The 71,802-nt window shown below is 30.0% G+C and overlaps 6 protein-coding genes and 1 long non-coding RNA gene across 13 annotated transcripts; 5 read left to right on the top strand and 2 right to left on the bottom strand.

The window, feature by feature from the left end:
• The first annotated feature begins 7,657 nt into the window (after positions 1-7,657).
• Positions 7,658-11,965, top strand: LOC122499002 (pro-resilin-like). The gene is made up of 3 exons (XM_043607031.1): positions 7,658-7,787; positions 9,424-10,262; positions 11,218-11,965. Exons 2-3 carry the CDS (start codon positions 9,426-9,428, stop codon positions 11,416-11,418), a joined length of 1,038 nt encoding a protein of 345 aa, XP_043462966.1. The 5' UTR covers positions 7,658-7,787; positions 9,424-9,425; the 3' UTR covers positions 11,419-11,965.
• Positions 11,966-16,321: 4,356 nt separating this feature from the next.
• Positions 16,322-20,820, top strand: LOC122499036. Its single transcript, XR_006301292.1, has 5 exons — positions 16,322-16,430; positions 16,892-16,977; positions 17,122-17,377; positions 19,325-19,626; positions 19,779-20,820. It is a non-coding gene; the product is annotated as an uncharacterized LOC122499036 (long non-coding RNA).
• A 5,180-nt stretch (positions 20,821-26,000) lies between these two features.
• LOC122499033 lies at positions 26,001-28,210 on the bottom strand. Its single transcript, XM_043607079.1, has 3 exons — positions 27,480-28,210; positions 26,775-26,930; positions 26,001-26,695 (listed from the first exon to the last, which is right to left on the bottom strand). The coding sequence occupies exons 1-3, from the start codon at positions 28,188-28,190 to the stop codon at positions 26,603-26,605; spliced, it is 960 nt and encodes a 319-aa protein (XP_043463014.1). The 5' UTR covers positions 28,191-28,210; the 3' UTR covers positions 26,001-26,602.
• A 1,763-nt stretch (positions 28,211-29,973) lies between these two features.
• Positions 29,974-49,431, top strand: LOC122499032 (UPF0764 protein C16orf89 homolog). 7 transcript variants are annotated; one of them, XM_043607077.1, is made up of 8 exons: positions 29,974-30,154; positions 30,321-30,418; positions 45,285-45,383; positions 45,467-45,616; positions 45,839-46,155; positions 46,228-46,363; positions 46,427-46,532; positions 49,101-49,431. In XM_043607077.1, exons 3-8 carry the CDS (start codon positions 45,323-45,325, stop codon positions 49,246-49,248), a joined length of 918 nt encoding a protein of 305 aa, XP_043463012.1. In that variant the 5' UTR covers positions 29,974-30,154; positions 30,321-30,418; positions 45,285-45,322; the 3' UTR covers positions 49,249-49,431. The 7 variants fall into 7 exon arrangements, with proteins under 7 accessions (XP_043463012.1, XP_043463013.1, XP_043463008.1 ...); XM_043607073.1 differs by lacking the exons at positions 29,974-30,154; positions 30,321-30,418 and adding exons at positions 42,336-42,603; positions 44,883-45,069; XM_043607076.1 differs by lacking the exons at positions 29,974-30,154; positions 30,321-30,418 and adding exons at positions 42,337-42,603; positions 44,944-45,069.
• On the bottom strand, positions 38,997-41,258 carry LOC122499023 (trypsin-like). Its single transcript, XM_043607054.1, has 5 exons — positions 41,235-41,258; positions 40,996-41,099; positions 39,583-39,724; positions 39,349-39,480; positions 38,997-39,254 (listed from the first exon to the last, which is right to left on the bottom strand). Exons 1-5 carry the CDS (start codon positions 41,256-41,258, stop codon positions 38,997-38,999), a joined length of 660 nt encoding a protein of 219 aa, XP_043462989.1.
• A 7,437-nt stretch (positions 49,432-56,868) lies between the features above and the next one.
• Positions 56,869-69,189, top strand: LOC122499022. Its single transcript, XM_043607053.1, has 22 exons — positions 56,869-57,581; positions 57,654-58,168; positions 58,328-58,636; positions 58,874-59,039; positions 59,120-59,328; positions 59,403-59,492; positions 59,555-59,724; positions 59,916-60,172; positions 60,900-61,016; positions 61,089-61,603; positions 61,761-62,069; positions 63,049-63,138; positions 63,202-63,371; positions 63,509-63,646; positions 65,950-66,104; positions 66,176-66,690; positions 66,903-67,211; positions 67,303-67,468; positions 67,594-67,802; positions 67,943-68,032; positions 68,096-68,265; positions 68,415-69,189. Exons 1-22 carry the CDS (start codon positions 57,440-57,442, stop codon positions 68,674-68,676), a joined length of 5,073 nt encoding a protein of 1,690 aa, XP_043462988.1. The 5' UTR covers positions 56,869-57,439; the 3' UTR covers positions 68,677-69,189.
• LOC122499030 (glutamate receptor-like) lies at positions 60,389-64,424 on the top strand. Its single transcript, XM_043607069.1, has 8 exons — positions 60,389-61,016; positions 61,089-61,603; positions 61,761-62,069; positions 62,407-62,572; positions 62,695-62,903; positions 63,049-63,138; positions 63,202-63,371; positions 63,509-64,424. The coding sequence occupies exons 1-8, from the start codon at positions 60,875-60,877 to the stop codon at positions 63,765-63,767; spliced, it is 1,860 nt and encodes a 619-aa protein (XP_043463004.1). The 5' UTR covers positions 60,389-60,874; the 3' UTR covers positions 63,768-64,424.
• Positions 69,190-71,802: the final 2,613 nt, after the last annotated feature.

Below are 71,802 nucleotides of genomic sequence, written 5' to 3'. Positions count from 1 at the left end.
TTAAAAAAGTAGCTATCGACAAATTAAATTTGAAGACCAAAAAACTCGTTTTAGGCACTTTACAAAACTGACAAAAATTTCATTCTATATTTTATTTTCCTGACTTTTTTCTAATTTTCATAAAAAATATTTACTTCTTTCCTATCCTGATAATAAACTGAATTGACCAGTAACGAATTTTATTATTCATGAAAGAATTTCAATATTTATAAAAATAATTCAATTTTTGCGAAGAATTTTATAAAAGTCTTTAAAAAATTTATTTAAAGATTATTATTTTTTATTATTTATTTAATTCATTCGTATTTAAAGTACATAGTAGGAAATTGTCAAAAAAAGAAATAGAAATAGTAGGTATTAGGGGCTGAAATCTAAAAAAGGTACTCAAATAGTAGTATAAAGTGAAAAAGTAGTAAATAGTAGGATTTAGCACCTACGTTTTAAAAAAATCAATTTTTTATTATTTCGTGATTCTATTAGACAATTTTTTCTATCAGAATCACTAAATATTACAAAAGTAATTTTTCCAAACCGTACGTCCCTTTTAACTTTCTCTATATGCACGAAGTCTTACGTGAAATACTCAACTCATGCGAATTTTTCCACCTGGGATGCAACAGCGTATAAATTGTAAAAAATTTAATTAGTTTTAGTACAAATGGCATATGTAATAGATGACTAGAAATATGAGACGTACTTTATTGTATAAAGTGATATTCACCATAAAAGGGACTAAATGCGTCCATCCCATTATAGAATACAATCCTACAAATACATTATTTGTCATGTAAATAAAAAAACTTAACTCTATTTAAATCTATTGAAATTACAAATTAATTATTTTATATAAACATACTTCTGAGAAAACACCTTTTTCTGGAATGTGATCTTGAACCACCTTTCCTTATACGACTTCTATCTAAAACCATTGTTTTTTACAAGAAATATATTCCTTTTATGTTTCACGTTTCTATAACGTCAAATTTGTAAATAATTGTTTTACAGCTTTTCAATTTCATTAATTCTATTTTTTTAACATTCAATTAATAATTTTATCTTCTTATTCTTAAATGACTTGAGGCCTTGCCAACTGTCAGAACAACATAATAGTTCTATATAGGGTGACCAGACGTCCTCCTTTGAGGAGGATTGTCCTCCTTTTTTAGTAGCTGTCCTCCGAAAATAAAAAGCCCTCCTTTGTCCTCCAAAATGACGAAATGTCCTTCTTTGTCCTGCTTTTTTGAAATAGTTCTTTGTCTCATGTATAATTTATATGTAATGAACTTTTTAATAACATCAATAATTAAAATAACTAACGTTTTATAGTAAGTGAGGACCTTTTTTTTTTGCTTATCAACCTATATTCTATTATTATTGTCCTCCGAAACCATTTTCAAAATCTGGTCACCCTATTTTATACAAACTTTTACTTAAAATACATTCTTTTATTATGAACCATAGAACAAGTGATAATTATGAAGATAGATACTTAACGTTGTTAATATTATCATATCTCTAATGGTAACATTTCAAATTAGGGTGCAGTCCCATGGCACCGTATTACGTTGCGTTTTGTAACTAGGCCATGAGTGCAAATATAGTTAAAATATATCTCCATCTCTCTCACACTCAAGGCCTAGTTACCAAACGCAATGCAAAACTCTTTCATGGGATTTCACCCGGACGCCGCAGTCCCATGGCAGCGTTTTGCGTTGCGTTGTAATAAGAGAGAATGTAGCAAACGTATATTTGCGTCTTTTTCTCTCCCATTACGACGCAACGCAAAACGCTATCATGGGACTCCACCCTTAGGGTGCGATCCCATGTGAGCAGAGTACGTCGACCGAAAGCAGAAAATCATGAGAGTGAGAAGAACAACAATATCTACCTATCTCTTTTGCACTCATAATCTTCTGCTGTCGGTCGACATATTCTGCATATTTTTATTGTCTTTGAGGGGATGTCAAAGTCGATGGAATTTTCCCATTGAAGCTCAATGCAAACATCAAAAATCCAATCGACTTTGATATACCCTTAAAGTTAGCTTACCGTCCTATCCACTAATCTCTATATACCTCTGGATTGGAAATGCTGTGAGCAGAACTTTTACCACGGCGCGGCGGCCATCTTTCATTGTAGTAAAAGTACAAAATTATGGCGCGAAATCCTTGTATTTGAAGTAATAATAATAATAATGATAATGAAAATTATCAATTTTACCGTTTTATATTCTATACATGAGTTGTTTATTCATACGCTTACATACAAAAAAAAATTTATTTTGTAACATGAAACAAGGCTTTCGCGCCATAATTTTGTACTTTTACTAGAATAAAAGATGGCCGCCGTGGTAAAAGTTTTTCTCACAGCATTTCCAATCCAGAGGTATATAGAGATCAGTGGTCTTATCTGCATTATTCTGTTATCCATAAAAGTAAAATATATAGTCAATAAAAAATAACAAAGTAAAAATGATCCTACTGATTAGTTATGAAATTTGTCCAGAACTTAGATTGGTGTTTATATTGAAATTTATGGTATACTGTCATATTAACATTATCTTATTAATTATATAAATTAAAGTATGGTCCTGATGAAATGTTAAATTTATGAAACATCCTTAGAATTTAAAAATCGGCAGATTTTTAAAGCAAAGTGACTACTGATAAATCAGTAGTTGTGGCAACATTGCTTTACAAAAATATAGGAACATTATTCCATATGTAATTTTTAAGAAATAATGAATAACAATATTATTATTAATACTAAGGTCGCCATCTCAAGAAAGAGACCTTAGAAGCAAATCACTTTAAGGTTATGTTAGTGTTAAATTGTTCTCGATTAAAAGTTTCTTTTTTACTTTTTTCAAACTAAAATCAGTGTTTATTAAATATTTTAGTTGTAATAAATACTTAAACAATCAATGATTGTTATTGACAGTTGATCCTCTTTTTGTATTTTGATTTAAAAAATTGCAAATACAACCTATTATTTTTTTGCTTCTAAGGTCCCTTTCTTCAGGTCGTGACACCTATTATTATTAATTATTATCAATAAATAACTTTATGCTCGTGATCAGTTAATATATTTGTACATTGCGGGAAGTACAAAGTAGCATCTGATAAAAATATAAGGCTACCACTATAAAGGCATTTACACAGCTCCGATGCTTCGCAGAAAGCTATAGCAAGAGCAAGGGTGCATCCATACCTCTGTTGGCAAGAAAAAAATGTATTGTAATATGTCTAAGGGAGCGTTCAGACCTTCTCATGCAAAACTTATGCATGCAGGTTGCCATAGTAGCGTTCAAGAGTGAGAGAGATAGAATAATTTCCTATCTCTCTCACTCTTGAACGCTACCATGGCAACCTGCATGCATAAGTTTTGCATGAGATCGTGTGACTGTACCCTAAATCACGTTCACACATGTTTGTAATGGTGTTCCCACAATAGCTTACAATAGGGAAACTAAGGGATTAAGGAAACCAAGGGGATCCAAAGCACCAAAGCGAAGCCGAGAGAGCGTAGGGTCGCCGAGGTTTCCCCATAATCTCGCCTGAGACACTATCGCACCTCTTGCGCCTGTTCTGTGAACAACATTTTTTGTCCTGCTGCATGGAAAGTGTGTTATTAAGTGCACACTGATTTGAATGAATTGTTTCTTTGTTCCATATTGTTAAAAATGACTTGTGATGTCATTTTCCAAAAGTTAGGATCACTGGAAGCACAAGCGAGCGAAAAAATATTGTTTGCAACACCTGCTGGAAAAGAGCTACTTTTCTTTAACATAAATGCAGCACAATGTGGTCAATTTCTGCAGATTTAAAAGTGTACTGTCCTGCACACTTTTCTGTAAACAGTATAATATACACTATAATCAACATAAAACATGTCAACGTTGTGCGTTGCGTTTTGTAACTAGGCCATGAGTGTGAGAGAGATACAGATATATGTTTGCTCTATTTGCACTCATTGCCTAGTTACAAAACGCAACGCAAAACGCTGTCATGGGACTCCAGCCTGAGGCTAGAGTCCCATGGTAGCGTTTTGTAACCAAGCCATGAGTGCAAATAGAGCATACATATATCTCCATCTCTCTCACACCCATGATCTAGTTACAAAACGCAACGCAAAACGGTGCCATAGGATTTTGCACCACAGGAGTGATCGAGAGAGTAACATGAGGTGATTTTAGTCACTTTCATGCATTTATGCTTTGAAGTTTTTACGCAAACATGGGACTCTACCTTAAAGGTACCGTCCCATGTCGGCGTAAAAACGTCAAAGCGTCGTAGCGTCGGCGTTAAAGTATGAGAGTGAAAGAGATGGAGATATAAGGTTGTTTCTTTCACTCTCATGCATTTACGTTTTGACGCCGACGCTTTGACGTTTTTACGCTGCCATGGGACTGCACCCTAATTCAAAGCAATTGAATGCTTTACGTATGAAGTTTAAGTCCAACGCACAATAGATTCGCGAAAGTCGTTCGCGAACGAGACGCATGAGATAGACAAGGACACAAATATATCTCTGTCACTTTCTAACTCATGCTTTGCGTTCGCGAACGACATTCGCGAACCTATTGTGCTTAGGCCTTTACAGCCCAAAAGTGAACTTTTTTTCCTATCAACAGATGTATTAATGCACCCTTAACCTTTAAATCGTAGATTTTATAATATTAAATTTCAAGAATGATTTGTGGCGCTTTTTAAAATACGGTTAATAATATAATAAATAATGTGCAATAGTGGACAATTATGTTATCGAGTGTTTAGATTCGTGAGGAGTAAGTCAGCTTATTAAAATATTTAAAGATATTGAATAATTTTGATTATATAAATTGAAATCTACGATGTTTGATGAACATTTCTTGCACTTGAAGTGTTTGTATATTAGTGTGAAAAAGTTTTCAAGTTCATAATACTTTTCATTTTTCTTCTTGTAAATATTTAATAAAACGTTTATTTTGAAAATGATTCTCATTCGTTAATTTATTTTGAAAAATATTATAATATTTATTTATCTGTAAACAAATTTTTATCATGCTATTCTCATTCGACGCCACCTCCGATTCATGTCACATTGTGAATCGGATAATAAAAAGTTTGTTATCCCGATTCAAATTATTGACGTCCTATTCAATAAGTAGTGCAAATAATCAGAATTAATCTGCCTTCGCCTTTTAGGAATGCGGATTCACAAGAGCTTTCGACCGATTCAAAACAAGCGAATAGGTTTTTGTTTATTGGGTGCCTGCCTGCTGTTTGTCATGGTAGCACATAAGAGTAAGAGAGAATGTAAATTCAAATGGAGATATATGTTAGCTTTTTTGCACTTGTGGCCTAGTTCTAAATCGCAACTCAAAATAGTACCATGGGACTGCACCCCAAAAATACAAAGGAATCTAAAAAATTTGTTGTAATTTTTTGTTTAACACAAAGGTATAAAAAACTCATTGTAGACACATCCTTTGATTTCGTGCCATGTGAACGAACTTATACGTCACAAACAAACAATATTTTCATAAACGTGTCATAAGGGTGGAGTCTCATGGCAGCGTATTCAGTTACGTTTTGTAACTAGGCCGTGAGTGCAAATATAGCAAACATATATCTTCATTTCTCTCACACTCATGGCCTAGTTACAAGACGCAACTCAATACGCTGCCATGGGACTCCACCCTGAGGGTGGAGTCCCATGACAGCGTTTTGCGTTGCGTCGTAATGGGAGAGAAAAAGACGCAAATATACGTTTGCTGCATTCTCTCTCATTACAACGCAACGCAAAACGCTGCCATGGGACTGCGGCCTGACTTTTTAAAACGCCGTGAAACCGGAAGGACAGCGCAACACTAAATTTTAACGGTCGTGAAACTATACGTCACTAAATATGATTGGGCGCCGTGTGCAAATTACGTAAGGCCAATTTTCCGAAAATTTAGCCCCCCCCATCTCCTTCGTAAGAATATTTATATACATTGGCGACATTTTTTTTGCTGGACGTAATGAATAGCTGGACCTTTCCTCCCCCCTTAGAGCCTTACGTAATTTATACACGGCCCCTTTGTTCTACAAAAGCTGCGTGAAAATAAACTTTTGTCAGATTCAATCATATTTACAAACGTGAATTTTGACGACCTCGCTTGCTGAAAAATTTGAAAGTGTGCAAGCACCTTTAGGGTGTTCAACGTAACACAGTGTTTGGACATAGCCTGAAAACGTTCATCGAGTGTTCTGGAAATATACCCAAACGACAGAAAGTGTAAATGAATGTTTTTGAAAATATGTGAATAAAGCTTTACAAATACATTGCGTCGAATATCATGAAATGAGACCATACATTGCTCAGAAGGAAGTCCCAAAGAAAGGTAAAAAATTCTTTTATTATCTAAATTATAATATAATGTTTGGGTGATTTTTCTAAAAGTGACATTTTTTATGTCTCGATTAATTGTACAAAATCTACTCTCTAATAATTAACAAATTCCATAGAAAAATTTAGCACTTATCATTAAAAAAGAATTTTTTTATTCATCTGCATTTATGCAGTAACTAAAATTGTTTCATCTCCGAAGCCTTTTTAGCATGTATCCAATGAGACTTCTATAAGAAAACTAATTTTTTAGTTTTTTTTTAACTCTTAGAAATTTTTATGAATAATGTTAGAAAGTACAATGATTTTTCTTTGATTATATGTAGGTAAAAATTTTTTAGACCTTAGTTTTAGTTTTGATAAAAATGTTTAAACTCTGTTTTTAGTGTTTTAGGTTAAAATTACTTCACGTTGTTTACTGATATTTTTATACATGAAAAAAAACAAAACAAAATTTTAATGCACATTGAAATAAAGTCGAGAATCTGATGTTTAATTTGTCAATAAATTATTTGTGAAAAGAAGGCAAATTATTGCTTTTATAAATAATCAAAATTGACATTATGGTCTAAGTAAAAATTCAATTTCTTCTCAGAATCCTTGCTTTTTATTTTTCTTTTGTTTTTAGTATTTACCTGCATTATTTTGAAGAAATTAACCCAAATAACCATTAAATCAGATACTTAAACTAGATTTATATTTTAATCGAACTACAATATTTGGTTAAAATATGCAAATTATTATTTTGTAAGTTTTTTTTATTACGTGAACAATATTAGGGTGTATTTTTAATAAAAAAACTCGCAAATCAAATAAAACTAATCTAATAGAGCAACAAAGTCAATCTTATCTGCAAAGAATAAAAACTTTAATATTTTTAAGAATTAATTTTGCGCAACTGAAAATTCCTACTGTAGGGTATAAAAGAAAGTAGTTTCACTAGAAAAAACAATGTAATTTCAAAAAAAAATATTGAAAAATAGAAGTTTAAAAATCACACTCTCAGAAGAATCACCCATTTATATTACTTAACATATATTAAAATAAATAAAAAAGTTTATTCAACTTTATTTAATATTTCTTTCTTTTGTACGTAGCTGAGAAAATGGTGAACAACAGGAAGAGGAAATGTGTAAATAGTAAACCTAAAGGGAAAAAAATTAATAAAAATAATGAAGACAGAAAAGGAGAAAAAATTGAAAAAAAAGAAAAGAAAGTTATAATTAATAAAGATAAAGAAGACAGAAAAGGAGAAAAAATTCAAACAAAAGAAAAGAAAGTTGAAATTAATAAAGATAAAGAAGACAGAAAAAGAGAAAAAATTGAAAATGAAGATAAAGTTGAAATTAATAAAGATGAAGAAGACAGAGAAGGAGAAAAGAGTCAAAAAAATGCAGAGAAAGATGGCAACAAGGGTAAGTTAAATGAGTTTATTTAAGGCATAGTAAATAGTAAATAATTAAGTAACCTGAAATTTTAATTTGTTTTTAAAAACTCACTTTTTATTTCAGTTTTAATTTTTTATAGATATTTATACTGTTCTCTAAATTTGAATTTGTTAAAAATAATTAATTTGATAGTAAAAAACTAGTCACTGATTCAAATATAGTAGGTAAATAAATTTAAGAAAAATTATCAAATTATTAAAAATTTTGTGAAATTCAACTGAAAATAATTAAAGTTTTTAAAGAATTTCATTAAAAATTGTTTAACAAATCGAGTTTTCAAAATATTTTAATTTAATAATTAATAAATAATTGAATGTTAAAAAGAGTTGCATTATAATGTATTCATGTTTCTTATTGCGAAGATTAATAATCAAAATTTTTATTAGTTCATTTAAAAAAGATACACACTTAAAATTCTTTAATAAAATTAAATTTTCGCAAAGTTTTTTTTTTAATTCTGAAAAATAAAATTTTTGAAATTTTTCAAGTCTATTGTTTCAAGACAATTGAATTTTTACAAAGAAATATTTTAAAAATTTTGAAATAATTGAAATTTTTTTACATTCTACAGGGCTCGAACTAGGTCCGTAAATCCCGTAAAGGTCCTTAAATTTTCTTGAAGTACGTAAAATTCCTTTTTTTCTGAAAAGGTCTGTAATGTACGCAATTTGACTAAAAATGACGAAAAGTTTGTAAATTGTATACGATATAATTTGGAGAATTTCATAGAAATTATAAATGATTGCAAAAATTGAATTGTTTTCAAAAGTAACAAAATTCTTCGCAGAAATTTAATTATCAAAATTTCAATCATCTTCAGGAACATTTAAATTTTTCTCCGAAATTCAATTATTTTCAAAAATTTTATTGAAATCCTTGGCAAAATTTAAATTATTTACTAAAATTTTCCTTAAACAATGATTTTCAATATTTACTATTTTAATAAAATTGTTCAGAAGAATTCAATTCACACGAATTTAATTATTTACAAATGTTTTATAAATTTCTTCGCAATCATTCACTTATTTTCATAAATTGTAAAATTCTTTACAATCACTCAATTATTTTCATAAATAATAAAATTCTTTCTAGGAATTCAATTATTTTCATGAATAATGAAACTGATCACAAGATTTCAATTATTTTTAATACAATTTTAATCAAATTTCACGAAAAATGAAATTATTCTTAACATTTTTTTTAAATTTAGAGATAAAATTCTTTATAAAAATTCAATTTTAAAAAATATTCAATTATTGAATACATTATTTATTTTTGTATTTAAATAATTGAATTCTAGTAAAATTTTCTAATAAAAATTGATTTAAAAATGAATTTCAGTTAAAAGCAATATAGCGTGAATTTTGTAAAAATAATTGAATTTTGAAATTAATTTTTTTGAAAAAGTTTAATTGAATTTTTTAAATATCATTTTAGGTTTTTATTTTCTTATATTTATTTAATTCAAACATTTATGAATAATTGAAATTTTGTAGAATTGAATATTGTAAACAAATGAATTTGGAAATTGTCAAAGAACTGTTTCGAAAATTATTAAAAACAATCATTTTATTTCGCTAGTACAATTGTTTTCAATCTACAGGAATGCAAAAGATGACTACCAGAAGCTCGGGTGCTTTTACAACAATCGAACCACCCACATCGAACGCTACGTCACTCTCAACATCAACGTTGTCTGGAATTGAGGGTGATTCGGTTGATGATGTCGAGGAAAAAACTCTTCAAAAACTCCCAGCTTCGAAAGAAAATTCTGATCACAGTAATTCTCAGGTGATGGGGGAAGAAGAGATCATTGTTGAGGAGGAAATCGACATGAATGGACATCGTTGGAGAAGAACTGCAGAAAAATATCATATTCCGTCATCAAACCGATTTCGAGGTCCTCGTCCATCAACAAGCCAAACTCAAAATGACTCATTCAGGAATGCAAAATTTGGAAGGTCCTACGGCGTACCCACACCTGGGTACGGCGCAGGACATTATCCTGCACCTGGGTATGGCGCAGGACATTATCCTGCACCTGGGTATGGCGCAGGACATTATCCTGCACCTGGATACGGCGCAGGACATTATCCTGCACCTGGATACGGCGCAGGACATTATCCTCCACCTGGGTACAGTGCAGGACATTATCCTCCTGTCTATCCTCCATTTCCATACTTCCCTGGACAGCAAGGATATACGCCTGGGTTCAACCCACAATGGGGAAAATTTCCACAAACAGAAGTCTACCCCCCTACAGGAATGCCTTTGCAATTTGGAAACAGTCAACACTCCATTGCTTCTCTTCTCGCACTGCAGCAATCTGCAATGCTTGCAAATATGCAAGAGAGTGTTCTAAAAAATGCCAACTCCCAAGCTGAAACTTATGCGAAGCCAGAGTCTCAAACGACCGGAAAACATCAAGCGCTAAATCCAAAAGTAAGTAAAAATGTACAGTGCCGTTCAAAAGTATTTGTCCACCCTACGGCATACAAGGGCTTTACAAAAAGGTTTGTATCTTTATTAATAATAAAGACAAATTTTTCTTTAAATAGTAATTACAAAGATAAAACATTTGACTAAAAGAATATCTAAAAAAAAATTTTAATTTAATTAAGAAACCATTACACTTTAATTTTGTAAATAGTATTTGAAAGTATATTTTATCACATTTTTAAACGTTTTTTCAAAATTGTTCTACGATAATTTTTAAGAAAGATACTTCCTCAATGAGGAAGCAATATGATGATTTGTTTAAAAAAATAACTTTTATTTTCAATTGTTGGTAACTTTTGAACAACTAACTTACGGAAAAAATTGTTAAGAGAAAAAGTTTCCCTTCTTATGTGCAAAATTAGTAAAAAAAAATATTTAAACAATAAACAAAAATTTTGTTGCTACATTTTATCCTGCACATAAGTCATATTTAAAGAAAAACAAAATGTAGAAAAAAAATTTTGTTCAAAAGTTACCAACAAGTAAAAAATGACTCTTTTTAAAAAAATGATCATATCTTTCTTAAAAATTATGGTGGAACAATTTTTAAAAAATCGTTTCAAGTGTCATAAAATATGCTTACAAATGACATTTACTAAATTAATTTCTTAAAAAATTATATAAATTTATAATTTTCCAGAAAAGTGCAAAATTTTTATTTTAAGCAATTAAAGAATGAAAAAATTGTCTTTTCATTTTCTTAGGTATCCTTTAAATCAAATTTGTAAGCTTTAAAATTACTATTTGATGATATGAAGGTTTTATCTTTATTGTAATAAAGACACAAAACTTTGTTGTAATGCACTTGCATGCCGTAGGGTGGTCAAATACTTTTTACCGGCACTGAATATGTTATTAAATAATTAAGTACCTATAATCATAATTAATTTTTTTACAGAAAATCCACCGGGACGTTAACAAACTTTTACGGAATGTCCTACAAAAGCATGGAGTTGTCGATAAAAAAGGAGCACGTGGGAAAGGATCATATAATAGAGGAAGAGGCCGTGGGGGAGGCAAAAGCCGTGGTGGTAGAGAAGGAGGTTGGAACAGAAACGGTCGTGGAGGAAGTGGTGGTGGTCAGGGGTTATCTATTTAAAATTTTTTGTAATCTTTTTTACTTCTTTTGTTCTTATTTCAATTTTTTTTTCGAATTATAATTGTCGATTTCATATTATTCTTACAAAATTTATATTTAAAACGTTCAATTAATAAGCAAATATTAAATTTTAATAACATTTTAGTAGAATTTTCAATAATAAATTATAAGCACAGATCTCCAAAATGGGCGAAGTTATTTTATCTTACTTTAAGTTTTTTTAAATAAATAAACAATTTAATTTGTTCTTCAAGTACTAGCAAATTCCAATATCTGTAGCTCTGAATAACAATAATAAAAATTAACATCATGTCTACTGCAAAAGACCAAAAAGTGTTCTTAGGCCAAAAATAAATCACTCTCTGAGAAGGTAATTCATAACGCAAAAAAGTATCTATATTTTCCATACCCATCCAAATAACAAGCAATCGTTAATTAATAATTTCTTTTTTAAATGCAAAGCTATGTTTTCTTATATTAACTTTCTGGAAAAAAACCTACCTTTTCAATTGCGGAGTACAATCAGGAGCAATATCTAACTTATTACTTCTTTAATCAAGTATAATTGTAAAATGACATCGTCAAAATATTTTCAGGTATATCTTAGAATCAGTAGAAAAATTTACATAAAATTTAACTTTTAATATTTTTAGATATTTTTCAATAATCTATTTTCAAAAAAATTACAAAAATAGGTATTTGTATTGATGTTGTAAAGTTGAAAAAAATAAGTTCTTGAAATGAATCAAATATTTTTATTAAATGCAGTCCTGAGACACCTGTCCCATACTATTGAGAACAGGGTGTCCAGCTACCCCTGAAAAGTACTTGAATTCTTTTTGCTCTTTGAAAATCTTGAAAACACCCTGAATTTTATGACGAAACCTTGAAAAACTAAAATTCTTAAAAATGAGATTTATTTTCTTGATGTTTTAAGTTGAATTCTCGTCAATATTTCAATTATCTTTATAAATATATATAAAATTTTTCGTCGAAATTCAATTATATTCAGGAAACTTAATAAAATTCATTGCAAAATACAATTATTTTCATAAATAACAATATGCAGCACAAGAATTCAATTATTTTAAAAATTAATTAAATTCTTCGCAGAAATTCAATTACTTTCAAAAAATCTAAAAAAAATTGTGATCAACATTTCAATTTTTCTTACTTAGATTTTTCTTACTTAGATGGTTTTCAATATTCTACTATTGTAATAAAATTTCCCGAAAGAATTTAATTATGAAACAAAAGTTTTTAAAATATTCTACACAAACTTTCAACTATGTATTTCCAAAAAAAAAATGTTTACATTAATTAAATTATTTAAAATAGAATTTGCATACATTTTTCCGTAAAAATCAATTGTTTTAAAATTGGGCATTAAATTCTTCGCAGTAATACAATTATTTTCAAAAATTTATCCTAATTCAATAAATTGTATATCAATAAATTATTTTAATAGGAATTCTCAAAAGAATTTAATTATTTAAAAACAATTTTGATTGATGTTTCTTAAATCGATGTTCTTTATATTTCTATAATATTTTATCAATAAATTGTATTTAAAGTTATTTATGAAAAACTGTTGTATGTAGAAATTATAAAATTGTTTATAAGTACTCTCTAAATTTGAATTAGTAAAAATGTTTACTAACTTGAAGTAGTGACTGATATTTTGCTTTTTGATTAGTAAATTTTACTAAAAAATTAGTAGAAATGATTATTTATTAGTAAAATTTACTTATTTAAAATCAAAATGTCAGTCACTAAATCAAATTAGTAATCATTTTTACTAATTAAAATTTTCAGAGTAAGTAAAAATTTACTTGAAATACACTTATTGAGAAAAACTAATAAATAGAACTTACTCTATTATACTCGATTATAAATAACAAATGTTTTGAAAATTAGTACCCTAAAAAGTGGACCATGAAAAAAATTATTTTGGACTTTGAAAACCTTGAAAAGTTTTACTTAAAACTTTAATTCATGTTTTATAATAATTAAAAAGGATCAAGTTATAAAATAATTATTTTATATTATAGAAATATAGTTAGGTACTGTAACTTCTTCGAAATTATTTTCATCATTTTCAATTCAATTATTATTGTCTACAATTTTTAAATAAAATTCTTCTTTAAATAAGTTACTTTTAATAATTTTCGAAAAAGTTCTTTGAGACTTTTAAAATCCATTTGTTTAAAATTTTTTAAAATTTCTTTAAACCTTTTTGAAGAAAATTCCATAAAATTTTAAATTAAAAGTATGAAAAATTCAAATTTTCAAATATTTTAATTTAAAACTTTTTCAGATTACAATTATTTCTAAAAATGCATGCTATACTGATTTTAATATTAAATTATTATATATATAATTTTAATTGAAATTCATTTTTAAATCAATTTTTATTAGAAATTCTATGAGAATTCAATTATTTAAATATTACAAAAATCAATAACTTATTGAATAAAATTAATGTTTTTTAAAATTGAATTCTCATAAAGAATGTTATTAACAAGTTTTTAAATAATAGAATTCTTTTAACGAATTGTAATACAAATTTTTTAAATAATTTAATTCATGCAACGAATTTTATATAAATTTTCAAAAATAATAGATTTTTTCGAAAAATTGTATGAGAATTATGTTTCAATATAATTAAATTCCTGTAAAAATTTTTTTATTTATGAAAATAATTGAATTTCTAAAAAGAATTTTATAATTTACATAATAATTGAATTATTGGGAAAAAATTCAAATTTTTGATAATTCTAATTAAAAACATTTGAAGAATTTTTTAAAATTATTTTAAAATAATAGTTTCTTTAATAATTTTAATTGAAAATTTTCAAAGCAATTGAATTTTATATGAAACCATTTCTTTCAATTTTTTTACAATAATCGTGTTTCTTAATAATTGAAATTAAACATTTAATTCTTGATTTTTATTAAAATTTTTAGAAAATAATTGAATTTCTGAAAAGAATTTTATTATTAATGATAAATAATTTAAATCTTACAATGAATTTTACTACTTATAAAAATATTTGAATTCATTCATTTTTAAATATTTAAAAATTAATTGAATTTTAAAAAAGTTGCGTTTACATTTTTCATAAGTAGATGAACTACAAAAGGTTTTAATTTTAATGTTTGTAAAATTTCAATTTCAAATGAATTTAATTAGAAATTTTAATACACCTAGATTTAAAAAAATTGTAAAAATTAAAATTCTTCTGAAATGAACTAAATTTTTTAATATATATTTAATTAATTATTAAAAAAATGGATTTATAGAAGAATTTTAGTTGCAAAAATCCAATTATTTTCAAAAATTGTAAAATTCTTCTCAAAAATTCAATTAATTTCAAAAATTTGAATAAAATTCTTGGTAAAATTTTAATTATTTTCAAAAATTTTAATAAAACTCTTGGTAAAATTTTAATTACTTTCAAAAAATTTCCTCAATTATATTTTTTACAGGGATTTAATTATTTTCACAAATAATGAAATTCATCGCAGACTTTTAATTATTTTCAATACAATTTTAACGGAATTCCTGGACAAATGTAATTAATCTTAAAAATTTTATTACAATTTATCAAAGAAATTAAATTATTTAAAAAACTTTTGCCTATTTTTCCAATACATTTTTAATTAAAGTTCTTCAAAGAATTAAATTATTTTCAAAAATTTTAATGAAATTCTTTGTAACAATTCAATTTCTTTCAAAATAATTTTAATAAATTTTGTCAAAATTAAATTATTTTAATTGTCTACTATTTCAATAAAATTTCACAAAATAATTCAATTATTTAAAAAGAAATTTTAGTAAAATTCTTGGCAGTATTTCAATTATTTTTAATACAATTCTAGAAATAAATAATCGAAATAATGAAAATAATTTTTGAAAAAGTTACAGTAACAAATTAGCAAGTTTTATAATAATTATTATTCTTATATGTTATTGAATTTAAAATTTTCAATAATCTTAATTTCAATAAAAAAATAATTATAATTAAACATTTATTTAAGACTAAAGTTCTTTAGAGTCAGGGAAAAAGTCAAAGTTTTGTCTGAAAATCAGGAAATTATTTAATTGGGTAAAATATAAATGTAGTTTAAAAACCTGGAAAAATTCCGTTTTTTAACCTGGAAAGCGTGGAAAAGTCAAGGAATTTAAAAATAGCAAAAGCGTGAGAACCCTGGAATTATTTAAAAGAATTTATTAAAATTTTAGAAAATAATTGTATTCTTTCGAAAATTATTATCAAATTTTTTTTTAAAAAATGAATTCTTTCATGAAATTTTATTAAAATTATATTAAAAATAATTGGATTTTTGCAAAGAATTTCACTATATTTGTAAAAATAATTGAATACCTTTGAAGAATTTTGTTATTTTTCTAAATAATTGAATTATCAAAAAATTTTAAAAATAATTGCATTTTGGAGAAAAATGTTATTATTTATAAAGATAATTGAAATTTTGATAAGAATTTTAAAAAACTTTTGAACATAATTTATTAAAATTTTTTATGTCAAAATTTACATATAATATATGTTATTGTTATTTAAAAAAGACACAAGTAATATTTAAATCTAACAATGTTAACATTTTTCACAGATGATAATTTATTTTTTGAAAATATTAAAAATATAAAATTATGTTACGTGATGAAAATTTGAAAAAAGTGAGTTATAAAATAAATGTTTCAATATATTTTTCTGAATATTCGAGTGTATCACGATATGTAATATTGAATCAATTATAACCCGACATTCTATTATGATTTAGGGAATTTAAATAAACGCGGTATGGAGCATGCGCACAGCGTATCCAGTATTGCAACCGGCTACGACTTGTAGGTTATATCCAATTATTTCTAGAGGTTCTAGAGTCAGTTTTATATTTCTCTTTACATTTTGAGACAGTGAATTAATAGACAATAAATAACTGCAAAGTAAAAAATACATTTTCTAAATGTACTAAAATTCCAAAAAGAGGTGAGAACACTACTGTCAATAACAATTTTACAGAGTAAACAAATTTTCCAAAAAAGTTTTGGTTATGCTGTAAATATATGTTTACTGTCAGACAAGAAAGTAAGTCATGTGGCTTATTGTATATTTAATAAAATAAAATATGTATACAAAAAATAGTGCTTCATAATGAAAACAAGTGCAAAACTTTTCATTTGTCAGTTATTGACAGTTGCTGTTAAAAAATGGATGTGTTATTTGATGTTTTTCATTCAAATTATGTTTTTTAAGTCTTCAGTGAGTTTTTATGTTTACTATGTAAAATTGAAAAATGCATATCTTTAAAAGTACTTCAGTAAATTTCTATTATCAGGAAACGGAACCTGACAAAAAAATGACTTATTTTTATTTTGCAGTTGCTATCTGCACCAACGATTAAATTTTAATGTGTAAAAAAGGATATTGAAGAAATATATATTTCACAGACGCTGGAAAGATCACCCGAGGTTTAGAAGAAATCGAAACTCGTTACAAACCGAATACTTTTAAAACGAAAGTAAGGTTTTAAAAGGTAAGTTAATAAACGTTCGTAATAAATAAATTTTATCACACTGAAAAGCTAACTTTACATTAAATTCTTAGTTTACAATACAATCATGGCGATAGCATCACTACGAGTAAAACAATTATTTACAGCTAACTAATTTCTTTATAGATATTCAATCTACGTAAGAGGAAAAAAACTCCCGACACTTAGACTGCTGTAGTAGAGGAAATTTAAGCCATTTCAACATTTCTGCTGTCATCGATCAAGAAATTGTGCAATAATAGTGTTTCTGCAAAAAGCTGTAAATATCAACCAAATTGTGACAGGTGTAATTGCTTTACAAGTTTTCATTCAACGTAAACGTCAAGCATCAACAGAAGATCAAGGAGAGGATTTTTTGTGGGAACTGATTAGTCAAGAAGAGGTAAGAATTTTATCTGCAATAAAAATAAAAAACTGCTAACAAAAATAATTTCAAATTTTTTTTATTTAAACATTTTTAAAAATACAGTCAAGTCTTTTGTCCTAATAAACACTTTTTAGTGAAGTAAACTTATGATTCTAATAAAATAGCTTTATTGCGCATCAAAAAAGTACCTTATCAAATTTATAATTACAAAAAATTTTAATTATTGAATTTTTGATGTTTTGTCCATATTGATATTTTTAATTTAATATGTCTAAGATTTTAATTTAGACTATAATGCCTAGAAAACCGTCACGTTACATTTCAATTAGTAAAGTTGCTTTTGTGTGAATCGCTGTCACACTAAAACCAACTTTTTTCTTTTTTTCAGAATTTGCACAACTTTAAATTTGCTAAAATTTGAAATGAAAAAATTATTCTTAAAAATTTTTTACAAAACATTTTTACAATTAATAAAACGGCTACTGGAAATTCAATTATTTCAAACACAGTTTTACTAATTTTTTTCGAAAGAAATCAATTATTTAAAATAATTTATATAAAATTCTTCACAGGAAGAATTAATTAATTATTTTTATTTTATTAATTAATTTAATTATTTTCAATGCTATTTACAAAAATTTCTTTAAAATTCAATTACTTTCAGAAATTTTAATAAAATAATTCACAGTGATTCATCTATTTTAAAAAATCCTTATAAAATTCTTTATAAGTATTAAATTATTTTAAAGAAATTTTAATTAAATTCGTCGAATAAAATCTTAATAAAATTAATGAAATTGTTGTAAATTGAAATACCTAGTATTGAAATGTCTATTTTAACAAATTATTAATTTATTGTTTTTTTAAAATGCTTAAAGGATTGAATAATTTTAATTACAAATGTCAATAAAAGAAATGATTGAATTTTGGAAGAATTACAGATGTAAGTTTTTAAAGTTGTTAAATTTGAAAAAGATTTTACATAGTAATCATTTAAAGTATTTTAATTTCTGTGGAAAAAATAAATAAGTAAGTATGTAAATATTTATTTAACAAAAATAATTCAATACTTAAATGTAATATAATTTGGAAATTATGAAAAAAATTAGTCTTTTGGAAAAAGTGTAATTAAAAATGTTTTTATGATAATAATTTCCAATTATTTGGAAATTTTGTCAAATTTAATTAAAATAAATTTTATTTTTTACTTAAAAAAATTATTTTTAAATATCGTATTTTTGAAGAATTTAAAATAAAATTTAGAAAATTATTGAAGTTTGTAAAAATGTAGAATTTACGTTATTAACAGTATAAGAAAAAAAGTAAATATTTTTGATGAAAATTAGGAAACAATCAGGAAAATGAAAAACAGAATTAAATTTTTGTTATTTTTGTGAATCGTCTAAAACGAGTTTTGTAGTCGTCAAATTTAATTTTTAAAAGCTACTTTTTTACTAATTTTTTTGTTTTTAAAACTACTTTTTTTTATTGCATGCCATTACTTCAGGCAGGAGTTTTCTCATCCTAGGACGGTAAAACTACTGCTTGAAGCAAAGCTATGCTTTACCTTTCAAAAACGCACCGATTAACCGGGGATTCCATTCTCGTTTTGTATAAAATGTGTATACCTCGGGCGCACGCATTTCTCGTCCTCGCTTGTTTACAGTATCTCGGTACACAATGTACTTTTATTGGGCATGTATAGCGGGTTGAAAATCGAAGTTTATAGGTTAATTGATGTTAGTAGAAAATAAACATACAAACAGAGAGGAAAATGTTAGATCAGTTTTCCTCCATAACCATGTCCATTCTCTTCTTCGTCACCTAGCCTACAAACTTCGAGTTTCAACCATTTTACTGCTCAATGAACGAGATTTCAATCATTTGTGATATAAAAAGTCATATGTAACTCACAATTTTTTCTATTGTTCATAGTGTGCTATTTAATCAATTTAATTGCAGATTTCGGGAGTAATAAAGAAAACATTAGGCCTTGTTTTTTACATTGTGAACATCATTGAAGAAGAAGAAAAATTACGTTCAGTTGTCAGATAACTCTGGTGTTCAGATTTCTCGACAATTATACTCTGGAAATGGTGTGCTACTTGCGACGGACAGCTCCATAAAAAGTGTATCAATGTTAAGAACTACATCTGGTGAGAGCAATTGAATCTTTCGTGTTTGGGACGTCTTAAAATGTTCAACGGTCTAAATATCAATCTACCCTAGTCATATAGACTTGTAGTTATGTGCGATTCGAAAAAGTGAGTAACTGAAAAAAAATTTTAAACTATATTTAAATATTTTAACAGTGGCTTTGAGAAATGTAAAATTTTTTTATTTAATTTGTGGAACAACTTTTGAGCATTATTAATAGATGTATTTATTAAATTTTAATTTGTATATTTATTTTCAGTCTTCCTTTATTCCCATTGTGCGTATTTCGCATGTGACGAATGGATAAAACGGTGTTGATAAGAGGGTTCCGTCTACGCAGAAAATATAAGTGTGCTCTGGATTTTGACAGTAAGGAAAAGGAGGATTATTGGTGAGAAAAAATTTATATTCTTCATAACATTATTTCTATCTTCTGTTAGTTCATTCCTGACAGTAACGGATATTCAACGATATCCTACGGAAGTCTTAGTCACATCCGGAAATTTGAATATCCCTACGATGCCTTTAAGATATCTCAGGACATCCCTGAGACATCCTATGGATATAATAGTTTCCTGATATCCTTATGATATCCGTAGGATATCCAGAATATTCAGATGCTGTTAATAATTATTTTTCTTTCTACTTCACCCTCTCCATTTCTCTCGTACATTCTACATAATTTTCAAAACATTATTTAGGTTGTTTAATCAAAGTTATAAATTAAAACATATATTACTTCACTAGAAGATTTTTTAATTCAAGTGCAATTGCACGTGACCTTAATAAATTATCACATGGGTAAAAAAGAGCTGTAAATCTTGCCACGCTATTAGAAAAACATCCAGATAAATCTTTTGTATGTGTTTAAATCAAATGTCTATGATAAGTCGTGAGTAAGTTAGCTTAATATATTGTTGATATATTTGGATATATAATTAAACTCAAACAATTCCATGAGTATAAGTCAAAAAACAATTTTATAAAAAGATAAAAAAAGGGTTGTAAATCTTACCACGCTATTAGAAAAACATTCAGATGAACCTTTTGCATGTGTTTAATTCAAATGTCTATGATAAGTCGTGAGTAAGTTAACTTAATAATATTGTTGCTTTATTTGGAAATATAACTAAACTTAAACAATTCCATGAGTATTAGTTAAAAACAACTTATTCTAAAAATATTTTTAAATAAAAAAGAGCTGTAAATCTTGCCACGCTAATAGAAAAACATCCAGATGAATCTTTTGCATGTGTTTAAATCAAATGTCTATGATAAGTCGTGTGTAAGTTAGTTAATAATGTTACACTTTTGAACACTATATAAAGTTTAACTGATGCAATTAAATATGTACAAGTTAAATAAACAATTCTATAAAAAGTTCTTTAAATAGAAAGAGCTGTATTAAATTTAGATTAGTTTATAAGCCTAATCCCAATATATCAAAAATATGCATTATTTTGATTGAAAAGGATTATTTGGTTGACTAATTATATTTAATTCAAATATATATTGTTTTAATGTAAATAAAAAATTTGTTTAAAAATTTTGTGTTTCATTCAAACTTAACAGTTGATTATAAATAATTTTAAATCAACCATAATTTAATTAATATTGACACGTTATTTATAAAATAGTGCAAAATTTCCATGTTTAAAATAAATGATATTGTAATGGAAATATATGCGTGTACAATAGAATAACATGCCAAAATTAACGACACGGTAAAATTAAACACCTACTGTATGGAATTTATTGAATTTTTGTTATATACTTCAATAACAATAACAATGTATGGTGTATCAAGTTGAAAATTCTAAGCATTTTTAAAACTTGTACCATAGATCTAACGATCTATGAAAGTTTTCACTTCATTTGAATATACTTACATGCATTTATCAAATTGAATAAATATACTTGCGTTAAGTAAATTCCGATTCATTTTCTCCAAATATACATGGTCTACATAATAAAAATATTTATTTAAAAAATATAATATAATAAATATAATACACAAATAAGTGAATTTTAATATTAGACTTAGTATAATTTTTATATAATTGTTACACTTAATAAAAACGCATTAGCTTCTTTTCTCCAACATACAAATTATTTTAGATTTAACAAAAAAATTTTATTTGAGGTAATAAAAATTAAGTTTTTATTTTTTATTATTAAGTATTTTATTAATATTTTTTATTTTGTATCTCAAATAAATAAAAAGAGTCAATTTCACTGTTTAAAAATTGAACAATCACATCGCAGAGGAAAGAATGTCTGACTCTGCTTATTGTTGAATATTCAAAAGACTAAAATGTTAATTAATTTTATAGTTAAACGTAAATCAATTTTTGGACTTTGGGTCATATTATGCAGTTTAAAATTAATTCGAAAATCAGTTCTTAGGATGCATTGGTAAATAGTAGAGCTGTGCAAAATAATTCGAACCGAACTATTCGAATTTTTTCGCCTAGTTCAAGTGTCGAAAATTCGACATTCGAGTTAGCCTAGTTCGAATGTCGAACATTTAACATTCGAACTAGCCCAGTTCGGATGTCGAATATTCGACATTTCGGCGACCCAAAACCGAACAAAACTCGGTTCGGTTCGAATTTTGCGCAGCTCTAGTAAATAGCTTTTGTACAATCTCTAAATCTGAATTAGTAGTAAATTATTAATCTACTAATCATTAGTAGAAAACAAATAATTCCACCATCAAATTTGACTAATTACTACTAAAAACTTTTCGAAAATATTTGAAAGACATAAATCTATTGACCTTTTAGTTATTTAACATGACCTAAAAATTAGTCATTTTTGACTAAAAGTTAATCAGTAATATTGTGCTGTTATTTTGTTTGGATTTATAATTTTTGTATGTAATGTTACTAAATTATTTAATAAACGTAGCAGTGTTGTTAAAATGGTCAGAAATGACTAATTCAAAATTAATAATCATGAGACTTAAATTTTCTCATTTTTTTTAAATCTAAAAACGGAAAACCTTTATACTACTATTAAAGATAAAAGTTAACTAATTTTGTAAGAGCATTTTTTTTCTAATTAGAGATTTATAAATGATTGTCATTTTTAAAAAATTCTCGTTATTGTTTTCCGGAAGAAACAAATTTTTTAATATTTAAAAATGGAAAATTTTTTAAATTGCAAATTTTAATTCTATAAATATAGAAAGCAATTTATTTTTCAATAAAAGAAACGTTTTATTTTTTAAATTAGTGTAATAGGGTAAGTGTACCAATTGCCGAGGGTGTCCCATTTGTCGATGTTACCATGGTAATAACCAAAAAATATTGTCTAAAATGTCTCATTTGTTTATGGATATAATATTAATATATTTTTTTCACATTTATAGCGCATAAGAAAATTAATATTTACCACTTTTTTCCATTTACAATGTGCTACAATGTTTAAATAAAATTCAAAGTTTGTTTACTCGACAACAGGAACCATCCTCGACAATTGGTACGTTTACCCTATCAGTTATTTAAATTTTTAATAAAGAAATAAACATATTTAATAATAAGATTTAAAATAATTAATTATTTCTTTAAAACAAATAATTAACTAGACAAATTTAACAAATTACTTGTAAAAACTTTTTATCAACATTGGGAAAACAAATCTATCGATTTTTTAATCATATATAAATTTGTTTGATTAATAAATATGTCATTTTTGACTAAAAATTAATTAATCGTAAGATTTATATTTTATTGTTGGTATTTCTTATGAAAATAAAAAAAATTTTATTTCACTAAAGAGAAAATAAGTAATCTGAATTTGTAAAATAATTTTTTCCCTAATTATAGAGAAATAAATGATTTTTATTTTAAAAAATCCTAGGTATTTAATTTAATTTTTAAAATGAAGCCAATTACATTTGCATTATACAAATTAATTGAAATTGAAAAATACATTACAAAAAACAAAGTGCAAAATTCTCCAATTGTATTGCCAAGTGAGGTTATGATGTACTTCACTATCAAAGATGTAAATAAATAAACAAACTATTGAATTTTAGTGCACTTTTAGTGGAAAATATGACTTATTTTTCTTACTTTATATATTATATTATTAATCATAATAATATAAACAATCTAACTAACATATTGAAAATGATCAATTTTTTGTGTTTATAAAATAATGCCTAAATGTTGTCAACCTAATAATATTATATAATGTTAATATTAGTTTAGTAAACTAATAATACATTTAAATATTTTTCAAATGAAATTAATAAGATTTTATAAATTTATTTTTATGAATTATGGCTGAACAATTTTATATTTAAATTTTGTACTATTACTAGAAAAAAGGAATAGTCAAAATCAAAATAAAACAACGAATTTGGAATAAGAGAATGTTTCTTTTATTTATGAATCTAATTTTTGTTTCATGAATTGCATTTCTTTGTTACAAATTATATTTGAAATTAAAAAATGCATTATTAAAAACCAAGTGCGAAATTCTCCAAGTATATTGACAAGTGAGGTTATACCGAACTTCACAATCACAGATGTAAATAAATAAACTACCGAGTTTTACTGCACTTGTAGAAAAAAAATATGAAATATTTTTCTCAATTTTTTTAACTGCTCTAAATATTTTTTAAATTAAAGTTTAATACAATTAAACATTTTATTCAATCGCGTTTTCATAACGCCAGGAAACTGAGCGACTGACGTAAACACTGCGCCTTTTTCGCAGCCGCACCAAAATTGCTAATTTCTGTGAACTCGCTACTTAGAGGCATTAGCAGTGCCATCTTGTAGTGCACAGCACAGTTAAAATGAAAATATTGTGTTCTACTGTTATCTGATAGCTCAGTGAAAAAAAAATATTTAGTTTATAACTTTTTATTACTTCCGTTTATAAAAACCAACTTCCATTTATTTTTTCATCCTTTTCCATCATTTCATACATTTTTTTCTTTAAATTGTGAAAAAAAATATAATATAAGACCTTGTCGCTTGTCACCAAACCACTTAGACCCCCCCTTAAGAGGATTTGCGCAATTTATGTAAAACTGTGACTTGTAAATATTTCTACATTCCTCGTCACCAAATTCACTCCTTCTCTCATTTCTTAAAATTTATTATGGTCTCCGGTCGATTAATCTCGTTAGAGACCATAATTATGGCGTCTAGTTCCGAAGAAGCGAAAATTTTGAAATTGAGCATCAAATGTAAACACTGTGCACAGTTTAGGTGCTGGTCTTGCAGAGTTGACCAGAGTTGATTGTAAAGAGTGGTAAAACAAGTAAAATACAGAGTCAAACGAGTATATGGAGAAGGAATGGAGTTTTAAAATGACATGTATACGAACCGTAATTGGAGAGCGTTACGGATCGATGCCTCTTTCCGTGGCGTATAAAACAATTTTAGACGAAACTCGCACAGCAAGGTTATGATGAAAGACGTTAAGCTTCGCCTCGGGGAGATCCCCTTAGCATGACAAAAAGACATCTGCTTGGCACGAGCTTGCTTGCCGAGTTCCTTTCAAGCTTCATCCTTGACGAAAATTCTCTTCCCGTGTAAGTTGCTGTAGGTATCACCCAGAGGGGCGGGACGGCGATATCCGTGTGTCATCTAATGGGGAAAAAATGATACACCAACCGTAATCAACGAGCACTTTTTCAAGAGTCGACGAAATGTTGCTCAACTAACACCTGGTGGAACTATATCAGTCGCGGCCACGCTTCAGGGAACTGCATCTTATTAACTAAGCCTTTCATTTTCATCTTGACTTTAAACGGTTTTCTTTAAAATTCAGTTTCACCAACTCTGCTACTTTTTCTTTTTCTTCTTCACAGACTTGAAGGTTTCTAGATAGATTCCGATTTCCGAAGATAAAGTTGTAGGAATAAGTGGGGAATTCTCCAATCATTAGATAGAGACTTAATGACGATCTATTCTTTGGGTGCGTGATTTTGGCGCAGCATATCAGAAGCATAACCATCATCCAGATGCCGACCTCTAATCACACAGTGGATTTACAACCTATGCGCCTCGGTCTAAACAGAGGAGAACAGAACCAATAGCCCCTGAAGTGCAGAAATGGGTCCTATGAATGCTCAACTCACGTTACACTATAATCACCGCGGCATTACTCAAGCGTTTCGCATAAGGGTACGTGCTTCACTGCCCCCTGTGCAACGACTTAAATCAATTTTATGGTATCCTTCAGGAAATAAAACGTCGTCTCATGTACTCTCGAGACAATCAAGTGAATTTTAAAGTTCATTAACAACTCTTAAACTAGTCACTTTGCAAATTATAAGTTTTACCACGTCGAAAAATTCTTGTTTTGGTTTGTTTGGAAGGCAGGTGAAGGGTCAACGTTCAGTCTGTTTTACATCCGGCTGACCGGTGACAGAGGACGGCCATCGTGAGCATTCTGTGAATTTGAATTACGATAGGACAAAATGAAGATATCAAAGAGAAGGTTCAGCGCAAGAGAGAAAGAGTAGTGCTGGGAGAGGAATGTGGTCGCCTCATCTCTGCAGGGTTGGACCCTGCAAATCTCTCCCAAGACTATGTCATTTTTAAAGGCTTCTTTATTATCTCCAATTCATAACAATTACATAACAAGCTTAAAAGTATAATTTCCATGCGCCACACAATTTCACTCTGCATTAATCTCCAACATTGTACGTGTAATATACAGTATAATAAAATGTTCCAACCCACAAACACCACACTTTGTGCACAATTTTCGGTGAATGTGAGGCAACAATTAACGAGTCTTAATTATATCTACAATAATCTTATGTAAACGAAAAGTTTGATAAAAGAAATACTTTTCGCTTAAAGCGGCCCTGGAAGTCCTACACTGGCACTCACTCCTCTAGTCCTGCCAAAACGATTTATCTTAAGAAACAGCGCCACAAAATAATTAATTGCTGTTTTGGCTTTAAGCGAATTTATAAATTACTAATACATATCGGTGTGAACGCCCGTAGCGATGTGTCAGTAGAGAAGGGTCGTATTTTAAATATTGAATGAATTAAAAATTCATTTTAAATGAGCCCGAATCATCTGCGGCATCCACACATTACGAAATTTACAACAAATTTTGCAATGCCAAAAATTCTCCAAGATTTCCTATAATCTTTAGAGAGAAAAATATGCCGTACGAGAGCAGGCACAAGCACACCTGTGAGAGAAAAGTCAAATCGTCAATTCTCCTATATATATACTCGTTCGTTTATAAAGAGTAAAGGTTTTCCAATTACCATAATTAACAAGCTATTGTTCAATGTGAAGTGTCCGTACAGCTTGCATGACAATCTTTGCAATTTCACGCCCTTGAAACCAGAAGGTGACTCCATCAAGAAGAGCGGTGTAGTTTTCAATTTAGCTTCTTCGGACATTATTCCTCTTTTGCAACTCTGAAAAATTCGGTCCCTCTATTAGTTATTTATAAACTCGTCTTTTGCCTTAATTCTAGCGTCAGGCCCCGAAGAAATTTTCTCAAAAATATTACCTTAAATCTATACTTATTATATAATGTGAACGACTTGAAATTAGGAGTTACTTATTGTATTTAGGACCACCCATCTAATGGGTTCGCCGCTCCTGAGTACAACCGGTTTGTCGACAGCCGAGTTCTAATGGTGTGTTCTGGACAATAATCGACAGTGCACATCATTATACCTCGACGTCAAACTTGTTGCTTGGTATATCTTGAAAATAGTGAGAATTCATTGAGATAGCGCGGTCACCAAGTACTAACACCTCGACGATCGCAAGCCACGGAGGCTCACTACCCAGCTATATTGGTTCGTTCCCTCTATTAATTCATTATTATCTTACAATTGAAATAATAATGTCTCAGTCTTTTGCATCTAATTTTTTACTGCAAAAACAAGTGTCTTCGTCTAACAATAAGTGTGAACATTTATTTAATAGTTAATAGTTTATTTAATAGTTAATCTTACCTCATTCACTATGGAGTCGCAAAGTTTGCAAATGATCATAATCTCGTAGATTGCTTGAACGACGAGCAAAATTTCCCGCAATGGTAGAAAATTGTATTCCAAGTATCTCCCCGGAGCAAAATAACTGTAGACGTAATACAAACTGCCAAGAGTTGCCGCAGTCATCGAAATCATCTCGAAGAATAAATACGACTCATAAACATCAATCAGCTGATTCCAAGCTTTTGTTATGGTACAGTGGCGCCACACCGCCACTTTCAAACCCCAAATTCTGTGCGCGAGAGAAAGATGCGAATTCCTCAATCGCTTGTACTGCTTGTTCGTCTCCCTCAATTGAAGATAAATGATGAGTGTAAAAGTGCAAAAGGACGAATGCATAACCACCAGTCCTACACGATTAATAATCTGAAAAATTTCTCCAATTCGAATTTCCGGATTACCATTTAAATCTACTGCATAAATCACGCAGACAATAATTGGAAACCACGCGTTCACAAACATTAGTCCTCTGTAGAGCGAGTTGTTCCGATCATTTTTCCTCCTCTTGATTTCGCGGATGTTCTTCTCCAACTTGATGATGTCCGAAATTAAATGCTGCACTGCATTCGGTCGGAAAATTCCACGGAAGCAGGTGCACAAAATTTTCATTAAATTCGACCAGTGGAAAATGAATGTGACTAGTTTGCAAACTAAGCCATTTGTACTTCCCATGTACGCGGGGAATTCAAACAAAAAATTGTAGAAAACAATCGCCACGTGGAACAAATGTAAAAGCAATGTGATTTTCCCGTAATGCTTATCTCTTTTGACAATTTTTCCGATGCCAAAAAGTGAATAACCAAATGAAAATGATTTTAAATATCTCTCTAGTTCCTTCATTTTCACTGATGACTTTTAATCTTTTTCTATAATTTACACTTAGGTGATTTCATTATAATTTTATGGAAAAATTACAAAAAAGTTTATTTTCACATTCAACATTTTTGGTTAAAAGATATTTTCGTAATTTTTAAATTTCCATCCTTAAAAATAAAACTTGATATAATGACACTAACATTTCACATTCACACTTTTCGTAATGTTTCAAATTCTCAGCCTTTCAATTTTATAAATCTTTTATAGACTTGAAATCAAAAATGTATCAACTTTTGTTATTTATAGTTTTAAACCTTGATGAACTTCACTATCACTTTTAAAAATGCTTTAAAAATTATTATTATTATTATTATTAAATAAAAAATAATTGCGATTGAAAAATAAATAATTTAATTATTAGTACTGATGTATTATTAATTTTAATGAAAGTTTAATAATTTAATTTGAAACGGTAAGCTTTTTGGAATCTTGTAATTAAAGTTAGTCTGGAAATTGTGTGCAGTCGTTAGTAATGAATACTAAAGTAGAGACAGTATTCCGTCCGGTGTTAGTGATTTACTAACGTTTGAACTAGCAAGAGTACGTGTCCAAAGGACGAGGAAAATATTTTTTATAAAGCCACGTACGCAATGTATATATCGATTTCCCCATGAAGGATAGGAAAATTGCACCACAAGTGACATTAACTTTCAAAATAAGTGGTTTGTTTGAACACGTCATATAATACCGTGACATTTTTTCATGCCTATTATTTACTACTCAATTATTGAAGAACTGTTACTGTTTACGTATAGGGCAATATTTTCCTTTCATTCACATTTTCATTCTGAAAAACTATCCACATACCATAAGACATTTCTATTCATTTCTTTCTCAAAGTTTAAATATTTTTATATAAAGTTTTAATACTGAAATTTTTATGAAAAGCGTACATTAGATTTCATTAAAACAATTTCTTCACACAGCATCCTTCTAATAATCTTTTGATCAAAATATTTTTAATTAATAACTTGTAGGAACATGAAAAAAAATTGAAATGTGAGAACAATAAGGTGGATATTTATTCTCCTGCAGGCATTCCATCAAGTTAGGTATTGGGAGTGGGGACGCAGAGGAAGAGAAAAGGATATTAAAGGATGCGGCGCCGCCGTCGAAAATCTTGAAGGGTGTGAGATGCCTCTTCCTTTATCTCATGGTATATGACTGTTCCTAAATCTAACGTTTAAAATCGATCCAAGATTCCACACCTACAAGCAAGGCTCTAATAAAAAAATATCAAAAAAGAATTTATTGATAATTCAGCTTCTTTAAAGTATTTCCAACTTTGTTTACTAATCAAGTATCGTTTGAAAATTACTATAAAAGTTTAAAATGTTATCAAATAGCTTCCTCCATGTATTACACATAGGCATTTTTTCTATAAAATTGTCAAATTTTTGACTCCCCCTCCCTTTTAAAATGTCACATCATTCGTGGAAATCAAAAAGAGCAATTTGATAAAATGATCATTGATCTCCTAAATGATAAACGGAGAGAAAGAAATTTCCCGCGCTTTTTAGAAGCTACATTGCAACAAACTACTTGTTCTCTTGCTTCAAGAGGGTCGGTTTAAAGACCCAGCAAGGGGAGAAGGGGAAAAGACGCAAAAGTGGGGATGGCATTTTAGGATCTGGGAATGTATGTGTACACACACAAACAGGTGTGTAACTATGGCAGGAACTCACGTGGGTCTTTTTAAGTCTGTCACAACCCAACCCACCTTCTTAAGCTGATTCAATGCAATTCAATGGCATCCAAAGGTACAGAGCGCTCAAATTCACTTATTGGCACTTCTAACAAGTACTTTTTCTTTACATTTCTCTTGTAATATACTTTTTATCATCCTCACTTGGTAGCCTTTTTCGTAATTTAAATCAATCTACCTAGAGAGGAAAGATTAATAAAAAATTGCATTAAATTTTTCAGGAAGCAGACAATTCTACATTCCTAGAAGATACTCATCTTTTCGTCGGTTGTACCAGTCAGAAACGTTCGACTCCTAAGCAGGCACCGGATAGGATTGGGTAAGTAAAATTATTCCTGTTACCAAATGAGAAAGAATTGAGATCTGCTAATATTAATATTAGTACTTAATTTTTTCCGTGCTAAGTATTAGCAATAATAAGCGTAACATGTTGCTTTGAACGTGGTATTTAAAAACTTTGTTTTTTTATTTACCGACAGTCAGAAATAAGAGATGAGATGAAATGTGCGTTTTTTGACATTTTAGACATTTATGACGCACGTCACGGCCGGTATTCGCAATTAAATTTTAAAATGATGTTTATAACGTCCCAAACGCGTATAGTGGATTGGGTTGCGACGCTGGTGGGTGGGTTATGTTTTGATTGTTGTGCCGAGCAATGCAATCTTACGTAGCACAAGAAGAAGAAGAAGAAGGTGGAGAGGAACGAAGTGTTGGCGTCTGAAACGGGCAATGTAATGGGAACCGCCCGGAGCGGATTAGTACAAATCTTTACCATGCAAGAAAAATTAGGGGCAAATGCTTTAGAGGTTTTCACAAGTCTACTCGATTGACGCAGCAGGTTCATAATTAATTATTGTCACTTGCACCGATTTTTTTATTATACTGAAGCACATCTTATATAACAAATCCTAAAGATCTTAGTGCTTTAAATACTATTTCGGTAATGTTGAATAAGAGATTATCACTAAGGAGCAAAGATTTTATTTATTTAAATTTAGTTTATTCATTGCTAATATACTTGAGGAATGAAGTTGATTAATTTCTTCAGACGTTGTTCTTTTTGGGCCCGAAAAATAAACTGAGCAACTAATCGGACGCTGAGCCAGCATTATCAACTGAAACAAAACCTCTTTATCGGTCAGTTGGTTCGGGGATAATTAAAAGCCATTAGGCGAACGAGGCGTCACGTGACCTATCGTGTCGGGTGCGATTGTGTGACATGAAAGAGAACGTTTTGTTTGGTGTGAGTTTACTCACGCGTGGGTGTGCGGACGCAGTCGAGTAGGTATCCTCTCGGTCGTTAGTGGATTCCAGGTAAGGATTTAATTTATTCAGAACAATTGGATAGCATATTTCTTCCTCATCCAACTGACCCTTTTTTAAAACCCTCTTTACGCGGGCGATGTCCATCGATATCGCTTCATGATTTGCACTAAGAACTGTCTAGTCATAGCTAATAAGTTCCTATGATATATACTTACCTACAAGGTTCATTTTTGTTGCAACAACAACAACAAGTAAATCTGTCGAGTAAACTTTGAAAGAGGGTGGATAAAATAAATCGACAATAAGATGTATCAAGGATCACTTGTTTTTAATGGAACCGAGTGTGAGACAAATCGAATAGTCTTTAAATGGCTTTCAAAGACAGTGATAATTATCACCGTGAGAAACGTCATCGTGTATCAGCCCAAGGTTATGTCTCATGGAGAGTTCGCACGTTTGATGGTGCTGCATGTAAAGACCCGTGAAAAGCAATAGAAGAAAAAAAGGAACTCGTCTGTGAACGGCGCGGTGTGAGGTTAGATGGTTTATGTGTATGAAGTGGGGGAGGCGCAAAGGGGCATTGGCGCCGATCACCAAACTCATTTATCGGCGACCTCCATACAAGAAAAAGGTTGGCCAAATGAACGACTCCCGATAATGGACCAAAACTTGAAAGTACATCCGAAAATACATCTCCTTTCATCCATGAAAGGAGAAAATCCGATTAGCGGAAACACGTGTTTTTACGCGCACTTTACTCTCTTAATTTGTATCAGTGGGATTTTCATTCCATTCATCAACTTCTAGCTATCTCAATTTTTAAGTCATTTTCACTGCGAATCAGTGAAATTTCACAGCTTTAGGTAGCCAGATAATTGCTGATTGGTATTCGCAGTGACAATTTCACTAATCCAGATTAATAGAGAAGAAACGTTTCCCAAAAAATTATCATTCCAAAATTAATGTCTTTTTCCCTATTTTTTGTTAACTGAATTATATTCAAAAGTTTATTTCTATAACATTAATTTTTAAAAAGTTGGAACTCTAACCGCATGGTAAAAAAGAAGATTAATAAAATGGAATGTTGTTATTAAAAATTGCACAGAAGAAGTGAATGAGGGGCAATTTCGGTGTCTACGGCATTGGAAGGACCTCCAGCGAGAGAGGTCCAGGGAGGTCCAAATCCTACGAGCCTCTGAACGAAACGGAGCCAGGGAAGAGAAAGGAGTGAGCAGCTCGAAAGGATCAAAGAATATTGTTCTCTCTTTACATTTTTCTTTTTCTTCTCTACTCTGTTTATACCTTCTCTTTCTCGAGACCATATATATATATACAGAGACCCAACTGTGTTTTGCTTCGCACTCTCTTCATCTCTTCTTCTCTTCGGTCCACTTTGCCTCGCGGCATGCAGGTCGAATTTCTAACCACATCAGCCCCATCCTTTTATTTCGGGACAGAGCTTTTATCAATCGATCGCTTATGGAGTCTTTTAGCAAAGGCGACGCGACGATTCGCACATACTTTGTGTGTTCTCCATCCAGTCCCTCCCTCCAGAAATGGCCCGGTTTCGAAATTTACAACTGGCACTGCATTCCGAGATTGCAAGGCAGCATTATCAAAGCGCACAAAAATTATTATCTGAATTGTGTTAAAGGGAAAAAAGCACTGCAAGGTCAAGAGCAGAGATTCTACATTACCGACGGTAGCTTTGGTAATTTGATATTTTGTTTATTAAGAGGAGAAAGTGCGAATGAGGGATTTATATTTAATAGCGAAATTCAGACTCTTTTGTTGCTATTTTTCTCTCCTCAATTTTAAAGCGGCCTATGCGAAAAGTCTACTATAGTATACTATATTTAGAAGTAGGTCATTTAAAGGGTCTGTTAGTAGGTCATCCATAAATTACGTTAACTTTTTGGGGATTTTTAACCGAACCGAACCGAACCAAACTTGTCGCTGTTATAGCACCCCTATTAGTGTCAAATATTTTCCACTTTGTATACGTTTCTGTCTTTTTTTGCAATTTAACATTTTATTTTTTATTAATGAATTTTGCAGATTAATAAAACAGAAAGGAACACATTGTAGAGCAACAAATGAAAAAATGTATACCTTTTTAAGGCAGACACATTAAAATTTTTCAAAGTGCTGTGATTCAGGAATAACATTAAGCTTTCCATGAAATTTTTGAAGATTCCATAATTTTTCGGTAATGTGTGTGAAATAAAAAAAGAAATACGCAGATTCTCATCAAGTTTAGATAAAGTGATTTGGTTTTATAGCGACCTTGAAAAAACATGTTTGGAGACCGCCTGTGAATTTTTGGAAGTTGTCGTATATACCTACATGCAATTATTAAGAACATATAAAATAAGTTATCTTAAAGTCATTCCCGCCGAACCGAAAGTTTCTCCAATATATTGCACATCGATGCATTCCGTTAATGACTTGGTATGGGTATCAATGAAAATCCCGATTTGTAATTTTCCTGAAATTCTCCCGAAATGTCAAATCTATATTGTGAGCTTTATGAAGCGTCGTCAAAAAGTCGAGATTGTAGTACAATTATAATTATAATATCACGTCTCGTTACCGGTCTGGAATTTATTTTCTTCTTCAAGAGTCGGCTTCTTTCATTAGATTTGGTGCAGAACCGTAAATCTACTCTCTTACCCCGTGACTCCCGCCACTGATTAGACACGAGGTTAATTGCAGGTACATGCAGGCAACGTGCGCGATTGCACCTCCGAGCCGTGGGGTTCACATTCTAAGACAGTGGGTCCGAAATCAGGCCCAAGGGCGTAGCCGCGTAGCCCAAGCCCAAGCCCGAGCCAGAATTACAGTCGCTTTTCTAATCCAATTAAAAGCCCCCGCAACTTTGCAGTTGCGAACTTGTTCGAAGAGGTTGCGAGTGCAGAAGGCAGACGCAGTGGCCATCGAGTACTCTCACTCGCAGCAAGGGACAATTTGTGGCACGGAAAGAAATTTGGTACTACGCCCCTGTTTTTGCAGACCCACAGAGCCATGCAACCCCATGGGCTCGCAGGACCGCATTCCTCGCTGGCTCTGCGGATGTGCGCCAGCAGAAGACCCAAAAGGGAGAGGGTGGGGACAGGCGAATGCCTCGATAACGCCAGGACCCCTTCCAATTAAAGTGAGTTCCGCCGGAGAGCGGAAACGATGCGCTCGGCGGAAAATGCGTCAAGTGTCCGCGTCCGACAACTGCATTCTAGGTGTCGGTTCGAAGCGGCGCAATTCAAACAGATCAGGCAGTGATGATTTATTGCCCACGAATGACAGCACGGCTTCGGTAAATGGAGATCTGTTGCTGGGCGATAATGATTGTCCCTTGCTTGTTAATGCTGAGTGGGTGAGTTCGGGAAGGAGGAGAGAAGAAGAAGTGGCATACAGTTTGCTTGTGGATTACATACCGTGCGAAATAAACGCCATGGCACGGATGAAAGAGGACCAGGCGAAAGGGCGCGGCACGGTCAGACCCAAAACTGGCTGGTGGTCCGCCGCCGCAAAAAATCGCCACGGGCTCACACGCGATTCCCGGCCTCGCCTTTCAGGCCGACCTGGCCAGCGCCGTGCCAGTCTCTCCTTTGTCGATTTGCTTTTGGCAGGCACCGCTTAGGCTTCTAGCGCCCAAACATCGAGATTACGGATTTGCAAATAAAGGCGGACTAGCCTCCTTAAAGAAGCAGGGCCTGAGAAACTTACCAATATCCCCTTCCCTCTCGACAAACTTTTCTCCAATCACGATATACACATACGCTCCCAACCACAGAACCCTTACCGCACCATTGTCGTCTTTTTTCCTCACTCTGCATTCACTTTTAACAGTTTTAACTTGAAGGAATGCGACTTGAGGCGATTTTACTCATTCAATGCTTTGACACCTCGCCGCCTTCCACTGACACATATCTCGTCGATGGACGTGTCAAGGACAAGAAAATTGCCCTCTTTCCCCCAGTCGCGATAATCGCGATAATCGCGATAATTTCACAATAGTCCATCAATTTCTCCTTATATATGCTAAATACAGCTTCAAAATTCAAAAATTCATTTTATGACGAAAGTTTGTCTTTAAATCTGAACCAAATTATTTTGAAAGTATGATTAAACGTAAGTTGCAGGTGACTATAGAAAAGTTTCTAAAAATTGTATTTCAACTTGTGCTTTCTGAGATATAGTTTTACAAGATCTTGCACTGCTACTAATACAAAAGAATTATTATCAGTATGACTCACCAAGTTTAAAGGATTGAAACTGGTTTTTTAAGGGTTTATTTGGGATCGCAGTTTAAAAAAAAGTCCTTTGTATTCTATTTTATTCTTTACATCGTGTTCTCCTTTTCTGAATTATAAGCAAGCTGTCACTGAAAAGAGATGAAAGAAACTGAAAAAAACAAATTTCGTACATTAATTGATGAAGACTGTTTCTAAATGTTAAGAATATTGAAGGAGGCGACAGTATCCGCTTGATGAATGAAGTGCCGCGTACCCTCTGTACGTGCATTGCCTCTTTTCGCGCGCAAAGCTCTCGCTCGATCACGTGACGCCTTTCGTTATACTGCCCATTGCATTGCAGTCGCATCTTATAGCGGCGCGAAATCGATTTTCAAGCTACGCTCCAAGGGATTCTCGCAAGAAATCGACAACTCTATTTCATTTTTTTTCATCTCTGCTGCCTCCTTACAATGTGGGAAAATTAATGTTCTCGAGTTCACTAACAGAAAATTAAGTTTGACAATGAAAGGATTATACGGAGGATTCCATCTCATAAGAAATGGGTTGTTAGGAAATTTTATTTCTAACCAATTATAGATTCATTTTTTTAATTTAAAAATTTTAATATAATCTTCTAAAACATACGTCGGAGATATAGTTGAATCTAAAATAAAAAATTTGCGCGTATAGAAAAAATTCATTTACAAAAGTAGCGGAGTCAAGTTCAATAACCCAAATCTATAATCTTGTAGTGCAAAATATTTTCTGACTTAGCTAGACATTATAAATAAAACGTGTCTGTTTCTCTAATATCTATTAATATAAAATTAAATTTTATTAAGTTTCTAGACATTGTAGTATTTTAGAGATCTATTTAAGTTCCTCATATAATTTAAGTTTTTTTTTCTATTCTTTTTAGAATAGAAATCTATTTTTATAAAAGTTATTTTATCGAAAATCACCCCCTAATAATTTGATATGGAAAATCTAATCTTATACGCATTCACCCCAATCACTGAAATACAATAGAGATATGTGTATTTATCAACTCCGAAATAGGGAATTTTATCAAACGTTCCAGTTGGAAAATAAAAAATTTTTAAATCAACTATTTTGTCCTACATGAGAGGAAAAATCCTATTACGTGATTTAGAAGAAGAATCCGTTTTGAAAAAAATTTAGAATTACCCTCAAAATGTATAGGAGAAAATAGAAAAGCTTCTATTTATTAAAATTCTTATGAAAAGTATTATAGAATTCACTATAGAAAAAATTAAAATCCATAAAGTTTTGTCATAGTGATCCCGCTGAACTTTTCATTTTGGAATGTTCGACAAAGAATGCTCCATATAAGTTTTTGTCTGACTCACACGCCTTTATCTACTTCAGCTGCTAGGCATAGCACACCCACGTAATCCAAACAATACCTTTAGTTTAGGAAAAGCTTTCCACTATGAATTTTTTCTAGAAATTTCATATTTTTTTATGTTTTACTTAAAAGTTGAATGTCAAATATTTATATTTTTTTATACATAAGAAAGAAACTGAATTTTCGGTTTAGGCAAAAATATTGGATGCAATTGTACTTTGAGAAAAATTAATTGAAAAAATAATGAATTCTTGTCGCGGTGAATATACACATTTGTCGACACGGCAATGTCTCGATAACTCAGATTTTGTGAACCTCCTATTCTTGCATGACTATCATTATATTCGCCGACGGATTCATTCATTATACATCATAAATTGGGCGAGTGCGATAAACCGAAAATACGTTTCATCCACTACATTCTTTATTCATGAGAGCCGCGCCAGTCAGTAATAAAATGTTTGTCGGGCTTTTTACTAATTATTATCAAGGGGTAGGATCGTATCTGCTACAGAATTTGGCTCTAACAAAACTGCGGTGAGTAATCGCTCAAAATAAGCAGTAACTACTTAATCCAATGTGAGGGGAGTGGGAACAACACAAAACTATTTCCCCTCTCGGAATGTATATAGGTGCAATGTATAATAATACATAATCACCCTTTAGTTATTATTTACAGGGCAGGTGTATTTAGCTACAAGAATTTATTTTAACAAAGTGTCTAGATTTTTCTGTCGCATGTCCGTCATGTCGTAGAGAGGGAAAAAAGGATTTATTTGTAAATAACAAAAATTGTATCATGTATTATTTAATATTGTGACAATGTGGACCTTCGCGTCAACTTGGCCCGGAGTCAATGAGTCTGTTGGCCTTTTCCTATGGTTCACGCACGAGCGGCTTCTCTAATTTTTTTATGGAATGACTCACACTTCCATTGTCTCAACAAATCCAAGAGACGTATTTTCCCATTTTTAAAGTGACAGCTATTATTTTATATCGCAATGTAACAAATCTTTCACTTATTTCTATTACTTCATGCTCACGTAGTCACATATTAGAAAAACCTCGAAAAGTTAGAGAATATATACTTTTAAATTCCCCAAATAAAAAATAATTAAACGCAGTTGATCATTACTTTCACTTCCATTAACAAAGTGCGGGTCACTTGATATTGCGGAAAATGGTATTTTTTCAATACATATTATGATTGAATGATGTCTCAGAACAAATCCACATAAGTGAATATAAATTGTCTGAAAAACGTGCCTTTTTCAATATTTTAAGCACATTTCGAGATATCATGACGAGTGGATGGTCAATATTTAACCTCATGCATAAACATAACTTGACAATTTGAGGAGAAAAAAATCTGCTTGGAAATCAGACGAACTCTTTCTACATAAAAGAATATCAAACATTCTTTTAATTTTGCCTTAAGTAAATGGATTTTCCTTATGAGAAATATAATAAAACTGGTTTCTATTTTATAATAATTAATGTTATACAACAAGCATTCATTTCTTTTTTTTATTCCTTCTGAAATATTTTCATTCATTCTAATTTTAAATGATTGTTTCAAAGGTTATTATAATTTAGGTGAACAAAAAGAAAAACTTTTTAAAACTATTTAAATATATATTATTCAACATTTAAGTACAAAAAGTTGTTTTTGGTCAAAAAGACCACTACCACTACCATTTGGTGAAATTCTTAAAATTTACGATGTGTTAAATTTTGACTTACTGAAATGAAAGAAAATTATAAATGAATATTAACAATGATTTAAAAAAATAGTCTATTTTTGTCGCTATAAAGGCCCTTTAGCTAGAAACATTTGTTTTTCTATTTTTAATTAATAAACTTAGCCCCAATTGATCCAAGTTTCAGTTAACTTGAACTGTCAGATAGCCATAAGAAATACTGTGCGATAAATTTATTAGGCACTTATCGGGAAGTGGATCAAGTGGGGCTTAATGGAGATGCAAATTTATATTAACCCTTTTTGAAATGTTCTCAGGACACATTTGTTAATAGCGAATTACGTGTCTTATCCAATCGTAGTAGTGCAAAATACTGACAAATACATTTGGAAAATTGTGGTTACAACGATCCTCAATTATCAAAAGTCCAACCAATTTCCCATCTACAATCGCGGGGCTTCCACTGTCACCATAACAAGTTGGTATCGATCTTTGAGCGGCTACAAAAATGCTTTCTCTCAAATTGACTACTCCAGTATTGATACCAATGACATTTTTCTTCAAAACACCATATTGTTTTTCGAGCTAAAAAGAAGTATTTTTCAATATATTTTAATTTCTAGTAACTTTAGTCCATATATTTAATCATTAGAGAGACATTAGAATATATACAACTTACAGCACTTCCATAGTTGAAGACAGTTAAATTTCTTCTTTTGCTATTATAATGCATCGGTGGATAAGGAACATCGTTTAGTGACATTAAAGGAAGCATTCCTTCTTTTTCATTAAAAACAATTGGTCTTGCCAGCTGAAATTAAAAATATGATTTCCATTATTTTTTAAATTAAAACACATCATTATTTTAGTGAAACTACTAAATTGATAGTCGAAAACATTAATCCATTTGTACCTTAATTAACGCAATATCGTTATAGATCTCATCTGAATTGTATTGTGGATGCAGTTTGCAATAAAGAACACTGTTGACATTTCCTTCGTCAAAAGAAGATAAGTTACTCACACCGGTTAAAATTTTCAATCGCTTATCTGCTCTGAAAATATTGAATTTTTCAATTACAAAGTAAAAAAAAATGTACCAAAAAAAATTACTAAGAATTATTAAAAATTCCTACTAATGTGAATTAAAGACTGGATTTTCACTAAATGATCAGTAAAAATATAACTGATCTAAGTTAGATTTAACTATTAGTGTCTGACTTTTTGCTTCTAAATCAATTATTTTTAACTGATATTTAAATTTAGAGAGTATAATTAGTAATAACGTATCCATTAAATAATGAAATTAATAATAGTTTGCAATTTACAAGACTCGAACCAGTTCGAGGACAATTTCAAATTCATTCAAATTCAAATAATAGGTATAAAAAAAAATTCAATTAAACTTTTTCAAAAAATTAATTTGAAAATTCAATTATTTCTAAAAATTCCCGCTATATTGATTTTAATATTCAAATATTATCTAAAATTTTAACTGAAATTCATTTTCAAATCAATTTTTATAAGAAAATTAATCCATACTAGAATTATTCAATTATTTAAATACAAAAATAGATAATTTATTGAATGTTTCTCAAAATTCAATTCTCATATATAGAATTTTATTATTTTTCAACATAATTAAATTTCTTTTTAAGAATTTTATTACCTACTCTTGAAAATAATTGAATTTCTCCAATAATTTTGTAACTTCTCCAAAATTAAATTTTTTTAGTGATTTTTAGTAAATTGTTTCTAAAAATCCATTATGTATTAATAATTTTTGACAAAGTTCTTTAAGAATTTTCAAATTCACTTGTTTAAAATTCAATTTTATAAAATTTTAATTATTATCTATAAATTGAAGTGAAATTCATTTTTGAATCAATTTTCATTTATTATTTATGAAAATAATTAAATGTTTGCGTAGAATTTTATTGAAATTTTTTCGAAATAATTGAATTATTTTGGAAAATTGCGTATTAAAATAATACATATTGAAAATCATTGAATTGAAGAAAATGTTTGAAAATAATATAAATGGAATTTCAGAGAAGAATTTTATTATTTATAAAGATAATTGAAATTTTGTTGAGAATTTTTTTAATTTTTTGACCATAATTGAATTTTTGCGAAGAATTTTGTTACTTTAAAAATAATTGACAAACTTTTTGTTCTTTTTGAATCAAATTACGGACTTTACGGACCTTTTTTTTTTTTTTTTTTAAAAACGAACTTTTACGGGATTTACGGACCAATTTCGAGCCCTACATTTATAAAAAAATTATTATTGCAACTATTTTTATTATTTAATAAATAAACTTACTGTAGTTTTAGAACCTTTGCTGTCGTTAGAACCCATTGATTTGAAATTATTACTCCTGTCATAAATGGGTATTCTTGAAACGAATCATCAGCCAATATTATTGCCTGAAATCGGGAATTTTACATTAAGAAACGAAACAGAGTCATAATTATTGGGACAACTAAACTTTAGAATTTGTCAACCATTTTTTTTTATGTCTACTGAAAATGAAACTAAATAATATTTCTGCTAATTCATACCATGAAGGGTGCTTCAAGTATCATCGGTTTATTAAACATTTCATGTTCCTCATAAGTCCAAGGTCTCGGGTAGTACCTATTTGGCCTAGGTGTATAGTAATCAGGAGTATAATAATCTAAAACAGTCAGAGGTGAAAGAGAATGTTTAATTTTGGCAAAGAAAATTAATTCTCACGCTGACGCAGTGGCGACCTCAATTGAAGCGCAGTCTTCAGAAAGAAGTACGCGCTCTACTCTTCAACTCAACTACTGATGGTACAATTTTTAAATTACGTATCAAACTTTAACAATATTCTTTACTGTGCTTAAAATTTGCAACTAAAGAATTTGAGAATTTTACCATCAGAGGACAAGACTTGAGTAGAAAATTGAAGCACTGCACTTTTAAGATCAAACGCTTCAATTGAGGCAAGTTGTTCTCAAACGGCTCGTTGGAACGACACTTTTTTTACATTCAGCAAACTTATAAAAATACAGAAAAACATCACTAAAAGTAAAATAATATTAATGACAGAAATAAATAAATACCTCTCTGAGCTTGAATGCTCTTTACAGTGAGGAGAAGAAAAACGAAGACACAATGAATCTCCATGATGAGTGAATCACAAACTGAGACAACGTAGTGGACATTTTCATCTACTTATATAAAGAAGGGAACCGGAAGTTGTAGCCTCTATCAAGAATATTAACGGATATAAAATTCTGTTTTAATTTGCTCTCCTCATTCTTTTATCGCACTAGAATGTTGGCAAGGACACGATACTCTTATCTTTCATTTCATAACAAAAACAGTGGGATATTTTTTTATTGACGTGAAGCGTGAAATCAGTTACCGTCGAAAATATGACAAGTCATTGTACGATTCACTCCCAAGGGAGAGTACTACGATTTCACGTCCATACTCTACTCATACAGTGTGAAAAGTCAGCGACCTTCCTAGAAAATTACAAGAAGAATAAACTTGAATTTGTTAAATTACTTATTTTAATTTCTCCATTTTTTCCAGTATATTAATATTTCAAACAGGTAGGTACAATTTTTAAATTATCCATTTAAATTCTAAGAAAATTATTCAACAAAAATATTATTTATGGCAAAACATTTTCATTCATTCGAAAACAATTTTTAGTTGTAGAGATGCATTGCATTGTGCATTCGATTACTTTTAGGTATAATCCATCATCACTAGTCAGTTTGTTATTATAGTTTTACCAAGTTAGTACATTTGACTGAATTTTTATAATCTATACACATATATATAATCTATACCAGTAAAACGTTTTATCGTAGTAATAGAATATCATTGTCAGCAGTGTGCAGTCAAGTTTTCTTCAATTTACCTGACGTTCTTGGATTTATTTTTATGCAATTAAGTATTTTTTTACTTTTTATGTTGTATCTCTAACTTTCAATGTTTCTAAATTTTATTTTCAACTATTATTAATAATTTATTCAATACCAATAATAATGAGTAATGTATTGATAAAATGAGATGAAATTGTAAATTTTTTACAAAAATTATGTTCAAGTTGAAAACTTTGAGGCGAATTAAAAATTCATTTTAATATTAAAAACAAAATTCCCCATTACTTTAATGATATTGATAAATTATAAATAATAAGAAGAAGCATTAAAACAATTTAACTTATTATCTGTAGGATGTACGCTATTATACCTCCAAGGTTAAAAGTCATAGAAATTTCGTCTAAGTCTATGAGAATAAATAATTTCCTAAATTTCGTGTTTGTTTCCCACCAAATTGATATCTGTTGAGTTCCTGTTATGGCTGACAATAGCATTCCAATCTAACTCCATGCGTAAATTATTTTTTAGCACTGTTTTATAGTTTAGTTAAGAAACGAATAATAAAATTTTCAAAATTTTCACGATCTCTTACAGTTTTTTTTTTTATTTAAAACGATCCCCCTTGAGTGCTAATTTTTAATTTGTTATTCTTAGTATAGTTATTTATTTACAGAAATTTATCCTGTGAATAAATTATAAAAGAAATAAATAAAGTTTTAATTGAAAATTGGAAAAGTCAGTTTTTTTAAAAAAAAGATCTGTAAAGTCCGTAATTTGATTAAAAAAGAACAAAAAGTTCGTCAATTATTTTCAAAGTAATAAAATTCTTCGCAGAAATTCAATTATGATCAAAAATTTTTAAAAATTCTCAACAAAATTTTAATTATCTTTATGAATAATAAAGATAAAGTTCGTTAAAAAAATAATTTTTCATCTTCTGCTGATTCTCGGCTGTGGTTACTTTTTATGAATTGTGAATTAAATTAATTTTCCTGACCCAGATAATTATTGGAATTGTTCTAGTAATAGTTTGGGCCCAGGAAAAAATTTATTGACTAACAATTGTTAGTAAACAGAAGATAAAGTTCACTCAAAGAATAATTTTTCATCTTCTGCTGATTATCGGCTGTGGTTACTTTTTATGAATTGTGAATTCAATTAATTTTGATGACGCAGATAATTATTGATTGATAATTATTATTGCGTGTTTAAATTTTTGGTTTTTAATTCTTATTAAGTTTTTGATATTTAGAGATTTAAAGAAATTTTTAGAGCGGGAGCTGTGTTATTAGGCCAGAAATTTTTTAAATTTTTGACTGGAATTTCATAAGTATTGACCTGGAAACCATAGAAGAAGCCTGGAATTTTATATTTATTATTTTGTGTCAACCATACTAACCATGAATTTACGAATAATTGAAATTTCGTAAAATTAAATATTGTAAACAAATGAATTTGAAAATTGTCAAAAAACGTTTTCGAAAATTATTGAAAACAATTGATTTCAAGAAGAATTTTAGTTGAAAATTCTTGAAAATAATAATTGAATTGAAATGATGAAAATAATTTGAAAAAAGTTGCATTAGCAATATTCTTTTAATATAAAATAATGAATTTATCACTATAGGTCATTTTTAATTATTATAAAAAAAGGAGAAGTCGAACGGTAAATGGTCCGGAATTTTTCATTTTTGGTCCGTAAAGTCCGTATTTTTAAATATTTTCACTGGCTCAAGCCCTGAGTATAAGTTTTCTCAAAAAAGAATGTACTTTTTGTTAATAATTGTTCATGGTAATAAATAAACAGCAGTTATTGACATGCAAATACTACATATTTGTAAATTCTTTCAACTGTTGACATCATATACTATCGTATGACGTTACAAGTGATAAAAGCAGTCTATGCAATTAAAAAAATGTTGCAATATTACATAAATTTATTTAAACAAAGCACCTACATATATCCATTTTGTTGACAGTAGGTTTTAATAAAATACAAAGCTATTAATAATAATTCTTGAATTTTATTCCAAAAACTGATTTTTCAGTTATACTGATTGTATAAAATATAACTATTATTGACTCGTTTGTGACCAACTAAAATTACGAATTTTATTGTGATATCAAGAAAGTGAAAGAAGTAAGTTTTAAATTTAGATAAAATTGATAGTAATTTGTCTAAATCAGCATTCAGCAAGAAAGCTCCACAATGTTTTCCATTAAGTTTATAAGATGAATGGGAACTTGTCCCTTGAGAATAATTCCCACAATTTTTCCACATTGTTCAAACGAAGAAAAATGCAGTACAGGCAAAGAGTAACTAATTTAATTTATTTTCTCCAGACCACAATTTAAGAATAGAGGGAAATATAAAAGTGTGTAAGAATCATGTTGTTTTCTTCAGTCGGAACTCGATCGTCACCAAAGAAAGCCATGAACTTTCAACTGACTAGAATTCTTACTTTTTGCGCCATGTGTATAAATGTTTCATTGTCAAATAAAATTCAAACTATTCATTCTCAAGAGTTGGGTGAGTGAAAGTGTTTTGACCAAGATTTCAGCGAGGGGCGATTCACTCTCAGAGAATGTGCTCAGAATACTGAGCGAGTGCCTCGCATAATATATCCAGAAAGACTCGGAGATCGGAGTGAATCGCCACCCGAATTTTTGCAAAATTTCATAAATATTATTTTTATTTTCTGTATCTTATACACATAAACAAGGAAAATAGTTGTAATTTTTCAGATAAATTACTGAAGGCACTAAAGAAAGTTGTTGACTTCATGGCTGCCAGACCTGAGGAACTGAATCTAGATGCTGCTTATGGATTAACTTTAGGCGAAGGTACGTTTTTCTTTCATAGTAAAATAATTGTTTTTATTGTTGTTTATTGTTTAATTTTAAATATTTTTTTTCAATCCATCCAGCTCATCTGATGAGTGCATCATCTCATCATAATATGCGTCTATTAACTTTGGAACAAGAGGAAAATTTAAAAAGTCTTTTGAATGAGTGCAGCAAAACTAGAACTAAAATAAAGAGACTCATTTCTGCTAAGAGCGGAAGTGACTCCTACTGTAAGTATTTATTCAAACAAAAAATATTTGTCTAAAGAAATTACAATTCATCTTCTTCTTATTGCTTCAAGCAGTTCCTTTTGTTTATTAAACTTGAAAAATTAATTAAAAATTTAGTCTAATACGACGCAAATAATTGTAATAATATTTAAATTTTTGTACTATATCTTTTATTGAGTATATTAATTAAAATTGCATGTATATGTAAAAAATGTATTTCAGATATGGAGAGTTTACCAGCGAACCACGTTTTGATGGAACCAAAGTATTGGTCACATCCAGTTAATTGGAAAAGTGATAATTTTAAATCGACTGCACCAAAAAATTTGCATAAAAATGACTTTATAATCCAAAAATTAATTTGGCATGGGAAACCTGATGAAAATGAAAGTGACAAGTGCATTATAGGAATATTGAAGGAATTTCAGAATAACACCTGTGAAATAGCGGACGATTGTGAAGCGATGCTTCTGGAAGACGATGATCCACAAGGTTACTCCACAACCCACCGACTTCTTCTTCTTATGATAGCAAAGGCCGTGAGTTTCAAATAGAAATTAATAATACAATAACGAAAAGAAGCAAATGAACCTGAATATTTATTTACTCAGTTTAACTGCAAGGAATTAAAAACTGTTTCATCCGATGAACTCGTACCAAAATATTGTTCTTCAATTTTACAAAATCTAAAAAGTCTAGATGCACTTGGATTTCCGTCTACTAGTTTGGATTTAGCTATGGAAGAAGGTACGTTTACAAATTTATTTCATCTTAATACAAACGCTAAAAGAATTTTTTCAACGTTTTCAGTCCTTCTCTGTGGAACACAAGGTTATTTAGAGTTTCTTCACAACCAATGGCTGAATAACATCTTAAGCTGGCAGAAACCAAGTGGTTGTTATGATGCATTTTCAAAGTAAATTTATACTTTTGGCTATTCCATGTTTACTGCAAAATTTTAATAGTGCCACTAGTGAATTGACAGTGAAAAGTTATCTCAATTTTCAAATAAAAACAGGGTTGCCACGCAACCTGGAAAACCTGGAAATTTCAGGGAATTTTGATCGAAATCCTGAAAAATTATTGTTTTTAAAGTTATTGTGCTTATTCTGGAAATCTAATTTTTCTTAAACATATCAAAATTAATTAAATTTTAAAAGAGTTGCGTTTACAATTTTTCTTCGCAATAATTCAATTTTCCAAAAGAATTATTATTATTTTCATAAATAATAAAAATTTCACAGGAATTCTATTATTTACAAATTCTTTATAAATTTCTTCGCAATAATTCAAATATTTTCATAAATAATAAAACTCATCGCAGAATTTCAATTATTTTTAATACAATTTTAATAGAATTCCTCGAAAAATGTAATATTATGTATTATTGTCAATACATTTTTAATTAAATTTCTTGAAAGAATAAAATTCTTCGTAGAAATTTAATTAATTTCAATAATTTATCAAAATTCAATTATTTTCAATATCTACTATTTCAATGAAATTTCACAAAAGAATTCAATTAGCTATTAAAAAAGAAATATTATTAAAAAATTTGTCTCAAGAATTTAATTACAGTCGACTCTCGATAAACTGAATCTCAAAGGGCACAGAAAAAATTCAAATTATCGAGGGCGTTTTTTAACGAATGTTTAAAAGTGTTAAAATTATTTCAAGGGACCAGAAAAAAATTTAATTTATTGAGAAGTTCAATTTATCGAAAGTTTAATTATCGAGAGTTGACTGTAATAATTTCAATTATTATCTAATTTAGAGACCAAGTATTTTAGCGTGAATTTTTAGAAATAATTGAATTTTAAAAAGGTTTCAAATTATAATTTTTGAACGTTTCAATTTTTCATACTTTTAACTGAAAATTATGTAAATTTAATTTTTTTTTAAAGTTTAATTAAATTTTTTTAAAGTTATTTGAAGTTTTTATTTTCTAATATATATCATTAAAGAATTTTCGAATAACCGATGAAATTTCGTAAAATTGAATTGTAAACAAAAGGATTTGAAAATTTTCAAAGAAATTTTTCAAAAATTATTAAAAATAATTAATTTAAAGAAGAATTTTAGTTAGAAATTCTGGAAAACAATAGGGGAGGATGGGGCAAGGATAGTTAGGTAAGACCTTTTCGGATCTAGCGGCCAAACTTGATTATGTATCTGCAAATGAAAAGTATTTTTGGAAAGCCTGATTATTTGGCTATAATTTTGCTGTACATTATTTTACTGTAGACTCAAATCCCTACGAGATACGAATGAAAAAGTAAACAAAAATTTTTAACTATCCTTGCCCCAGTACCGGGGCAAGGATAGTTAAAAGAATTCGAATGCCAAAAATGTTATAGAAAATCAGTAAATTTTTGTTTTTTTTATTTTACTGGATTTAGACTATTCAATATTGATATCCCAAGTATTAAAAATATGTATGGGACATTTTCTGAATTGCAATTATTATATTAAAATTCATCTGAACTAGAATCAGAAGTTTAACCAATTTTTTTCAGACGACCACCTATTTCTTGGTCATAAGCTTCGTTTTCCGTATATAATTACGCAACATTATGTATATCAACCTAAAAAGAACAATTAAACAGTTTTTTAAAATTTTCAATGGTATTAACACGCTTTTACCGTGCCGTATTATCTCTAACTATCCTTGCCCCATGAGCCCATATTTCAGTTTATTCCAAATTTTAAGGAACGACGTGAATTAATTTGAAAATAAATACGATATTCGTGTTCAGCAGGAAATTCCACTCCGGAAAACATTTTACGTAAAAAATATTCTGAAATTCTAATGTAGAAAACAATATGATAAACATTACGTTGACATTTTAGCAAAACAGACTTTTTTCAAAAATAATCTCCCAACTTCGCAAATGGTGACAGATTGACTTGCAATTTTTACAATCACCTTTTGGTGTTAAAACGCGAATATACTATGAATTACGCGATTTTTGAGCAAGCCGTCTAAGCATAACAGCAACTAACTATCCTTGCCCCTTAACTATCCTTGCCCCATCCTCCCCTAATAATTGAATTTAAGTGATGAATGTAATTTTGAATAAGTTTCAGTTTCTTATAATATAAAATAATGATTTTATCAGTCTGTCATTTTTAATTATTTATAGAACATGAAGATATCGATTGCTCCGAGTCGAAGACTCGGAGTGATCGATTTCTTCATGTTTTATAACAATTCGTTATAAGTTGTTTAATTTCAAAAAGGTTTGAGTTTGAAATTTTTGAAAATCCTAATTCTTATGGAAAAATTATAATGACTAATTATTTAATTTTGTAAAGTATAAATAGTTTAAAAAACCTGGCAAAATTCCGTTTTTTATCCTGGAAAAGCTGGAAAAGTCAGGGAATTTGAAATGAGCAAAAGCGAGGCAACCCTGAAAAAATTTTTTAGTACAGATTTAACTATCAATACTATAATATTAATAAAATTTGGTAATCATTGTTGCAGAAAATACAAACATAAATCACGAAAACGAAGATATTCGAACAAAATTGATTTTGGATGCGAAGATCATACAACTGGACTTGGTGTTGGTTCTATTGCCTTATTCATTAGGCATTACATAGAAAACAATATTGATAAAGTACCTAACTAATTATCAATAAACAAATTATCATTTTTGTCGTATCAAATTTCTTCTTATTTGCACGACGGTACACGGAGAAAAAGGAATAGTTGACACATCCAGATACATGGATATCACAGCCATATTATATTGAAAAATACGGGATATCCATAGTTAAGGTTGCTGCATCCATATTCTATGGCTGGCTGTATATTGTTGGAGTAGCAAAAGATCTATGGTTGGGTGATCCATAGTAATGGAAATGGGAAACAAAAAAATTAGAATCACTCAATTAATTAAATTCTATGTCACTTGAGATATTTTATACACATTTTTGTTAATTAATACACACCACTTATTGAATAACCGCATATTTACGAAATAAATTATTAACCGATGGGGGAGACACGAACCCTAGACCTAACGCATACTAAACACTAACGCTATCCACTACACTATACACGCAACTACAATATTTGAGCATATAATATTCCTTATATACTCTACACATATTTCATGAAAATAAATTTACATAAACACTAATAGACAATAACGATAATAAATAATAAACAATTATAACACTATTTATACACAATAAACTCACAACCCGATTATATAGACTCGACAAGAGACCGACGCGAAGGACAAATTGAGACGTCCATTTTTAAATGGATGCCATGATAATGAATTGCGCGCAACATGTATCGAAATTTTGAACTAACTATGGATCTCCCAACCAAAGTTTATATGGATGAGGCAGCCATATGTGAAAATCCATAGCATGAATTGTAAGCCCAACCATGCTTATGGATGTCACATCCATATTTGATTCAACAATATAATATGGCTCCCTCATCCATTGAATATGGAATGTGCTTCCATTCTAAAAGTTGTCTCTTCCATTGAATTGGATAACACAACAATATTCTGCTCAACAATATTTTTATGGATATCTCTTCCAGACCTTTTCTTTCCGTGTATGGTATGGAAAATTATTATTGTTTAAATCTATTCTTTTCCTTTTAAAATAAAATAACAAAATACTGTATACATTTTTGATCACTACTGTACATTTCGATAAAAAAGAACAGTAATGACTTCCACTGTACATAGGTTTTACATTCTCAAACATTATTTATCTTTGCTGTACTTTCCGTGTACAGTAGTAACAACAATTATTTGTTACTGAGGAAAAGAGGAACTACTTTGTAATATATAATTAATTTTTAATTTATACTCTTTGGCGAATAACACCTATCAGTATTTTGAACCTGCATTTATATTTATACTTTTTATAGATCATTATTAAGAAAATATGAATTGCATAGGGGTTATAGAAAGTAAATAAAAGTGCTAAATTTAAGACTGACTTTAAATTAAGATTTTCTATTTATTGTATATAATAAAAATGTTTCCAAGACCTATCTATATACATAAAACGGAGTAAATTATAGGAAAGCAGATCTTTCTTAAAGTGAACACCATCTCGCCTTCAAGTCTCACCATGAAATATTAAGTTTAAAAAAAAAACTTGTATAAATAAAATGAAACGTTTGTATAGTGGAAGTGAGTTCTTGTTTCTATGTGGCACAATTCTCGAAATAATTAAAACAGACCAAAAGAATGCAGATGACTGTGATATTTGGCTGTTCATGGGACTAAATTACTGCAATTTAGTGGGTTTTTCTTGGAACCAATTAAAATTGTGTATTTTTTTATAAATTCGTGGAATATATAAAAACATACAATGATTTGATTATAGAAGTCAATATTATGAGGCGGATCTTCCGTTTTAAAATTATTACATTTTTTGTATATTTTTTTATGATCGTCATTTTTATTGATAACATATACAATGTTTTAAATGTCATTAGGTTAAGACAATCAACGTCGGAATTATGTTGCGTCTCAAATATAATGGCCCAGTTATAATAAATTACGTTTATTATATAAGTAACGTGTGCCGATTCAAGTCATGACGTACGTAAAATAAATAATATTTGCAAAGTTGAAAAATATTTTTTGTAAATATTTTATTTGGCAAAATTTGGGCCATCATCACTATATACAGTTCTCGTCTCTTAAAATATACTGGGCGGTCATCTTAAAAGAAGATAATTAAGCAGCTAAAGGAGGCTTGAAAAATGACTCTTAAAACAGGAGAGACCGCATAGTGCAATAAATGCTAAAATTCGAAACCACGTTTTCAGCGAAGGCCTTCAACGTTGAGTAAGAGTAGAGTAGGTATTGGGCATGATTTCACAGATTTTCGTGTACCTGACTCTTGAAACTGTCCCGTCTTCACAAATAGAAATAGCCAGGCATCAAACTGAAACATTCCTCCTTAGAAACTGTTATTTAAATTATTATTATAAGCCCATAAATTCTAACATAATATTCAATATCTCATCAATATTAATTATTTACTTCAGCGACCTTGTCTCTCGGAATTTTTTACGACGGTATCATTCATTATCATCATCATCATCATCATCATCATCAACAATGGTTTTGAACGTAGTCTTTTATTTTTTGCGTCGATAAGGGTCAAAACCTTGGATTTACATTTTTTTTTTTAGAACACCTTTAAATAGTTTAGGTTTTTATTTTTAATTCATCAGTAATGATTCACTACACCGATAGCCAAGTTAAACAAACACCATTCTAAATCTGCCTTACAACCTCTCAATCCATGTTTTTTTATAATAAACGTAAACATTTAAATTTTTTGGAAACGATGACAGTCAATAAGGAAGTTAGATGTTTCTTCTTCTTTTGGCTCAAGTATTTCGCTATTATGGCGAAACATTCTCAGATACTTTCTTTCCGTGCTTTATAATCGAATTTGGTATTAAAATAAGAAGCGTTGCATCTTGCGTTTGGTTACACCCATTTAAACGAAATTCATTTCCGCTTTATTCTACGGAGAGTTATCACATAATAACGAAATTACTAGTTGATTGAAACAAAAATTTAGCCAACCTGCAGAACGTATTATGTGTTGGTCCCTTTTTATATACGCCCACCTTTAATGGGCTTACGAGTTATATATATATACTTTTGTGGTTGTGTGAAGATTTTCGCACGTGTGTGCTGCCGACTCTGTATTGTCCCTCTGCTGTAAGTGTTTAACATATACATATCTCATTCGGATTGACCTTACCCTCTTCGGAAGTTTATGCCGCATTCCAATAGATATTCCAAACGATAAGAAAAAATATACCCACAAATCGTTCCATTTAATTGATTTTTGCATTGTTGCAAAGCTGAATAATTCTCGTGCATGCAAATTTTATGTATATAAAAATGCGAATATTTGAGCTAAGAAAATATATTAAAGCCGAAATTAAATTGTACATTAGGTTAAGAATATGTAACATACAATAGATAAACTGACATGTGTCAGAGAGATGTTCCTTCCTAGAGTCAATGACGTCGCATGTGTAGCTGAATCAGTCGCGATACGCGTTATCATGTTCAGGTTCTTTACTGCTGAGTAAAAATGCAGGCTGTATGGTCTACAATCCTTCTTAATGAAACGATAGAGGCCTCGAGTTACTCGATAAAACACAATTCTCGGAACTAATGTTGAATTGACATTTTCCTTTACAAACATTTCTTTGAGAACAACTTACAGTAATTCATTCGAAAATCTTACATAATCATACTTACATCAATAACTCTCGATAGATCACCAAAATAAAGAATGAGTTCAAGTGCGGACATAAGTGCTTATTATTACAGAATAAGTGGAAAAAATGAACGTAAAAATTTTATTGCTTTGGACACTCCTCTTTTTCATACAATTTTTTATCCAATTTTAGAAAAAGTCCCCACTATTGTTACACTTTACATGCGACAAAAATGTATCAAGAATATTGGTTCTGAATATTGGGCCATTAAACTGTGACCCAAAATGGTAAGTGTTTGTTTGTCGACTGAATGACTTTGCTGGCACTGGCACTTTAAGAAAGTAACCTGCAAAGTAGTGTCACCCTTCTTCTATTCTGAAAATTCAATAGAGCGCATGAATGAAACTTTTTCTTAAAAAACCATCACTAAACAGTGGTGGCGCCTGCTTTTCCTTTTCGAACTAAGGAATGTTTTTCTCACAATTTTTGGAAGTCCATATAAAACCCCTAATTTCAATAGAATAAAGCAGACAAATAGAACAAAAATTATCGCAGCAGTTTCGATTCCCTTTTTTCTCTAAACAAAGAACTTGACATTCTATTTGCATTTTTAAAAACAAATTTTACACTTTCGTTCAGTATGAAATGAAAATGTAGAATCAGTAGAAATAATTATTTTCCCAACCACGCTAATGAATGGATTTTTTCCATACTGTGTTTAAAGTTGTATTGAAAATTCCTTCTCAACTGCGCATTATTCTCAGATTACGAAAACAATTTTTAATGGTTCTTTGAGGCTGCTTAAATAAATCTAGAGCTAGCTGAATTTGATCAGGGTTAGGCCCAACCTTTCTCAGGCCGGGTCAGTGCACATTCGTCTTCCAAGTTCTCAGAATCATTCAGCAACGACCGTGGACCAAAGGCCTTTAAAGATGCGGAATCTTTCCACTTTTTCTCCTCACTGGTCCTTATATTTCTTTCTTCTGCTCTTTGTCCTTTTTCGTACTCTGTCTCTGTTTATCGCGGTTTGTTTATTCTTTCATAGCCGACTAGTGGCCTAGCGCCACACACCACGTGACTCAAAATCAACAAATTTCAATTTCAAGCAAAATATTTTCCTTCCAAGTTTAACTTTTCATTTCGTTTGCAGTGTATATACACTACAGATGAAAACATTAAGGTGAATTCCTTGTTTGGCGGAGAGAGAAGAAGTTTATATTTCTTACATGGAAAGAGTTCTTTTTCAATACAATCAGAAAATTATTGTTTTGAAGATCAATAATTTTCTGATCAGTGACTTTATCGGAAGTACATGATTCTCCTATAACAAAACACTGCTTTTGATAAATTCTGGTATCAATTATGTTTTGTGTAGAAAATTGTATTGATTACAAACATCAGCTAATAACTGTTCGGTCTTTATGGATAAAATAGCATTTTCTCGAATACATATTCTTAAATATTCCTTTGAAAGAAAGAAGGTGCATAATCATGGGCGAAAGCCATTATGGGCATGAATAGCCACTGAAATGTTCATAGAAGCCTTTCTTTCTCTTTCTTTGTTCCCTTAAATATCAGACATGCAAAAGTTGGTTCTTCTTGTTGATGTTGTGCTGCGAAAGCACTCTTTTCTTTACAGAAGAAGACTTCTGTGTAATCCTATTTAAAAATAAAAGGAAAGGTTCCTCTAAACGTTATTGTACAATCCGCAAAAATTTAAAAGTACTTGTACTGATAGATTGCACATCTCTATGTTGAAACCTATCAAATTCCTATAATGAAGAGAGCTTCTTTATAAGTACACAAAAATATGTACGACCAAGCAGTTTTCGGTAGTTTCTTTCTCACCATCCGAAATATTGGGATTGCTTCCTTTGTGCCTTCGTATAAAAGCAAAAGCCTTTATGTGTATTTTTCAATCGAAGAATAAATTCAAGTAAAAGTCGGGCAATCGTATACAAAGTATTAATTTGGCTTTGAGTCCTATTTTTTAAGGAGACCCAAACTGGAAAAATCTCGGAATGTGTTTACTGTTTCTTTGGACACTTTCTTCCCATTGAGAGTCCGTGTCCCGTGTCAAAGGATGAATGACATTCTTTTTGAAAAGTAGTGTTGGCCTTAGCGCCACATATAATGAAAATCAGCACCATTTCAATGAGAGTTTTGTCTTCCGCGTGGTCTTGGACATCCGGCTTTTAAGTTCTGGATTCGGATAAAGAAACGATTGCTTTTCTCGAGAGCCGCCTTCTTTGTCTTCCCCCGCTTTTTGGAAAGTGATCTTCCGAAGAATGTGGGTGGACCTCCCTGAGGGGACTCGAGATTAGGCTTTTCCGAGAAGGAAACCTGCGCGCCCTCTTGTTGCACTTGTACCAATAGAGGTTTGCACTTTTACTACGCATCAGTCTTCAGCAGTCTTTTCTTCCCATCTCTCAATGGGTGCGGAGAGTTTGAATGAACAGCAATGAACAGGCAGGCGAGCCGAGAGCCTAGGCGCCCGTAGTTGACAGGTTGCCAAACAGTGTTTGCTCTCGGGTCGCTCTTTGTAATTACCTGGCCAAGCAAATGCTCTGCTTCAACAGAGACGTGTTTTCCTCGAAGGCTACGAGTGACCTCCGCCGATTCAACAATCGACGTCTTCCATACATTGTGTCAGAAGAATTTGAAAACGATTTGCCACACTTTACTCATATCTCTGTTCTTGAAAAGTATATCTCTTTGTTGCATCCGTTTTCATTGAAAGAAACGCTTTTTCTCTCCTTGGTAACTGAAAACCACCCACACTCAACTTTCAAAAAATTGTTTCCAATCTCCTTGACAATTTTTTTGTGCCATGAAAATTGTTTGTTAATTTTCAATAGAGAAACAGTTTTTCCATCCTTGGCGCACGTAATTAAATAAAAATTTAATTCTTTCTAGTCCAATGAATAAAATAATAATTAATATCGAAAGTGCGAATAAGGAAAATGTTGTTTTTGGTTTTGCGAGTTGATTGTTTTTTTCTGACATTCCGCAGTGATGATTGTTTTAGGTAGTAAGTTGTTTGCATTGTCTGAAAAGCAGATTCCAAGGAAGAAGCGCGTCTGCATCCCAAGCAGCCGCACCAAAATCTCATTGACTACACTGAGAATCACTCCCCCATTCAACTATATGTACGATTCTTGGATGAATATTTTTACATACAGACATTTTCTATAACTATTCTTCACGTCGATAACCTCAGAATGGAACATTCTTATCACGTACCAACACGAACTTTCGTATACACAGTGTTAACGTGCTCTCTCTGCGATGGAATCTTTCCCAAAAGCCATTACAAAGATTCCAACTCTAATTTCTACACATTGATTAATAGCAGGCAGAATATTCAACAACTTATTTTCCACTTTTTATAACAAACGTTATAGTTTCGCTTAATCCGTGCGTAGACAACATTTGTTGTTTTTTAATTATTTTTCTTCATTTTCACATATAAAATTAATCTGTATCTGAAATGGACGAAAAGTCCATCAATCTTGATAATAGTTAGGAGGGGAGCAAATGTTTCCCAACTATACCACTTGACAGAATTATCTTTTAACCGAAGTGCCACGTAATACAATTGTTTCAGTGCGAATTTCAAAACTGACCAATCATATAATTACTTCGACAACTTTTAATTGGTCAATTCTAAAGTTGTCACTAAAACAATTATCCTGGATAGCAGTTTGATTAAGTGACAATTCAGTTAACCGATAATTCTGTTAAAGGGTTTTCTCTTCTACTACTACCCTTCACAACTGTTTAATTATTAACATTCACTATCGCTGACAAATAATGATATAAATCGACAATTAGAGTGAGAAAATGATAAGTGAATAATATAAAAAATAAGTTGAAAGTTAAAATACTTCATTAGACTGAGAATTTAGGATACCTCTGTCTAATGTTAAAATATTAATTAACTATAATAATCTCTGTATTTTCTTTCCTTTTATCTTTCCTTCATTCTATCCACACATGAAGTTTAACTCTTGTGTATGGGTTTTTTTCAACATCTGACAATGTATGCATTAAATCTTTCTTTGCTTATAATTATAATAAATTTCTATTTTTATGTTCAAAATATAATTTAATATGTAAATGAAAAATGTTTTTGAGTATTTTTACGTACCATAGAAAAAAACCACACGCGCACTTTAGCACGTGTTATTTTAGCTAGTTGTAACACTAACATAAAATCCAGTAAAAAATTAAAGAAAAAAGTAAATGACAGCATTAATAAAATAGTACCATTAATATAATATTTATAAAATAATAATAGGTTTTGATGACCTTTTTATCCAGTTGCATTGAAAGAAAACCGCATAAGTAATCACAAAAGTAATCAATCATTTTAGAAAATAGTTACAAAAAGGGTGTTAAAAAGAAATACATACATATATCTACAAAGTCTCTGAGAATCTAATACAAAGTAGATATTTTCAAACATGAAATGACTAATTCTAAAAGTAAAAAAAATTATAACCATAACGCAAGCGTACATTGTGTCAAACAAAATTGTCTAACATGTATCTTGAAATTCCTGCAAGCCAAACCGATTTGAAATAAACATGACATTGAAAGTGTACTTTATAGTGACAATAAGTGTGTCATTATGCTTAGGATCAGAAGAATATGTGCAACTAATTTCAAACATTTATGAATTTTCTAATCGTACCTCCGTGACTTTAATTCACTTTGGCTCAACTGACGGTCAGTTTCTTAATTAAAACATTATTATATTAAAAAACTTAACAAAAATTACGTTTCAATTACGTTTCACAGATTCAAGCAAGAAACAATTAATTTTCGACACTCAAGTGCTTCTATTAAAAAAAGGGTTTCCCGTGTCGAACACAAACTTCAAGAAATTAGATTCAATAAAGAAAAAGGAATATGACAGTGTTGAAAAATTTTACGAAAGCGACAGATTATTGATTGTCTTTTTTGTATCTTCTTTGCAAGACTTCAGTGACATGCTGCACATTACAAAATTAATGAAACGAAAGAAAGTGATAACCTTTCTTTTGTTTGTGAAAATTGACGATTCTCCTGATTTGCCGTCCTGCATGAATCCAGTTGGTAATCCATTGAGATTAGGCAGAGGAGTCTCCGTCCTTGTCAAGTGCTATGAAGATCCGGATATTCGTGAATGGCACTCAGTTAATAATAACGAGATACTTATTAAAAAAAGAGCAACTTGGATACCGAAGAAAGGAATCACTTCTATATCCAAAAGATTAGTATTTGGCGATAGAGAATTTCTACGAGGAAAGACTTTACTGGCAGCCTCAATACGGGTGAGATGCAATATATGTGATTTTTATATTTTTTATATTTCTAAGAGTCTATTGTCAGTATTCTCAAGATTTATAGAGATTCTTGCTATTATTTATTTACTCTTCTTGTTATTATATTATATTATTCAGTATAAATTCTTAAATAATAATTAAACATAGGAGAGCGACACAATAGGGAACTATTTCAGTATGATATGTGTTGCCCTTGAGGAAGCTGGAAATTTCAAAATTAAAAAAACCCATATCGTGGCTGATTATGGAATACTTGATGAACGGACTAATACATGGAATGGTGCCGTGAGCTTAATTATGAACGAAACAGTTGACATGGCAGTGGGTTTCTTCACCTTCTTACCCAGTGGACTTAGGGTTGTTGATTATACTGTAGGGTTCGTAAGAGCTGAATTTGTTTTAATCATAAGAAAACCAGAAAGTAGAGTTCTTGTGTCATGGTCAGCACATTTTCAGGTAAGATTCGCCTTTAATTAATCAGCTGCACAGACAACTCATTATTTGCCCTAATTAAAAGTATAAAATTTTCTATGTTCGATAAAATCCAAGTTTCCACTTGGGGAATTAGCTTTTGGCTGCGATATGTTCAAAAAATTTTTCAAAATTAAGAAACATATAGTTTACTAAATAAAAATAAACATTTAACTCAAACTTGAACAAGTTCATTTAATTTAATTAATTCACTATTTGCAGACATTTTCACTCCAAGTATGGATATTTATTATATGTACAGTCATACTGCTTCAGATTGTTTGCATTCTTATGAAAAACAACTCGCCAACTCAATGTTATGACAAATCGTCGTATACCGACGATTTTTTTAATATTTATGGAATTTTTTGTCATCAAGAAGTAATGGGTAAAATGTTAAAGAGTTTATCATATATATGAAATCATACTTGTGAATGAATTATGTTTTTTTAAAATTATTATTTGCAGTTACTACGAGTGCGACGTCCATAAGAATATTGTACACATCTGTTGCTATCTTCTCCTTTTTTATTTGGTCAATTTACTGTGCCGGTTTTGTTAGTAAATTGACAGTTGTTGATTCTAATGTTAAATTTCGATCAATGGAGGAATTCGTGAAAGTAAAGACTCACAAGCTAATAGTTTTTAAGGAAACTTCCAATTATGTCAAATTAAAAGTAAGTTGATTTTGTGTACATTTCCAAACGACTTAGGAGAAATCATTTTAATATTTTCGGTACATTATTTTAAGAATGCTACGGAGCCTACATTCATAGAAGCTGCCAAGTTGCTTGTAAATGAAGACCAACTACCGACAAATAACGATGATGCTGTAGAGATGGTATGAAATTAATAATCATTATTTATAACTTTTCTTAAAAGTAAAAATAATTAATGTTACAGATCTGCAAGCACAATATGGCTCTTTATATAAACGATATATTTGTGCCATTAGTACACTACACTAACATCTCTAATCTTTGCCCAATGTTAACAATTAGAACTGGTGACTTTGATTCTTTTGTTTTTTTGTTAAATAAACACAGTCCTTATAAAGCAGCGATAAATTATTAGTAAGTATTTATTGTCCTAAAGCCATCATGCTTTCGTCTTAATGATCGGTTGACAATATATTGCGTAGAATTTCTCATTTTCAAATATATTTCTCATCATATTTCTCAAAAACTGCATATCTCTCTTCAGAATAAAGAATTCTAGGTTTTTTAAAAAGTTGAAAGTTTACTAATTCAAACTATTGTTTCAGTCTAAGAAGATTTCATGAAAATGGAATGTTGGATAGAATGAAACCGGCCATTTACAGTTCGACTCCAAAATTTGAGGAATTTGACAACCAATTTACGAGCGTCACTGCTGTGGCTGTTGCAATGATTTTCACAATGCTGTTTGCAAGTTTCATTGTATCAATTATAATGCTATTGTTCGAGAAGCTCTACTTTTTCCTTGAAAGGACAAACGAAAAAAATCTCCAAACAATACTCAATTCGATAAGCAGAAAAAAATAATACATTTACAGCTCATAGAAAAAATAACATTTTTGTTTCTATTTTGCATTCATTAATAAATTGTGAGGTTTTAAATTATGTAACAAGAAGTACTGGGTAAATCTTTTATTTTCTTACATTGTGAAGTAATTTTCTGTAGTATTTCGTTTTAGTTTACCTATTTTTATGAATATTACATTTAGAAAAATATTTACACTAACTGATAATACTGGTCTCAGGTTCTTTTGGTAATTTTAAAAAAGTTATATGCGAAGAAAATTAAAATAGCGGTCTTACAGACCTGTGTTATTTTAAAGGTTAAAAAAATTAAGACCATATAATTATAAACTTGTTTTTAATATTACAATATTTTGATATTATCTCATAAAAATTAGCAGAGAGTAAAAGAAGAAATAAATACATTAATCAAATAGTAATAATCATACAATATTTATGAAACAATATTATAGGTTTTAATGACTCTTTTATCCAGTTGAATTGAAAGAAAAGCACATAAGTAATCACGAAAGTAATCCATTATTTTAGAGATTAAAGAAGGGTGTTACAAATAAATACATATTAATACAATTATAATAACTCCCTAAAAATTCAATACCAGTGGATATTTTCAGTCATAAAACAACTAGTTCTAAAAGTAAACAATCGCAAACTAACATGGTGACAAACAAATTCCTTTAAGTGAAAGAACTTTGAAATAAGCATGACATTAACAGTGTACTTTATAGTGACAATAAGTGTGTCATTATGTTTAGGATCAGAGGAATATGTGCAACTGATTTCAAATATTTATGAATTTTCCAATCGTACCTCCGTGACTTTAATTCACTTTGGCTCAACTGACGGTCAGTTTCTTAATTAAAACATTATTATATTAAAAAACTTAACAAAAATTACGTTTCAATTACGTTTCACAGATTCAAGCAAGAAACAATTAATTTTCGACACTCAAGTGCTTCTATTAAAAAAAGGGTTTCCCGTGTCGAACACAAACTTCAAGAAATTAGATTCAATAAAGAAAAAGGAATATGACAGTGTTGACAAATTTTATGGAAACGACAAAATATTGATTGTCTTTTTCGTATCTTCCATGCAAGACTTCAGTGACATGCTGCACATTACAAAATTAATGAAACGAAAGAAAGTGATAACCTTTCTTTTGTTTGTGAAAATTGACGATTCTCCTGATTTGCCGTCCTGCATGAATCCAGTTGGTAATCCATTGAGATTAGGCAGAGGAGTCTCCGTCCTTGTCAAGTGCTATGAAGATCCGGATATTCGTGAATGGCACTCAGTTAATAATAACGAGATACTTATTAAAGAAAGAGCTACTTGGGACTTTAAGAGGGGATTTACTTCAAAATCAAGAAGATTAGTATTTGGCGATAGAGAATTTCTACGAGGAAAGACTTTACTGGCAGCATCTATTTCGGTAAGATGCGATATTTGTAGGTTTCATATTTTTTCTATATCTAAGAGTATATTATATCATCGTTCTCATAAAAGTTATTAAAATTTTTCCTATTATTTGCTTCTACACTTGTTATTTCATTATTAAGTATAGATACTTAAATAATAATTAAACATAGGAAACCGACACCATGGGGAACTATTTAAGTATGATATGTGTTGCTCTTGAGGAAGCTGGAAAGTTCAAAATTAAAAAAACGCATATAGTAGTAGATTATGGAATACTTGATGAACGTACAAATACTTGGGATGGTGCCGTGAGCTTAATTATGAACAATACTGTTGACATAGCAGTGGGTTTTTTCACCTTCTTACCCAGTGAACTTTTGGTTGTTGATTTCAGTATAAGATTTATAAGAGCCGAATTCGCTATTATCATAAGGAAACCGGAAAGTAAAGTTCTTGTTTCATGGTCAGCATACTTTGAGGTATGTTTGACATTTAATGCACCATAACTTGCATTTATTCCAAATGACATCCAATAATTGATTAATCAAATTCATGTATTTTGCACAAAGAGCATCAGTGGAAAAATCAATTTGACACCTCCTTAAGACGCAAATGAAATGTAGCACTAATCAAATTATTGGTAGTCTTGATTCACAGTGAGTTTACAAATAAGTTCATTTAAATCCCAAGTTCCTACTCGGAGACTTGAATTTTGGTAGTCATTTGTAATAAATTTCGCGAAAATTAAGTATTTTCTGAAGTGCACTATTCGATACGTAACAAAAGCAATCAATTTCTGTAATTTACTATTTGCAGCCATTATCACTTCAAGTTTGGATAATTATAATATTTACAGTCATACTGCTTCAAATCGTTTGTATTCTCATGAAAAATACCTTACCAACTCAATGTTATGAGAAATCATCGTATGCTGACGATTTTTTTAATATTTATGGAATTTTTTGTCATCAAGAAGTAATAGGTAAAATGTTAAAGATTTTGTCATAAAATCATTTGTTGATTATATATTATCTTTAATTCATTGTCTTCAGCAGTATTAAATGATTTGCGAGGTTTAAAAAGTTGTTTATTTTAATTTTCTAGTTACTACGAGTGCGACGTCCTTAAGGATATTGTACACATCTGTTGTTATCTTCTCTTTCTTTATTTGGTCAATTTACTCTGCTCGATTTGTGAGCAGATTGACAGTTGTGGATTCTAATGTTAAATTTCGATCAATGGAGGAATTCGTGAAAGTTAAAACACACAAGCTCATTGTGTTTAAAGAAACTGGCAATTATTTTAAATTGAAAGTAAGATGCATATTTTGTGTCATATAAAGCTTTCTTGTTTAGAAAAGAATTGTGTTTTAGAATTTATTTATTTCCTTTAAAAAAGTGCAAGTTTTAGAAAACGTTTTTTAAATTACGATTAAAAGTTTTTGGTACATTTTTTAAGAATGCCACTGAATCCACATTCATAGAAGCTGCCAAGTTGCTTGTAAGTGAAGACCAACTACCGACAAATAACGATGATGCTGTAGAGATGGTATGGAATTAAACATTGTTTATAAATGTTCTTAAAAGTCAAAATTAATTAATAACCTTTTAGATTTGCAAGCAAAATATGGCTCTCTACTTGGACGATATATTTGTACCATTAATGTATCACAATAACGTTTCAAATCTTTGTCCGATGTTAACAATTGGAACTGGTGACTTTGATTCCTTTGCTTTTCTTGTGAATAAACATAGTCCGTATAAAGCGGCGATAAATTATTAGTAAGTATTTATTGCAGTAGAACCGTTTGATTGATTATTTCTTTAGCATCGTGATTCTCTCAGAAACTGAATTTTTTCCATCATAATATTAATTTTTTTGAAAGTTTAAAGTTTACTGATTCCAAATATTGTTTCAGTCTAAGAAGATTTCATGAAAATGGAATGTTACCTCGAATGAAACCGGCCATTTACAGTCCTGCTCCAAAAATTGAGGAATTTGACAACCAATTTACGAGCGTCACTGCTGTGGCTGTTGCAATGATTTTCACAATGCTGTTTGCAAGTTTCATTGTATCAATTATAATGCTATTGTTCGAGAAACTCTACTTTTTCCTTGAAAGGACAAACGAAAAAAATCTCCAAACAATACTCAATTCGATAAGCAGAAAAAAATAAAGCACAGTGTCTATATATACATGGAGAGAAGTTCCTGAAATTTTACTGAATTTATATCGGTGAAACTGGGATGAACCGTCAAAACAGTAATTTTTCAAAAACTAAACTGTAAAAGCAATTTTATTAATGAATATTGTAAAAAGCATAAACCTTACGATACATGTATTAGCGCTTTAAGGGAGCGTTAATAAATGATGTCACGTTTTTTGGGGGAGGGGGGTCTCTACTAACTACTAAACGTGACACAATGTATTTTTACATGTAAAATTGCGTGACATCATTTATGAACCCTCCCTAAGTAATATATTTAAACTTCAATTGAGTCTTTAACGTTTCATTTACAGCTCAGTAAACCGTTTACTGAATAGTTCGGTGAAACGTATAAGATAAGGTATGCGGTAAAATTGATCAGTTAGAATTTATTGTATGGTTTGGTAAAACTTGAAGATACATACATAATATGTAGATAGATAATACATACATACATCGCATTTATTTTAGGCAAGTCAAGGAAGTTTTACCGAACTATTCCTGAAATGTTAGAACCTATCAAGGATGTATTCAAAATAAATCTTAAATTCTATTTAATTTACATTAAATGTCCACTTTAAATTGTTTTCTAACTTTCACTGTACTATAGCTTGTAAGAAATAAAGATATCACATTAAATTTTAACCATTATTGCTGAAAAAATAACTTTAAAATTATTAAAAAGTACGATAACTTTATTGAAAAATTCGGTAAAATATAAGGAACAAATTTTCTCCGTGTATAGAAAAAATAACATCTTTGTTTTTATTTTGCGTATTCATTAACAAGTTCCACTTTTTTTATGATGTTAAAAAAAATTAAGACCGTATATCTATACTTCATTAGACAAAATCTAGTTTACTTGCTTTTAGTGTTAAAATATTGTAATGTTAACATAATTAATATACACTAAAAAAGTAAGTGACAATATTAATAAAATAGTAATAATGTAGGTAGGGGAGAGTGGGGCAAAATGGGGTAGGCGGGTCAAATGGGGTACCTCTGTTTTTCCATGATAGGTACTTTTAATTTTTTTAACCTCGACATATATCATTCATGTTGATAAGAAACTGTTATTAATTATGAAGACACCCGAAAGAAAATTTTTTTTTGAAAGTTATACAACTTTTAAGTTTTAAGCAAAAAAAATATGAATTTTTTTCAAAATTAAAGTGCTTACCAAACTTTTTGGGTTAATGCATTTAATTTGGCAAGTGTGGGATCTTTTTCAGTACTTATTCTAGAGTAATTTCCAGTAGAATAGATTGTTTCATTGTTTACAATAACTTGTAAACATTGCATTTTGTTTTAATATGCAGTGTGGGGCAGAATGGGGTACCTAAGTGTGGGGCATGCCGGAAGCTACGCCGTTCCATTAAAACTATTTAAAAACATTATATTATGCATATTTAAAGGTTTCCTGCAAAAGAATCGATATTTTTGCTTCGAGGCATTTATACTATCGATGTTTCATTATCGATATATCGATATTTTGCAAAAATCCATGTTTTTTTGTTAAATTCTAATAAATATTACTTGTTTTTTCATAGTAATAAAATATCCTACTTTTTGTTCATATTTATAATCTCATACAACAAGAATTTAATGAATTTTGAAAAAATATTCAATGTTTTGTACAGTTATTTGATGCCACCCCATTTTGCCCCACGGGTTAGGCAAAATGGGATTTTAGCACTTTCTTAGAAAATACGATATAAGTTCTTTCAAAAATTTTTTTCTCCGCTATTGTCATAATTTCCTCAAAGCCAAGTGTACAAAGAAGAATTCTGAAGTTTAGCTGAATCGATTTATTCGTTTGGTTCTCTGTAAACAGCCAATTTCAAAAAGGTACCCCATTTTGCCCCACTCTCCCCTAATATTTACAAAATAATAATAGGCTTTAATGACCATTTTATCTAATTAAATTGAAAGAAAAATACATATTATATTATGTAATCACAAAAGTAATTCATCATTTTAGAAAACATTTACAAGAAGGGTGTTCAAAACAAATAATATATCTATAAAGTCCCTGAAAATCCAGTACAAGTAGATATTTTCCGACAAGAAAGAACTACTTCTAAATGTAACAAAATAATAAATATATTGCAAGCGAACATTGTGACAAAAAAAATTCCTTCAAATGAAATAGATTTAAAATAAACATGACATTGAAAGTGTACTTTATAGTGACAATAAGTGTGTCATTATGCTTAGGATCAGAAGAATATGTGCAACTAATTTCAAACATTTATGAATATTCTAATCGTTCCTCTGTGACATTACTTCACTTTGGCTCAACTGACGGTCAGTTTCTTAATTAAAACATTATTATATTATAAACTTAACAAAAATTACGTTTCAATTACGTTTCACAGATTCAAGCAAGAAACAATTAATTTTCGACACTCAAGTGCTTCTATTAAAAAAAGGGTTTCCCGTGTCAAACACAAACTTCAAGAAATTAAATTCAATAAAGAAAAATGAATATTACAGTCTTAAAAATTTTTACGGAAACGACAAAATATTGATTGTCTTTTTCGTATCTTCCATGCAAGACTTCAGTGACATGCTGCACATTACAACATTAATGAGGCGAAAGAGAGTGATAACCTTTCTTTTGTTTGTGAAAATTGACGATTCTCCTGATTTGCCGTCCTGCATGAATCCAGTTGGTAATCCATTGAGATTAAGCAGAGGAGTCTCCGTCCTTGTCAAGTGCTATGAAGATCCGGATATTCGTGAATGGCACTCAGTTAATAATAACGAGATACTTATTAAAGAAAGAGCTACTTGGGACTTGAAGAGGGGATTTACTTCAAAATCAAGAAGATTAGTGTTGGGCGCTAGAGAATTTCTTAGAGGAAAGACTTTACTGGCAGCCTCAATACGGGTGACTTGTTCATTATAAATTGTGACATGTCTAATTATTATTTCATTTATCTAAAGAATCACCATCAGATAAACGTTTCGACATTTTGCCAAGGAACCACCAATAAAATAGTAATAATCCTCGCAGAATTATTACTTTTATTGATGACTTCATTACTATTTTTGCTCTTGTTATTATTTTACTTTATACAATAAAAGAATAATTTAACACAGAAAACGGACACCATAGGTAATTATTTCGGTATGCTATTTGCTGCTCTTGAGAAGGCTGGAAATTTCACAATTAAGAAAACAAATATAATAGAAGATTATGGAGCACTTGATGAACGTACTAATAAATGGAATGGTGCCGTGAGCTTAATTATGAACAAAACTGTTGACATAGCAGTGGGTTTTTTCACCTTCTTACCCAGTGAACTTTTGGTTGTTGATTTCAGTATAAGATTTATAAGAGCCGAATTCGCTATTATCATAAGGAAACCGGAAAGTAGAGTCCTTGTCTCATGGTCAGCATATTTTCAGGTATGCTTTTCAATAAAATTATTGCATTTTCTTAAATGCACTACTCGATACTTAACAAAAGCAATGTATTTCGGTAATTCGCCATTTGCAGCCATTTTCACTCCAAATTTGGATACTCATAATATGTACAATCATACTGCTTCAAATCGTTTGTATTCTCATGAAAAATACCTTACCAACTCAATGTTATGAGAAATCATCGTATGCTGACGATTTTTTTAATATTTATGGAATTTTTTGTCGTCAAGAAGTAACAGGTAATATGTTACAGATTTTGTCATAGAATCATTTGTTTTATCAAATATTATTTTAATTCAAAACTATTGTTTTCTTATTGAACTGTTTTGAGAGGTTTAAAAATTTGTTTACTTTAATTTTCTAGTTACTACGAGTGCGACGTCCATAAGAATATTGTACATATCAGTTGTTATCTTCTCGTTTTTTATTTGGTCTATTTACTCTGCCCGATTTGTCAGTAAATTGACAATTGTTGATTCTAATGTTAAATTCCGAACAATGGAAGAATTCGTAAAAGTTAAAACACACAAGTTGATAGTTTTTAAAGAAACTTCCAATTATTTCAAATTAAAAGTAAGATACACGTTTTATGTCAAACAATGCTTTCTTGGTTATCAAACAATTGTGTTTTAATTTTTTTTCTTCGAAAAAATGCGATTTTTAAAAAGCATTTTTTAAAATTACGATTAACAGTTTTTGATATTGTTTTTAAGAACGCCACTGAATCAACATTCATAGAAGCTGCTAAGTTGCTTGTAAATGAAGATCAACTACCGACAAATAACGATGATGCTGTAGAGATGGTATGGAATTAAACGTTGTTTATAACTTTTCTTAAAAGTCAAAATTAATTAATAACCTTTTAGATTTGCAAGCAAAATATGGCTCTCTACTCGGACGATACATTTGTACCTTTAATGTATCACAATAACGTTTCAAATCTTTGTCCGATGTTAACAATTGGAACTGGTGACTTTGATTCCTTTTCTTTTCTGCTGAATAAACATAGTCCATATAAATCGGCAATAAATTATTAGTAAGTAGTAATTGCATTAGAACCGTCATTTTTTGTCTCAATTTGATTGATTATTTCTTTAATATCGCGATTCTCGCAGAAACCGAATTTTATCAATTATTACGTTTTTTTGAAAGTTTAAAAATCACTAATTCAAAATATTATTTCAGTATAAGAAGATTTTTTGAAAATGGAGTGATGGCTCGATTGAAACCGGCCATTTACAGTTCTGTTCCAAAGATTGAAGAATTTGACAACGAATTTACACACGTTACTGTTATAGCTGTTGCAATGCTTTTTGCAATGCTCTTTGCAGGTTATATTATATCAATTACAATGCTTTTGTTCGAAAATCTCCATTTTTTGCTTGAAAGAACAAAAAAACAAAATATTTTCTTTAGAAAATCTTATAAACTGAATAGTAAGTTGTAAAAGTTTTTCTTGGAAAATATCTTCTACACAATATAATTTTATAAATTAATTTTTAAGGTTTAATTTGTAATTTTGAAGCATAAAATGTAAATATATCGACAACATACTTTAGTGTGGAAGAGTAAATGTTGAGAAATATTGATTCATACCCCTCCTAAGAAATAAAGTTAATGTGAAACATATACATTTAATTATTCAGGCAATTATCTTTTGTTTGAAGAAAATATTTTAGTTAATTGTTATTAATTCATAAAAAATAGGAAATGGGAAGGAAATGTTAAACTTTAATTTATAAACTCATTTAAGGCTAGGGTTAAATTTCTAAAACAGCTTTTTCCTATTAGTGGAAACATTAATAAGGTATATCAACTCATGAAATCATTAAGCAAGTAGTTGGAAAAGAAAAATTGACAATATTAATTAAATTGCAACGATAATAAAATATGTATAAAGTGTGAATAGGCTCTAAGAACCTTCTTGCTCAATTAAGTCGAAAAAAGTATAAATAGATGTAATCAAGAAAATAATTCATCAATAAGAGAAGGGTGTTAAAAATATGTATATTTACACATAATTAAAAAGACTAGCATTTCATATGAGTAAATATTTTCAGACCTTACACATCCTTTTTTAGTACTGGTTAATAATTATAAATATACTTTATTTTAAATCTAAAATATTTGAAACAAAAATGATATTAAAGGTGATCACTTTATAAACAAATTTAAGAAATTTGTATTATAATAACAAAAAATTTCTTTCACAGATTTCAATGTAAAGAATCTAATTTTTGACACACGCAAGTATTCTTATTAAAAAGATTAGCAGTGTCGAGCATAAACATCAAGAAAATAGTAACAACAGAAGAATATTACAGTCTTGAAAGCTTTAACGGAAATGATAAAATACTAATTGTCTTTTTTATATCTTCTGCACAAGACTCTAAGGATTTGCTGCATATAACAAAGTTATAATCACGAGAAGAAAAGTATTATAAATCTAATTATATTTGTTAAAATTGATGACTCTCCAGTCTTGCCTTTTTGCATGAATTAAGTTTCCATTTTTCATAATTGCCTTTCTAGAAAAATAAAATTCCATTGGCATGAATTTTATTCTATTATCTACATTGGAGCGATTTGAAATAAAAATGTATCACATACAATGTATGAACAGAAGGATTGTCAATTTTTTAGCATTTATAGCAATTGACCAATGGGTTATCTTGACTAAAGTTGATAAAGGTCAGGGTTTTTCTATAATTATATTGCAATATGTCACTGCCGAAGTTTCTTTCGCCGTCAAATTCCATCAAGTGTCTGAAATAATCGCTTGATAAGCATTTCCGCTCCTTTTTGATAAAAGTGTACACGGCACTAAATATGGCATTACATTTACCTCCTATAGTAGGACTACAACCGGTAGATATAAAACGGTAATCTTAAACATGAGGTTATAGTCACTATTGGAACCTTATCTACGCACAACGAATGTGATGCTCAAAATATCAATAATCTACAATTATCTACAATTCTACATTTTGTGTTCGATTTCCAGGAAAATAAATATTTTCCAAAGTGAGCACATTTATGGGTAAGAAAAGATCGATGTGCTAAAATAGCAAAAGCATTTTACGATTTTAAAAATTGACGGAAGAAAATAAAAAAGTTTTCACAGTCCATTGGCCCACCCATGTTAATCCTCTGCTTAACTTCATTGCCACGTGCATTCTTGCCATAAAAACAGGACTTCTCCTCCTGAAATCATTCATATGTTCCTGGTATTGTATAACGACTTGGAATTGATTTTGTGAACTGATGGCTCTCAATCTCTAAGTTGAAATAAGAAATAAAGACAACGATGTTTGAGCAACTCTTTTGGCTCGAAGGAATGCTCCTTCGAATTGGTTTGATCCCTTTCAATATATCCACGTGCCGGCTTTCTTTTTTCTTTGCAATCCTTTCCTTAAGAGGATTTACTTTTTCTACATTTTAAACTACATAGAACTTATACCATATAAATTTCATTCGTACCTTTTTTCAAACAATTCCTTCAAAGCATTTCGCTACTTATCATTTTATCATTTCATACTTTTAAATTAATAATATATTTTTCTTTGGAAAAATGCAATAAGCGAAGAGAAAATTTTAATATCTAACCAGACATGTAATTGTTGAGAAAAATTGATTGATTAATTAATTAAAGAGTTGAACAATTTGTGAAAAGTTGTAATAAACTTTGGTTTTTATGTTGAAATAAATTTTAATGAAGGAAAAATGTGAATGACTATTTGGCGCCAGAGTTTTGCAATTACGTACATAATGTACGAGACAACACGCTGCTTAACAATACATTGATTGATATCGGAAAGCTCCCTCTTTTTACGAGTACCTGCATTATCTCTGTACTAAAGGTGTCAGACTTGCGCGACGTTCCACTTACACTACACAAACACTCGCAAATTTCTTATACCGACAGGTGCATTTCGGAACTATTTATTTTTTCTATTCGCGTAATAGTGGAAATGACATTCGACAAACCGCTAAATGGATTGAGGAAGCATTCTACCGTTTCTACCTTTAACAGAACTGTAAAAAATGTATTGTTTTAAGCCTAATTTTGAGTCCTAATACTAAATTTCTGATTAAAAACTGATTTTAAGACGTTAAATTGTCTAATTTTGAATTTAAGCCCAAAAATGAGTTGAATTAAAAAAAAGACGTTTTGAGCTATAAATACTTAAAGATTTTGTTTTCATAGTGAGGATATTGCTGAAATATTGCCGGGAATAGAAAAGCGGATAAAAAAATGAGTTTTTAACTGAATGGATGTGCATTATAATAAGTGTTGTTGGGGCCTTGGAATGTGCCATTACGGCAGTATAGCACCTTTACACTTAACTCATGTAATTCACTTGGAAGGTTTAGTGTCGGAAAGTACGCCCTTTTACCGCCTTGCAGCGTCAACAATTACCGTTCCAAAAGCAACCTCACCTCTCGTGTTTTAGTCTATATCCTCAGCGTCGCGTCAAGACCGGCTGATGATCTTCGAACCGAACTCGTAGGGGAGTCGAGGTGAGTTGTAACAAAGGGGCCGTCCATAAATTACGTAACACGTTTTTAGTGA

This window comes from Leptopilina heterotoma, unplaced genomic scaffold (assembly GCF_015476425.1).
Source record: "Leptopilina heterotoma isolate Lh14 unplaced genomic scaffold, ASM1547642v1 Lhet_163, whole genome shotgun sequence".
Classification (NCBI taxonomy): Eukaryota; Metazoa; Arthropoda; class Insecta; order Hymenoptera; family Figitidae; genus Leptopilina; species Leptopilina heterotoma.
This window is presented reverse-complemented; position numbering and strand designations above follow the sequence as displayed.

Excerpts from the sequence above, each read along its gene's own strand:
- LOC122499002 (XM_043607031.1), top strand. The coding sequence starts at position 9,426 with ATGCAAAAGATGACTACCAGAAGCTCGGGTGCTTTTACAACAATCGAA. Across the intron at positions 10,263-11,217 it reads ATCAAGCGCTAAATCCAAAA|AAAATCCACCGGGACGTTAA; the intron begins GTAAGTAAAAAT and ends ATTTTTTTACAG.
- LOC122499033 (XM_043607079.1), bottom strand. The coding sequence starts at position 28,190 with ATGGGAAGTACAAATGGCTTAGTTTGCAAACTAGTCACATTCATTTTC. Across the intron at positions 26,931-27,479 it reads GCGACTCCATAGTGAATGAG|AGTTGCAAAAGAGGAATAAT; the intron begins GTAAGATTAACT and ends CGAATTTTTCAG. Across the intron at positions 26,696-26,774 it reads ACAATAGCTTGTTAATTATG|GTGTGCTTGTGCCTGCTCTC; the intron begins GTAATTGGAAAA and ends TTTCTCTCACAG.
- LOC122499023 (XM_043607054.1), bottom strand. The coding sequence starts at position 41,258 with ATGATACTTGAAGCACCCTTCATG. Across the intron at positions 41,100-41,234 it reads TACTTGAAGCACCCTTCATG|GCAATAATATTGGCTGATGA; the intron begins GTATGAATTAGC and ends TCCCGATTTCAG. Across the intron at positions 39,255-39,348 it reads TCTTCAACTATGGAAGTGCT|CTCGAAAAACAATATGGTGT; the intron begins GTAAGTTGTATA and ends ACTTCTTTTTAG.
- LOC122499032 (XM_043607073.1), top strand. The coding sequence starts at position 44,928 with ATGTTGTTTTCTTCAGTCGGAACTCGATCGTCACCAAAGAAAGCCATG. Across the intron at positions 45,384-45,466 it reads TGGATTAACTTTAGGCGAAG|CTCATCTGATGAGTGCATCA; the intron begins GTACGTTTTTCT and ends CAATCCATCCAG. Across the intron at positions 45,617-45,838 it reads GAGCGGAAGTGACTCCTACT|ATATGGAGAGTTTACCAGCG; the intron begins GTAAGTATTTAT and ends AATGTATTTCAG.
- LOC122499022 (XM_043607053.1), top strand. The coding sequence starts at position 57,440 with ATGACATTGAAAGTGTACTTTATAGTGACAATAAGTGTGTCATTATGC. Across the intron at positions 61,017-61,088 it reads TCACTTTGGCTCAACTGACG|ATTCAAGCAAGAAACAATTA; the intron begins GTCAGTTTCTTA and ends TACGTTTCACAG. Across the intron at positions 68,266-68,414 it reads AAATCGGCAATAAATTATTA|TATAAGAAGATTTTTTGAAA; the intron begins GTAAGTAGTAAT and ends ATATTATTTCAG.
- LOC122499030 (XM_043607069.1), top strand. The coding sequence starts at position 60,875 with ATGACATTAACAGTGTACTTTATAGTGACAATAAGTGTGTCATTATGT. Across the intron at positions 62,573-62,694 it reads TTGTCATCAAGAAGTAATAG|TTACTACGAGTGCGACGTCC; the intron begins GTAAAATGTTAA and ends TTAATTTTCTAG. Across the intron at positions 62,904-63,048 it reads GCAATTATTTTAAATTGAAA|AATGCCACTGAATCCACATT; the intron begins GTAAGATGCATA and ends ACATTTTTTAAG.